The 62694-nt window shown below is 40.2% G+C and overlaps 1 protein-coding gene across 2 annotated transcripts; it reads right to left on the bottom strand.

Moving 5' to 3' along the window:
- Window positions 1–6032: 6032 nt before the first annotated feature.
- LOC306976891 (capZ-interacting protein) lies at window positions 6033–48977 on the bottom strand. 2 transcript variants are annotated; one of them, XM_079575015.1, is made up of 6 exons: window positions 48841–48977; window positions 16290–16376; window positions 14139–14213; window positions 12873–12941; window positions 10845–11090; window positions 6033–6510 (listed from the first exon to the last, which is right to left on the bottom strand). In XM_079575015.1, the coding sequence occupies exons 1-6, from the start codon at window positions 48844–48846 to the stop codon at window positions 6124–6126; spliced, it is 870 nt and encodes a 289-aa protein (XP_079431141.1). In that variant the 5' UTR covers window positions 48847–48977; the 3' UTR covers window positions 6033–6123. The 2 variants fall into 2 exon arrangements, with proteins under 2 accessions (XP_079431141.1, XP_079431142.1); XM_079575016.1 differs by lacking the exons at window positions 12873–12941; window positions 14139–14213; window positions 16290–16376; window positions 48841–48977 and adding an exon at window positions 12583–12733.
- Window positions 48978–62694: the final 13717 nt, after the last annotated feature.

Here is a 62694-nt window from a genome sequence, read left to right as displayed (position 1 = left end):
TGCCTATAAACAGGTATAGGGCCTTTAAGCTGGGGGTTAAGGGGTTCATTCATAAATTAACGCCTTCAGTGAGGATATAAAAAGACTTGAAATTGCCGAAAGGAAAATCCAGGAATCATCCAGAGCGTTTCCAAACGTTTGACCAGTACTGCATGTGTTTGATCTGGATTCGATGGCACTGGAGAAAGAGTAACTAAATATCAAAAAGAAAGAGTAGCATGGTTATTTCGTAAAGGTGTCATGCTTGGAACTTCCAGCAGAGGGAGACAAAGTTCCACGATAAACTCGCATTTAAATGAACAGAAAATGAATGAACTTCACACATTTATCTAAATCCAGGGGCGTCGAACTCGTTTGGGTCGTGGGCCGAAATTCAGCCCCCACGGCGGCCCGCATATATTGTGACCTAATAAATAACAACAGTTTGAAGTTGCTATTGTAGCTACAGCTGCCCTGGGGCAGACTGACCATTTACCACGTGGCTATATGCTGTTTATATCCTGATCTCTAGTCCTCTGCTGGACATGTGTGGAATAGGTGGCGTTCACGATTTAGAATGTGATGATGTCATAATGTCAGGTGGAGGGCGGGGCCAATACAACTCTATGGGAGAAATGCAGTTTTTGTAAGAAAAAATATTTTTTATTTATTTGTATATTTTTTCATTTTTTGGGGACTGCTTTTTACGCAGTTTTGAGTTTCTCTGCCCATCATAAGGGAAATGGGGATGTGGGTAAAAAAAAAAAAGGGGTATAAAATGCAATGTAACACTTCAATAAAAAAAAATTGATCACAAAAAAAAAAAAGAAGAAATCTCCAAAACGAAAATTGACAAATATTTTTCCTCATCAGTATTTGATTGTGACTGGATTCACAAACCTGTGATATTATTGTTATATCTGAACTATTGGCCAACATCATGGTCATGTTTTCACATATCGTCATCACTTTTTGACGTTTTTCGGGGAAAATAATTGGACATTAGCTCATATGTGCTGCCAGAGGAGACAATGAACTCTGTGACAGTTTTTGTTTCATGTGGATTCCTCCAGTAATGACTGAGATATGAGCCACAAATCAAAGACATAAAAATATGCATTTTGTCAGTTACCACAGTTCGTTGTGATGTCACGTGAACGCAACCTATTCTTTCCTTTTTTAAATTTAAGCTGCCCCCTAGTGGCTGGAGTGGCCAACAGGTTATTTCATTAAAAATCCACAACTCTGCACAATAATGGGCTCGAGACTTACTTTTTTTTGACATGCTCAGGAATTCACGCCCCTCAAAAACCTTGACACACGTGATCTAAAATAACAGCTTGATTAAGATTATTTTTTGGGCATTAATTACATATTTTGATACGGCTTCATAACAATCGTGATAAAGTTATCCAGATTAAAACCGTTAATGGTGATTAAGAATCCACCTTTTGAATTTGCTCCATTAGTTTAGCCTTTTTACCATTTTCCTCCCTGTAACACGTGCAAATATGTGTCGATTCCTGGATATAACATCAGCGCTGTGTAATATATCCCTCAAACCACAACAGGCAAAACGCTCATTACACACAGTCAATTTTCTTATTTACATTTATTTGCATAATTTTCGAGGACCTGAGCCGCTCCACAGTGCAAAAGTATCAACAATACATTCTGCAGAGTACACAAAATATAGTCAAAGCAAATCCAAGACAAAAAAACACAAGTTCTTCATAAAGCTAGGAATGCAAAGTTCACGCAGCCCCTAGAGCGAGAGACAGGTATGATTTCCAAAAATAAATATCTGCGAGCATCTGAAGTATTAGTAACATGTTCATGATCATGACTGTGGCCTCAGTGTAGTAGCATTTGTTCATATATATATATAAAAGTACTGTTGTGTTCACGGCGGAGCAGCTGCTTGACTTAAAAACTGCCAGTGTTTGTCGACCTGTTCAAAGGACGGAGACTTAAACATAGATAAACGTGAAAAGAAAACGACTTAAAGCCACGATGCGGAGCTTTCCAGGTTATATCAGAAGTACTGAACGGGCTCCTTACGCTCAAATACATGCAGACAATGTTCTTATTGCTGTGGGTATTCATAACTAAGTATTTGAACCTTGAGCCCGAGTATTTGGTTGAAGTTATGGGTCACTCACAGTAGAGGCGCATGTTTCTAGAGGAAAGTTTAACCAAGAAAAACGCCCGCCAGGAAATTAATCCTTGGATTTGGGTGAAATGTTACACAGTGTGGCTTTACGTAAAAGTGATCTTAAGAGAGACACTGCAGGCAAAGCATTATTATTATTTTTTTTTTCAGTTTTGGGGCCTAATTGGTTTCTTAACATAATACAGTTTCACCAGAAAAAAAGAAAAGAAAACAACAACAAAAACATTATTGCACTAATTCAGTGTTTCTCCATAGATTTATATGGGAAACTGTCACTTCAAAGGCCTCCAAATGCATTTAGCTCTTACAGACTTCAAATTTTCCAGCCTTGGACTGAACCATATTTTTGAAGGTTTTTCACATTCTTAGCCTGATTCATTGGGTTGTGAATTTACAAAAAACAAGGCGAAATTGACATGTTTTCCCACTAATAAACAGCTTATTTGAAAACTAGACAAGATATCAACAATCTCCTCTGAAAGAGTCTTTGTAACTAATCTGTCAACAAAATAAAAAGATAAATTCAAACCTAGCTCGATCCATTATGCAGATTTGTTGCCAAACTGATGGGCCTTTTCATAGCCTGGGAATCCCCGTGCTGCTGCGTGCGCTCCAGTCATTTGGAGTCTGGGGACCATGGCCGAAATCTACACATGAATTTGGGACCAATCACAGAACGAGGAGGGACGGCAAGACGATGATGCGCCATTCGACACACGGGAAGCTTGTAGTTTGTTTATGAAAAAAAAAAAAAAAAGTTTATTTATGGATCCAACATGACAGCAGCGAACATGACGCCATCTTTCGATCAAGCTTTCGACCGTGTTCTAAATACTTTAGCTCGAAGGTTTACAGCGGGTACGTCAGACGTCATCTGATACGATGATACGATTGGCTGTGGCCACGTGCAGACGCATGATAGACATTCATAGCGCCCAATAAACGGCTATGGATGATCGTAAACCACACCTCTCCTACGAGAAAATGAATTTGTGGTCCCCAGACTAAATATCACTTGTGATATTTCGTCTGACGATAGCCAGGCTGGCATTTTTAGGCATAACAGGCCTTGTTTGTTACATAGAAAAAACAAATTGACAGAACCTATAATTTTTTCCCTCATGTCTATGCCAGAGTTTCAAATTGATATTTGTAAATTGAAAAAGTTTCCCTAATCACCTTATTCCGCCCACTTTTGCCTCTTTTTGCTTTGTCTCTGCACTTCCGTTGTCGAGCACTAAGCCCGTTCATTTAAACGGAGAAAGAGGGAAAATGTTCGCCACACAAATCTAATGTTTAGTAGACCGATTTGTGTAAAATGTCCAATATTCATTTACGCCAAAAAGTCAACACTGCACAGTTTCTCTGCTTTGTTTTCGTGTAGTAACTGATTTTATCTTGACTTTTCCAGTCCTATGTTAGAGGAGAAAAGGGGCGGGCACAGTTCGAACCTCAGGAATAATGTGAATTCACCTGCAGTGTCTCGCCTTAATTAACATATTTCACAAAAATATTGGAGTTTACATTGAACATATAACATTGACTGCACAGATTGATTTCAAAACTACAATCCAATCACAATTAATAGTAATGGCTTTGATCAGGGTGATAATTTCATGGCAAACAGTCGGTAAAGGGGGGGCCCATGTGAAACCGTCCTGCCCCCGGACACTAGAAAGTTCACTGACGGCCCTGGTTTCAACGTTTTTGTTCTTGAAAATCAAAAGCAAAACGCGGATGATTATTAGTTCACGCTTCACTTAAGTAGCTACAGCTGCCCTGACGCTGACTGCAGGTAATGTGGCTGCCAACCTGCGCTGCCATTCACTCACACACTCTCAGGCAATAACGGGTGAAGTGTCTCGTCTCGCCTCAATCAAAAGCATCTTCTAAACTTCCTTTGGTTTTAAGCTAAAGCTGGTGCACCCATGTTTATATCTATCTACATATAGCACGTTTTTATGGACCCACATCAGGACTAAGCATTTCAAAATCAGGAGGTGCGAGAGGTATCGTGGGAGCTACAGACCGAGTTTGTACAAATATCGGTCAACTTACTATCTGAAAACAGGGTGACAAAAATAATGCAGTGGAAGTAGATTTTACACACAGGCACTGGCTGAAAAGTCTGCTGCCATCTTTCAAATTACACCTTTAAGTGCCTATGACAGGTTTTCATGTTTTTGATATTAATTAGATTGATGGGACAAAGCCTGTGGTTGGTAGTTATGTATTAATCACAGGTTTAGTGAAGTGGCAACTTTATGAAGAAGAGCGGAAACAATTTGATGTTCTTATAACATGAAGAACTGGACCTGCTTGGCCCTTTTATACAGTATGATTTCACAGCGACAGTTCGTAAGTTAAGTTCACCTCTTCTCATGTTACGTCGTGAGACAACACCATTAGGGCCCGACCGATAAGGATTTTCGAGGTCCGATACCGATATGAAGGGGGTTGCCATGGCCGACATAAAGGCCGATATAGTGATTTCATTTGCTGTTGTTGTCTTTCCAATATTACGGCCCTCGCCTCTGGAACGACCTGAGGAGGAGCTCAGGGCTGCAGAGAACGTTCATGTTTTTAAGAGCAGGCTCAAGACCCACCTTTTTAGCTTAACCTTTAACTGACTAATCTATTTATTTAATCCTAATATATAAAATGTATATATATGGGAGGTTGTCCCAGGCGCATTGTTTTAAATGTTGTAATTTGTAAAGCACTTTGTGATACCTTTCGGTATGAAAAGTGCTTTATAAATAAAGTTTGATTGATTGATTGATTAAATCTCTCAAATAGCCTAAAGTTAAGCATTTATTATTATAGTAAAGGTTTCAATCATTTAAATATATAGAAATGTCGGTCGACCAATGTGAGGATTACAGATGGAAATTAGCCTAGTGCTAAATCTGGTGCAGCCATCTTTTAATGTAACTTCTCAGTGTCCTAAATATATATATATATATATATATATATATTTATATATATATAAACTAAACTACTAAGCAATTATCGGGTATTTTGGCTGATACCGGTGTGCACCACTGATATTTCTGGCCAAATTTTAGGCCTAGGAAGTTGTGGCCACTCATTTTAAAGCTCTGACTGAGCTCCGGTGCTGTAAACGGGAAGTCGCCAATTTTGGCCGATATTGAAAACATCCTAATATCGGCCAATATTATCAATAATATCAGCCGGCCGATACATCGGTCGGGCCCTAAACACCATTGTGAGACTGTGAGTTGTCTTGTAATGATTAAATTACAATTATTGTTGCAATTGAATAATTGATTAATTAATGAATTCAATTTGAAACAACTGAATCCATTACAACAATATATTGAACACTATTTCTGATTGAAAGCCGCATTTATTTTTAGGGATATTAGGGCCAATAATAATAACATTGTTAAATCATTCTTGAAGCAACAGGAGGCTTCACTTAATATGGTTCTACAGACTGTTTGGTATTAGCTGTATCGTATTGCCCTCTTATTGAAGTGATAGATACTGTATATTACATCAAATGTGTGCCACAAGGATAATGTGTAAATGTAGATACATATATTTAGATCTTTTTTCATGTGGCTATGATGTATTTTTCACAGTTGTCACGGGTAAATACTGTATATATATATACAGGGCCTAAGCATCTCTTAGTTATTGATGCACCTGTAAATACATTTTTGCAAGATAGAAAAAAATCTCCCGCTCACTGTCTTTCATGTTTAACAAACACACCTGTGGTTGACGTGCGAATCTCCTGCTTCCTAAAATGACTATGACTATGTTTCAAAGTGAAAGCTCCTGAGTTGTTGTGAGGTGATTTTGTTGAGAAGTTTGGGACCCCCTGTCATACGCACTTAAAAGTTTGTGCTGACAAACTGCGCACACAGCTTGAATGTTTCGTGTGCAGACTCTACGGTGCCTAAAAAAAGCATTAAAAAACAAAGCATTTCCTCAGTTCGCGTTCATTCGTTTTCATCTCTTGCTGCTTCGTCTGTCGTCCCCTCCTCCTCCACCTCCTCCGCCTCTCCCCCCTCACACTCAGCGGGACAGGGCTGCGAGGGCTCCTCCACTTCCGACCCGGCCGTGGCGTCTGCGTGACTCCTCGCCGCCGCCTCCTCCTCCTCGATCATGTCGCAGTCTCTGTCTTTCTCCGGGACGTCCAGCACAGGCGCGGCTCCGGCCTCGTCCCGCGCGGGGCTGTCGAAGACCTGATCGCGGAGGCCGTTCTCGCCGGGGCTGGACAGTTCACACGGGGACAGGGAACGCGCCGGCTCCTCCTCCTCCTCCTGGGTCGACCTGCGGAGCTGTCGGGTCGGAGGCCGGCGTTTGAACGACAGCCGCGCTCGAGTCTGGGGGCAAAACAACAACAGATGGGGTTTAGTCCCTGTGGCCAAAATAAATATTAACTCCACTCTGTCTCCCAGGTTTCCTCGGGACAGCAAAATAAAATGAGGACCTTTAAATGCCAATAAAATATGCACTTTTTTTCTTTAAAGTTTGTGGCAGTAAAAATATACCATTGTTTTCCACGTTCTTTATTCCCATTTTCGTTGAGAGTTTCACTGCTTTCACAATTGATACAAAATGTTCCGGTAAATTCCGCAATTACTTAATTACGTAATTCTGTGATTTAAGTTTTTGCGCAGTTAGCCTGAAGTGTGACATTTTTTCCCCCATTGACTTATAAAGGGGCTTCGGCAAATTCATGGGTCAATTTTTCACATTATTGGCAATTTTCAGCAATTTGTGTATGTTCAGCTTCAGTTTCTTTTCTACAGAATTGGGAATTCTGTCCTGTTCATTCTGTATGGAGACATCTCCCAATTAATTTTAATAGGATGTCAATTAGAGTTAAGTCTTTCAGCCCTTTCGGCGATTTGGAATTTATTCAGTGTTCTGCAGGTTTTCCATGTTCATCTTTAGGGAATGGGAATTCTGGGAATTGGAGACAACGGGAATGTTCATAACAGCCATTTTAGATCTAGCCAACTAATTTACAAAAGGCATTTCGGGGACGCCCACAAATGGTCACATGTGCAACTTTCTGAGGGGGAGTGAAAAGAACTACTTTCACCTACTTCTACACCACTACCTCTACAAATGCAACAAATGATAAAGATTACAAGACACAGAACGGAGAAAAGTGAGCAGCCCATAAAACATGAATATAAGATAAACGTTTATTGATCTCACAATGGAGAAATTCACTTCTTTAATTCTGAATGCTGAGAGTAAAGCTAACATTAGCTTGTTGCTACACGCTAATGGCTTTGAGGTTTTTCACTTCTACAAGACAATCAGCTTGATTTTCCCAAACCAGAATGAGACAAGGCCCCGATTTTACCTTCACTGTATTTGTGTGTGCTAAATATTTTGGTGGTTCGCTAGAATGACCCAAAAGCGGGTCACGGCACCATCACAAGCTTCTTCCAAGATACATTTCTTCAATATTGATAAACACTTCCATAAAAGTGTAGAATCTGTAAAAAAAAAAAACCTGTTGTTTTGGTCATAAATTCCGCTTTATAGCTATATTTAAAGCAGTACTAAGTAACTCTTGCCCCTAGAGGCTATAAGTGCAACTGCAGGTGTCGTAGCAAGTTGCGATTTTTTAACTTATTAATTGTCTTGGAGAGTAAATACTACGCTGACAGAAAAGGCGAAGGGAGAGAGGGATATTATACAATGGAAAAAAAAAATTTCACTCAAACTTGGCTGTAAATACTGTTTAAAGTGACGTTAGCCCGCAGTTAGCTTTGCCCATTAGCCCGTTAGCTTCTTCTTTGTGATTCTATTAGTGTGTATTGTTGGCTCCGGTCCGGTGGCAGTCAAATTGCAATTGTGGTTTTCTGGCCAGAGACACCAGGGGTAGATGAAAGACCCTACAATCATCCCATTAACACTTGTATTACCCCCACAGGGACTACGGAAAGGATTTATTAAGGTAAACACGTTACTTACGGCTTTAATAATTATTCAACATGGGACAAATTTAGTATTTAATGTGATATATCAGAAATTAAATTCTTATTTGGGTCGCTGCTTGGAACCCTAGGATTATAGTGAGACCTGACAGCAGAACGACTACGCTAGAAAACGTCTAAAAGATGACGATTTCCATAACAAGCTCCCTCCCCCCTCGGCTAGGCCACGCCCCCTTATTCTGTATCTATCTCACCAATAATAAAAGTGTTATTTTTCAACTCTAACACCAGAAAAATGAGCCGGCCCTCTTTGCTGCCTCCTCTTACACAGTGATTTGTGGCCCTTCCCTGCCCGTGTTTCATGGCGTGAGTGGCTCGACACGAAGGTGCTCAAGGACTTTAACGAGGCTAAAGGGATTATCCTCAGAGCCACGGTCAGATCTGCTCAAACAGGAGCTCCCACTGAGCGACACGTCAGCGCGGACGACATGTGTCCACTCTGACATCAGCACAAGGCGCCCAATGGAGGACAGCGGTTCAAGAAAGACAAAGAACAGATTAGAGGAACATCTTTGGCCGATTAAAGACTTAATTTGGCAAGTTTTTTTTTATGGATGACTTCTCAACCAAACAATAATGATATTTTTTGCCTTGCTAGACACTCAAACAAAAGAGTAGTATATGTAAAATCTTTTTTAAACTGTAATTAAGTAGTAGTTGTCTAAGTAGTAAGACAGTACAAGGCTAAAGCAGTGCGAGCAGGCCCACAATAAACAATGGAGGGCCAGATCTTGTGACTGGTGCAGTCCGTGCGCAACTCTAAACGCAACATAGTACACGCGCGATCTTGCATGTGGCGCAGGGTTTGCTGCGCCACTAGGGAGAGGGCGTTTTTTTTAAGAAAAAGAGGCCGACTGAAGCGTGGTTCATGACAAGCAGCACTCGCGCTACTCTTCTATGGCAACCTTCACATTATGTTCCTCTTTACATGCCTTGCCTTGTCTTCTTCCTTAGAATCGACGTCAAATTGAAAACAAAAGCGAAATTGCCTTGAAAAGTCTGTTTGAGTGTAGGTTACGCACGGGTTTACGTTGATACTGTAGATCAACGCGCACACCCCTAACACCAAAACAACAACAGTTTTCCATAAATAAACCACAAATGCCTTCAAGTGCCACAACACCACGTCTAATCTGTGTTTTAAGGAGACATGTCCATCGTGTGTGAGTCTTTACCTCCTGATGATGCTCCATGTGTAGCCACAACTCAGTCCAAAAGAAAGACATTTTACAGGGCGCAGAGCAACTTTTTTTTCTCCTTTTTTTTAAAAATTTAGCCGCTCCAAGAATCCTGCAGCTGTAGCGCAAATGTTCCAATACGCTAGTTTTCTTGCAATTACTGCATAACTCTGCAACTCCTCCGCAGCCGATATGACAGTTTCTGATCAGTTATTAAATCCTTTTCATTTCATAACTTTGCGCATTCGAACAGTGTCCAGCGCGAGGCTGCTCCTCTCTGTCCCGCCCGCTCATCTTGGATCTGCAGCGAGTGGCTGCAGCAGCGGAGGGACAGTTTTATTTCTTTAATCTTTATTAAACATTGCGCAGTGCATCACGCATGTTACGCGTTTACAGGAGAACCCCCCCTCTCGCAAACCACCGCCTTCCGCAGGTCTGGAGAAAGCGTGGGGAGGGGGCGGCACCACAACATCATAATGCGAGTCTGTCCCCCCCCCTGTCCTGCCCACTTTTTGCGCCAGGTATGACACTGAAGATTGCAAGGAGCGCCACCCGTCTGCGTCCTCGTCTTCTCTACAGCCTGCGCTATGAACCACAAGATCTGGCCCAGAGTGTACCGTCCTGATATGTTAAGTAAAAATGCTATAAATATTGTAGTATTCATGACAGTTATTGAGTATTGCAATATTTTTCTCATGCAGCGTTACATCTAACACACTAAATCCTGTATTTTACAATTTAAAATCTCCTTTGGTTAATGAATATATAAGAGAAATCTCAGTGGTTTTGGCTCAAGGTTGACCGATATATCGAGCCGATATTTGGGTATTTTTGTAATATCGGCTGATATCATGTCAATTAAAGGCCGATATCTCCATGACCGAAAATGGTAGCGACTTCCCGTTTTTAGCATTGGAGCTCAGTCAGCGCCTTAAAGGGACTAGATGCAAGTTGGCCATTTTATACTCACTACTGCCACCTCAGGTCATATGTGTAACTGCACCTTCTATATTAAACTCATGCATTAAGGCAATTCAGACCCGAAGTAGCAACTATTTGAGTGACAGTGCAGGATTTTAGAGGCAGTTGTGGTGAACAGGTCTGGGCTGGAGGAAAATACATAATTTTAACATTTTTAAACTCTGTATAGTCCCTTTAAAATGAGCCTCCCACAACTTCCTCTCCAACAGGGGAGCTGAGAAACATCATGGTCTCAAGCTTGTACATCTCTGAGGCTCAGATTATATTTTATCCATTTTATGTTGCAGATTTTTGCTTAGAATTTCAGACCCATACGAGATACTTACTGTTTTTGTATTGGAATAGGCTGATTTTTGTCTTTCAAACAAACCTCTGAAGTATCTACTGAAAGTGAATGTCCTGAATAAATCGGCCCTATGCCTTTAATAAAGCGCCCCCTGCTTTTACAGTTAAAAAAATGAGTGAAAAATTGGCCAAAATGATCGTCAATGGCCCATATCAGTCGACCTCTAGTTTTGGCGACACAATCGGGTGCAGTACCTTGGCCAGGCTGGGCAGGGTGGTTCCCTCGGCCGGCGTCTCGAAGCTGACCGGGTCCTCCTCCTCACTGGACTGCTGCGAGGGCCTCAGACCGGGGCTCAGACCGGGGCTCAGACCGGGGCTCAGGCCGGGGCTGTGGGGGGTCTGCGGGCTGCTGCTGGTGGGGGACAGAGGGGCCGGCGGCAGCTTCACATCGGGACTCTTGGGTGAAGGCAGCAGAGCAGTGGGTGACAGAGCTAAGTTGGCCTAAAGGGGAAAGAGATGTTTTCAGATGTTTGATTCATTTAAAGTTCTTTTAATGTACTTGTTTGTTTTTGATCAGATGGGAGGATACTTTCATATTATTTCATGTTTTGTTTGTCAAGTCTAGGGCTGGGTACCATTAAACAATATCCATATGGTATAATCGACTATCAAAAACCTAGGTTACGTGGTTGTTTTAGCTCAAATAAATGGTAAAAACCTTAAAGAAATACTCTTTCATGGAATAAATGAACATCACTGTTTAGTTTTTTGGTTCCAGAGGACAAAAACTATAGGTCTCAAAACAGTATTGTTCAGGTATCGGCATCGTAAACTAAGTATCTTCAAAGTACTGGTATAAAAACAATTGAATGGTACCCAGCCCTAGTCACATCTACACACAGCAAAAACTAATCTATAAAGAAGAAATTGTATTCAAGTGAGACTATTTGACCTTGATTTGAGTAGGTATGTAAGGGATAATGCACAACACTAATTATATGCTCATGGAATAAGTTTTTTTTTGCACTATCCCTGATTTTCTTTATCTAGTCGACGAATAAGCTTTGTCCTTGAATATACCTTAAGAACTGACATTTGTGAATGATTTGTGTAAAGCCTTTGTATGAGTTGTGAACAGGCAGGTAGTTGTTGTTTACTGCATTATCGTGCCAGTATTGAAACAGGATTTTAAACTCTCTCATGAAGAATGTGGATGTTAGTAATGTTAGTCATTTTAAATGTTGGTCTCTCCTTCTTTTGTTAAATCAGGTGCATGGCCTTCAACCTCTTAACCCCCACCTGAACCGACCACATTTTCTCCAGTTTGGCTTTACCCAGATCTAAAAGCTTCTTGGAAAAAGAAGCCTGAAAAAACAAAATGTAAATGAGGATGAAAACAGAACAAAGAGCGACAAAAAACGTGATGAAAAGGCAACAAAACTATACAAAAAAGTGACAAAAGAACAAAAGAAAAAGCATCAAAACGAGGTGAAAATGAGGATGAAAACGCAGTGACAAAAAAAGAGGTCAAAAATGTGATGAAAGACCAATAAAAAAGCCACAAAATTGCAACATAAATGTGACAAAAAAACAGAAAAGAGTGACAAAAAAGAGACAAAATGTGCCAAAAAAATGGAGAAAAAAAAGTGAGGGCAACATGAAAAAGAACTCGAGGAAAAAGATCCATAAAGCACAACTAGAGAAAATGGTTAAGGCGGGGATTTAGTGGTTAAATATGAAACAAGAACATCTTATAGCACTGAAAATGAGGTTACAAATCTTACTGTTCTTTAAAGTTACATCATAAATCTCCAAATATTACTCTATTGCTAAAATTAAGCTAAAAAAAGTGAAAAATTCCAGTCATTGTAACTCATGAAGATGCCGTATAACTCACTTTTTCACCCCAACAAGGCAACTCAAGGCGACTCTACCCACCTCTGCCAATAACAAACGGCTATAGGAAACCTGGAGTCACCCCCCGAGCCCCTACCTGCACTGGGGTGAAGAGGAAGAGGGAGAAGCGGCAGCCCTTTTGTCCCATGGCTGCCTCCTTTGTGAAGCTCGCACTAAAGGGATGATTCTGCAGCTTCAGCTCGGGCTCAGAGCTCCTCATCCCATTAGCTCGTTAATCTGAGCCCGTTCTGCTCCCAAAGCAACAGGAGCCGCCCCCGTTTCCATGCAAGCGCTGACACTCGCTGAACAGAGGGGGGCGCTGTGGCTTCAAATATCAACCCCCCATTATGAGAAAATCCTACATGATCTATATCTGGAAAGACTTACCTGCAGTTTCTCGATGAGTGCAGAGTTCCTCGTCCGGACTTTCAGAGGGTTGGGGGAAGTTAATGGTTTCTGGAAAAAAAGCAACAAAAGAAGGAAGATTTTATATAAATGTATCTACTTTTTACCCTCTTAACTCCCAACTGAACCAAGGACATTTTCTCAAGTTTGGCTTTACCCAAGTCTAAAAGCTTCTTGGAAAAATTAGGCAAAATAGTGACAAAAACAAGAAGAAAAAGCAACAAAAACGTGATGAAAGTGCAACATACATGTGCTGGAAAAGCAACAATAACAAAACAAAAGCGACAAAAATATAACAAAAAAGTCACCAAAAAAGAAACGACAAAGAAGCAACAAAAGAGCACAAAATCGTGGCGAAAACACAACAAAAAAGCAAGAAAAAAACAAACACGTAAAAAAAACCTACAAAAACACACAAAAAAGCACAGAAAAAAAACACGTAGAAAAAAACCTACAAAAAAATGACAAAAAAATAGACAAAAAAAAAACAGCCACAACGTTTTGCCGGTCTTAGTTTCCAACTTATGTGTTAAACTGACTCTCCTGCTGAGAAGCTTTTAGATTTAGGTAAAGCCGACAATACGCTTGTTTATAGGGAAATCAAAAACTAAAAAATTTAGCCCCAAAACACATTCAATTGCATTTTTTTTTAAATAAGATTCTGGATAATTTTTCTGTCAGTATTAGAAAGTTGCAGGGGCGGATCTAGAGGGGTGGCACAGGGCGGCAGCTGCCCCCCCTAGTAGAGATCTTGCCACCCCATTGATATCACGTACTGTCTCACATCTGCTCTAAAAGCTACAAGGCTGATTCATAGGCTCACTCTCAGTTAGTACTTTTTTACTTTATTGCTTAATAAGGAGCCAGGTGCCAACTGCTGTGGCTCCCAAGATGATGATTTATTTATGTATTTTTACAAAAGTTAAAATTGTATCTGAGTTAGAAACCCCCTACTTAAATTATGGACAATGCTACTATTTTGAAATAATTTTAGGAGGCTCAGGCGGCATCTAAACGGAAAAATTGCCTTACGATCAAGGAAAATTAACATTCGACATTGTGAAATGTGTTGCCACCCCAGAAATGATCTCCGACCCTGCTTGCCATCCCGTGATTTTTTTTTCTAGATCCGCCCTTGGAAAGTTGCCTGTTGTATCCATATGTATAAGGGACATACTTACAGCCCCTGCACCTCACTTTATGTCTATGTTAATATAACAGCAAATACAATCTGTCAGAGCCACTCACTTGTGCGTCTCCGTTATCGTTCTCTTTTTGGTTGTGGAGCTTCAGGGAGCAGGGAGGTCGTCTACGGAAAGGTGGCTGCAAAACATTAGATACAAATAGATCAAAACCTAAACTTTGTAAAACCTTTTGTTATGCCATGTTTTGTAAGGCATAACTTTAAAGGGTCAGTATTGTTATTGTTTTCTTGAGCGTCTCCTGCAGAAGTGCTGTGTTTCATTTTTGTTTGTCTGAGTCCTGCTGAGGGCTGTACTACGAGGCTGGTTGAACATGTCCTGGATTAGTTCCTCTGGGTCGACAAGTGGGTTTAGTTAACACTGGGTTCCTCTAAGAATTTCTGAGGCGTTTATGTGAAACAGGAAGAGTCATCGCCAAGCGGCCAATCACGGGAGAGACACAGACACAGCTCATCTGAATATCAAAATCTATCACTAAACTCTATGTGGACGAGAAGTAAGCCTTTTTCATGTAGTCGTCTTCAATCTGCATCAGACACAGTGCAGTAAAAGTTATAACACGGTGATTACTTTATAGAATCCATGTGCACTCTCAAATAAAGGACTTCTCTCGCTGCTGCTCAAGGTGTTTCCTCCTCTTCCCTCTCTGCTCCGCACTCACTCTCTACACCTGAGTGACAAAGCGCAGGATTCTCACCTCTGATTGGTCGTCTTTTTATCAAAGCTGGAACTAAACCTGGTCCAGGGCAGGTTTTGTGCTCAGGGCTTGTTTCCAAGGAGATACACCATGATATAAAGTTTTCAGGCTTTGTTATATGATTTTAAAGCAGAACTAAGTAACTCATGCCCCTAGAGGCCATAAGCGCCACTGCAGGTGTCGTAGCATGTTGTGATTTTTTACTTATTAATTGTCCGTGAGAGTAAATACTATGCTGACAGAAAAGACAAAGGGAGAGAGGCACAATGAAGATAAAAAAAAAATCACTCAAATTTGACTGCAAATACTGTTTAAGTGGCGCTAGCCCGCTGTTAGCTTTGCCTGTTAGCCTGTTAGTTTCTTCTTCGTGATTCCATTAGTGTGTATTGGTGGCCCATATCCGGTGGCAAAGTTGCAACTGTGGTTTTCTGGACAGAGACACCAGGGGGAGATGAAAGACCCCCCAATCATCCCATTAACACTTGTATTACCACGGAAAGGATTTATTAAGGTAAACAAGTTTCTTAGTACTGCTTTAAAGGTGCATTATGCAACTTTTTATTGTGATATTTGTGCGTATTTGACCTTGTAGTGAACTTTCCGGTGGCCTCTAAAACGCTCCAGTCAATTGGTTTGTAGGTTTTCTGGTGAGAGGCTCCGTCAGCAGTGAAAACCTTCCAGACAACTGATCCTAGAGCGTCTTACAGTAGAGACCACTGTGATGGAAAGTAAAGGCGCCATGCTGACCACTAGAACAGCCACTGGGTCACTAGTGGGTCAACTTATATAGCACTTTTCCACCTACATTAGGCACTCAAAGCACTTTACAGCAAGGATCCACTCACCCATTCATACTCTCATTTATACACAGACACTGGGGGAAGTGAAGTGTCTTGCCCAAGGACACAACGACAGTGTGCACTGCACTTCCAGGAGGTGGGATTCGAACCCCCGACCTTCCGATCATGAGACGACCCGCTCTACCACTGTCGCCCCACAAAGTCATTCTACTCTCAAGGTCGCACTACAAGGTCAAATACACACAAATCAACTTTTTTCACATAAAAAGTTACATAATGCACCTTTAAAGACCAGACAGTTTCTCTGATCTTTTTAGATCAAATAACTGTCTTTTTTGTTTTTGTTTCTAAGCTTTATGTAACAAAGCTCTATAGGAGAGATTGTACTTTTTACTTAAGTTTAATAATTCTACACAATTAAAGCCTCAGAAAGTAACATTTTACTGTGAAACCGAGCTGGTATTATGGTTTCAAGCCTGAATAAAGGTGTGGGAAACGATTTAAATGTTTCTTTAATGCAGCCAATTGAATGTTTGACGGCACTGTCTGGCCCTCCATGCTGTACATACTTCAATATGTGGCTGTAAATACTGTAAACGTTGCTTATAATATTATTCCTGTGAAAGAAGCGGGATGTTAGCAAAGTTAAAAGTTAGTTAAATGCACAGATACATAATAGTGACCAGACACAAAGCATTACCGCGTCGTTTGAAGTGGGCATGGGTAGAATATGGCCTTTGAACCGTCCAGCCAGCTCAGCCACCGAGGGTTTGGATGGAGAGTCTTTCTGCATGAAAAAAGAAAAAAAAAAGAGAAAGTTGAACTCGCCTCCGTGTAGCGCTGACACAACATTATCGCGGTGTTTGATTTGAAAGTGCAGCTGCGGGGCCTGTTTATCTTCTGCGGGGCTCGTGTTGGTGTAGGTTAAGGTTTTCCTGTTGAATAATGTATATCAAATACGAGCAGGAATGTGGATGGATGCTCTGACATGACCCTCTTTGCTCCATAAAAACCTCCTCCACGCTGCCTCCTTTTATGAAGCTCTTCAGATCACGCCCTTCTTAAAACAGAATGCTCGCCTCTAATCAGTTATGCGGCTCCGTGTGCTGCTTGTTGTGGATGTAAAACAAATGTGGAGCCTGAACGTTTGAACTCGCTGTGAAGCAAAGAGACAACAGCTGCTGTACATGAGTTCAGTGAGATAACGCAATGCACTTCCACACAACAGCCATCCGCAGCTGGGCATGAGGGAAAACTGCGATATTGCACCACTCTTATCGTAACACTTTACACAATCATCCAAGCACAGGATGTTCCATTACATTAAAACAAAAGGAAACTAATTATGTACCTCCCTCTTCAGCCTAAAAAGAAAGACTCTTGTCGCATACATCAACAACGAAGAACGAGTATGTTTAAGAATACTGTTTACTGGATCAATCAATTCAAAAAATAGAATTTGATGGTATTTTTTACATTATCAAACATGTTTACAAAAGCACACACGCAGGAAGATGGTTTAAAGGGATACTTTAGGATTTTTTGACATAGGGCCTCATTTCCTAGTTATCCAGAGTGTTGCTGGTACCTGGAGATATTTTTTTTGTACTTCATGCAGTTCTTATATTTGAAGAGTTTCGTGGCGCTAGGCTAATGCAAGGCTAGCGCATTTCTATGGTATCAGCTAGCAACAGTCTGACTCCACAGGGCACCTGAGGCAAAACACTTATAACACCAGACTAACCATATAAATGTCTGTGTCGATAGAATAATTTTAACCTTTTTGCATTTAAAAGAACTTCTATTTGAGCAGCATCAGCTTCGTGGTTGTATAAGCTACGCATCGGCGGAGTGATCTGCTAGAAAATAGTCCCTCAAAATGTGATCATTCATGTGATGCAAGGTCAGTTATATACCAAAAATGATTCTATCGACACAGACATTTATATCGTTAGTCTAAAATTCAACCCCCAGGGTTGCGACAGTGCGGTTGCGACATTTGTGTTCGAGGTGGGAGCGGAGATTGTGAAGAGCTGGCCTGGGTTTGTACAGTCATTTCTGGAGGGAAACTTTAGTGAAGTGATTTATGAGCTAAAGCAGGGCTAAATTAGGTTCCTACGGAGTTGTAAGTTAAATTGACTTGTTTTAATATGAAGATTTAGCTCTGACAGGGTTCACCCCCAGGGTTCAATTTTAGGCCCAGTGCTTTTTAATCTGTATATGCTCCCTCTTGGTGAGGTGTCTCCTGATGACACCAGGCCAATAGATGCACTTTTTAACTGCATCAAATTCTGGATGGCAGAAAACATTCTCCAGCTTAACCAGGACAAAACTGAAATCTTCGGCCTTGAGAGAGAAACTTTTACCCAAACTTCAGTCATTGTCTTTTAATCCTTCCTCACAGGTGGTTTAAGAATATCACAAAGACAGGTTTTTACCATCTAAAGAACATAGCCAGAGTCTGCCCCATTCTCTCTCGGGCCAACACGGAGACGCTAATGCATGCTTTTATCGTATCCACAACTGTGATGCCCTGCTTGGTGGGCGACAAACAAGGCTGATTACAACAAGCTCTTGCTGCTTCCTCTTTGCTCACTTCTTCTTTACATAAACTTTGAATGCAGCCTTGTGCATCTTATTAAACACTTGCAGGACACAATACAAATGATGTCTCCCACTGTGAGTTAAACACTGTCCATCTCCCACTAGGCCTATTGTAATGTTTTAATGGGGAGAATAAAACAAACCAACAGTAGCTTAGCATCACCACTTCTTCTCACTTCTTCCTTCACTTCGGTCAAACGCAGACAGATGGGGAAAGAACGCAGACAGGTTGAGAAAGCTTCCATCCTCCCCCTCGAATCCTCGAGTCCTGTCCTCACACACACTCTCTCCCGCAGCTGCTCTCCCTCTCCCCAGACGTCGTGTCCTTCAGCCCTGGTTATCTCTGCCCCGGCCCGTCTCCTCCTCCTCCTCCTCTCCTGCTCTTCCCGGGCTGATTACCGGACTCTTTGAACGCCGTTAGCTCACTCCACGTATCGGCGCGGGGGCTGATTGCGTTAGGAAATGGAATGTGCTAAACAGAACGAAACAAGGCAGAGCTGGTCAGTGCGGTTGCGACATTTGTGTTCGAGGTGGGAGCGGAGATTGTGAAGAGCTGGACGGGGTTTGTACAGTCATTTCTGGAGGGAAACTTTAGTGAAGTGATTTACGAGCTAAAGCAGGGCTAAATTAGGTTCCTACGGAGTTGTAAGTTAGGTTGACTTGTTTTAATATGAAGACTTAGCTCTGACTGTTCATTCTAAACACGACCGGGAACCAGAGTAAATTGAAAAGTTAAAAGTAAATTGACTTATGGACGATCTGTACTTGACTTGAGTGGTGTTTGTGACTTTCTACTCCACTGCATTTCTATCCAAAGTAAAACATTAAGTTGTCCATGTGTTTTCTAATTTGAAAAGCCTAATAATGCACACTTTATGGACAGTAGGTGGCGCTGTGCTGGCGTACAGTCAAATGCCACTGACTCACAACGAGAAAGAAGCATTGTCCCTGTCGTGTTGCCGTACAGAGGGGGAATTCGGGCACAATTCTCATGTTTTTGAAGCTGCAAAGTTACATTCAGAGGTGGAAGAGTAGCGAAATATTTACTGTAGTAAGAGTAATGTTACTTTGAAATAGTTTGACTCAAGTCAAAGTAAAAAGTAGTGGCACAAATCAATACTAATGTAAGTAAAAGTAAACTTGAGTACTGTGAGTAACTGAGCGTATAAGGCCATAAGCGCAACTGCAGGTGTCGTAGCAAGATGCAATTTTTTTTTACTTATTACTTGTTTGTGAGAGTAAATACTACGCTGACAGAAAAGGAGAAGGGTGAGAGGGATAATATACATTCAATGACACAATGGAAATATTTGTTTTCACTCAAACTTGGCTGTAAATACTGTTTAAAGTGGTGCTAGCCCGCAGTTAGCTCTGCCCCTTAGCCTGTAAGCTTCTTCTTCGTGATTCTATGAGTGTGTATTGGTGGCTCCGGTCCGGTGGCAGACAAGTTGCAATTGTTGCTTTCTGGCCAGAAACACCAGGGGGAGATGAGACCCTCCAGTCATCCCATTAGAGGGACTACGGAAAGGATATATTAAGGTAAACAAGTTACTTAGTATTGCTTTAAGTTAAGTTAAAAAAGCTATGAAAAACTGACAAAAATGTGTGAGGAAAACACCACAAATCAGCAACAGAAAAGTGGTGAAAAACCAACGGAAATGCAACAAAAATAGCAAAAAAAATGAAAATGAAAGAGTGTGACTAAAAAACGAAGAAAGTCAAAAAAAGGGAGGACAACGCGGCAGCAATGCAAGAAAAAAGATCAGTTTAGATGAGTTTTGGAGGTCTTAGCTTTCAAATCAAAATTATTTCAAAGCAGCGTCACTCTTACTTGAATACATTTTGGCTACTCTACTCATCACTGAATGGAACTTGCTCCAAAAACATGAAAATTGCGCCTCAATTCCCCCTCTGTACGGCAACACCACAGGGACAAACATTCTTTCTCGTTTTGAATCAGTATTTCGACAATAATGTCTCTCTTTGTTTTCCCCACCACACAATCACAGTCTAAACATCAATTTCAAATCCTCGATGTATCTGCGATTATGTAAAACGCCGTATCGATGGCTAACAGCGCTGCGTCGTGTTTCCTTCCTGGACGGTTAACATGTTTATGCCTTTATTGATTTCAGCTCGTGTTGCAGAGACTTCCCTCTCACTTCGACGCTGCGTTTACTGAACCCTCTAAGTACATGTTCTTTTTGGCGTCGCTACATTTCCTGGGCGTGGGCTCTCAGCTCCCTCCCTCCCTCCCTCCCTCCCTCACTGCTGCACTAAACTCTAACATATGACAACAACACGATCCTCAGTCTACGCTTCACACACGGGCCTGAGGTGCAAATATGATGACCTGGTTCTATTTACACTTATCCTGTGCACGGTTGAGGTGAGGGTTGAGAGGTTTATGCCACAAAAACTCTAAACTCTAAAGCTTAAAAATGACAGTAAAGCTTTGATGGAAAAGTTATAAACATGAAATACAATGAAACACAAGGGTAAAAAATAATGTGTTACATGCAGTATACAGCAGGTCAAATCTAATGCTTTCTCTTAAAAACAATTCCAGAAAGCAGAAGAATGGTGGAATTTTGGATATTTAAAAGCAAATCGGACACAATATGATTTTCTTTTTGAGCTAAATGTATTATAAAACAGACAGAAACCTTCCACGTTTCCAACCTTTTCGACATACCGACAAAATAAATCTGTTTTGGAGCATTCTTTGTATCACTGATTAGGGATGCACCGATACTGATACCACATGCTTGTACTCATACTCATACTCATTCATCAGGTCCCGATACCAGAAGCCGATACCACTTGACGTACGGCCAGCGCCCTGACTCTCTGCTGAGGAGAGAAAATTGCAACAAACTGGAGGATTCTTTAGTGGAAATACAATATTCCACATAGAGCTGACTTTATTACAGACGACACTCCCTAAATCAGAGTCTGTGCTGGATTTAACCAGAGCTAAATGTTGTTAGTGCTGCAGCCTGGAGTCTGCAGTGTTTACATGATACAGGCTAATGTTGCTAATGTTGCTAAACTAGCCGCTACCTCATGGCTAACAGTTCTGGCGATTCTAACACCGTTTTTTGCCCAGGGGCTTATTCGTCTGAAAAAAACTAACCCAGCGACTAAAAACTCCTCAGAAAATCCAAATTAAAGAGATACAGCATGTTTATATTGAGCCAAAATGAGCTGCAGCAAAACAGTCAAAATGTTGTAGCTACTGGAAAATTTTCGATAAACACACGAGAAAATCCACACAGAGCTGTAGTAAAGGCAAAAAGAGACCATTTAGCCGCAGTAATAAGTAACATCTCAACACTTTTGTTAAATAAAAATAGATAAATGAATAAAGCACAGGCATTGAGGAGCTTTTGGACATGGGCTGTTCTGTCTATGATGGACAGTGCAATAAATATTAAAAACAATAATGAATGAATCCTTCTGTGGACCCACCACCTGCAGGAAGGGCCATTAGAGGCTGGTGCAGTGTGATTTACGACCCAGAAACGGACAAGTGGAAGAAGATGGATGGATGGATGGATGGATGGATGGATGGATAATGAATGAAAAAAAATGTCATCTGTTTAATTCTGATACAACTTCTTAAAAGTGTAGACTACTCAAGGAAATGTATATGAGTAAATTAACTAATTACTAACCAATTTGCTATGAAAAAGTCAGTCTATAAACCGTCTAATCACTTCAAAAAGCATGTTGAAGAAAATACCTTGTACTTGTATCGGAATTCGGTATCGGCAAGTACTTAAATCGAAGTACTGGTACTTGTATCGTTTTTTTAGAAGAAGTGGTATCGGTGCATCCCTATCACTCATAAAAGTAAATGTGGAAAAAATGTCCCTTTTTTGCTTATAAATTTTGATTTAATGCCCATTGGAATCAAATGTTATGCCTTGTGATCACCGTCAAGGCTTTAATTTGAGCACAATCCATGCAGAAACCTCAGCAAAGGCAAGAAAAGTACTTTATAAACCCTTAATAATGCTTAATTCACAGCCGTTTTAAAGTTCTTGGCAGCTGCTGATCTCCCGATGACCTCACCACCTCCACCCAAACGTATTACAGCATCAGAAGAACTCCTCTTTAGACTTTCTGATCGCCGCCCCCACCCTCCCCGGGCGGCCCTTATTTTGCAAACCTCTAATTGTTTAACTCTTTCCTGTCCTTCAGATGTGCTTCCTCGGCTCCAGTCACAACAGGCGGGGGAAAGAAAAGTAAGTTCAGGAGCCTCAAGGTTCAAGTCAAGTGTTGCTAAAGCGGGAACGCCTGGTATTTTTAGAGCGCGGGGGGAATGTACACACTCCACAGACTCTATTGTCCCACATGACGCTGACCATGTGGTGACCAAATGCATCATTGCTTCAGTAGATGTGGTTGGAATTTGAATCCACTCCTAAAGGCGACATTAAGTACATTTTAATAAGCAATACGAGATGAAACATGTGTCGGTAAGAAGCTAAAAGGACTTAGTTTGGACAGAAAAAGTCAAGAACAGTCAGAAAGTCAAAAGAGTTTCCTGGAGATATGGCCTTGTAAGTGTAAATTGGACTTTAGGAGGAAAACTTCTACCATGAACAAACTCGTGAGTCAGGAAACACAAGTGAAAGCTTTTTGCACTAAATGATTATTTGTCAGACAGATGCAGCCTCCGTTCACCAATTCCTCATTTCCGAAATACGTGTTAGATCAAGCCTCAAACACGTGTGAACGGCCGGAAGTCGGGACATGTTTGGGACAGGTGTAAATGAGCCAGAACTGTAAAAATATGTGTGTGAGGGGAATCGCAGTCTAAAAGCGTCCCAGTTTATCATATTGGGTCATGCAGTAAGGCTGTACCAACTCTGTAGTATAGTCATGAGTCCACAAAGCTAAACGCAGTGCATTCAGAATCAGAATAGGTTTTATTGCCATGTTTGAGAACAGGTTCACAAGCACAACACAGAATTTAGATTAAAATAAGCTATAAAACTTTATACTGTACAGCTATAGGGGCATGCGTAAAGAATATTGAAATAAATAAGATAAAAAATAAAAATGTGTAGATGTATAAAGTGTTATCAGTCACCTTGAGTCTCTCTCTCGAAAAAAACAAAAAATCAGGTTAGAAATCTTGGACTAATCATGGACTCAGGAAGATCAGGAATAGTGTCAAAACCAGATTTAGAGAGACTTATCCTGCATTTGTCTCCAGCAGATTAGACTATTATAGACTACTGCTCACTGTTAGAGCTGCAGAACATCCAGAACGCTGCTGCTCCAGTCCTGACAAGAACCAGGAAATACGACCATATTAGTCCAGTGAACCATCTCGGGCCCTGAGGACTTCAGGGAGGGGTCTCCTGGTGGTTCCCAGAGTCAGGACTAAACACAGTGAGGCTAAAGCTAAAATCTGGAACAGTCTTCACGAGGCTGTGAGACAGGCCTCAACTCTGACAATGTTTAAATCCAGGTTGAAAACAGTTCTTTTTGTCCATACAGATGACACTGAAAGTATTTTATCTGCACTCTTGCCTTTTACCTTTTACTGTAATTGATGAATTTTATGTTGATGTTTTTATTGATTTTATCTGTTTTCTTGTAATTTTGTGCAACTGTGAAGCACTTTGAATTGCCTTGTGTATGAATTGTGCTCTACAAATGAACTTGCCTTGCCTAAAGTGATAAAGTGATAGCCGCGCTAATGCTAAGGCGGCTAGTGCTCAGTCCGTGTCCACAGCAGCTTATAAAAACACTCACAGAGGAGGCTCTGCACCTAAATCTTCATTATAGTTAGGAAAGCCTTATCTTTGCAGTGCAAACATGACGCCTTTAGAGCAGAGTCAGACTCTGGTAGAATCGAGTCAAACATCTGTGATCAGGAGCGTTGAACTATTAGCCACGTGAGCTCCCGATAACAGCTATTTGACTCGATTCTCCCAAAGTTCAGACCACTCTTCTTTCCTATACAAAACAATAATGATGTTTGAGCAGGTGCAGAGTGAGAGTATCTAAATGTCATGGTTAAATAAAGGTCAAAAATAAAGGTCAACTAACCAGGAAGTGCAGAACAAAGTGCTGACACCGTAGAAGAAGAAACAGCTTGATTCAACAGTTTTGCTTGAGAATTAACTCAAAACTGTGTGAATGAAGTAAAATACTGAGGGAACAACGTTATAACATGGTTTAAAACTAACAAGTAAAAAGATAAACTTACGGTGAGTGAGTTAAAGTCATGTGAAGGACATTTTTCAGAGCAGGCAAACAAAAAAGAAAAAAAACTCCAGGTGTATGTGATTCATGAGGGAACATTATGGAGTAAAAGCTCAAAAAGTCCTTCAGCCTCATCTGTCTGCTTTACAATTGTAATAACAAAGCATCTTCTCAGTCGTGCTGCTTCTGAGGCCATAAAAGGGAAAAAGCTAAACTTGCGGTAAGTGACAACACACTTTGCTCAATGCATTAAAGTCCTTTAACAAGTCAAGTTTAAAAAGTCCTGTGAGATCCCTCAGTTCATGTCCTGTGGCCCCTCTTATCTCTAATGAGCTTCATTCTGATTTAAAATAGACCCGATGCAAATACCTCCTGCTCAGAAACGATACTAGCCCTGCATGCACAATACAGACGCCTATTCTCATCTTCAAATGTTTCATTCATCAACTCCACCACCGCGCATTTAAATGAATCCAGTTATTACGATTCTTGAGGATTCATCTTTATTTTAAACATTATTCAAGACACTTCCCCCACAGCACCTGAGTGGATGAAGGAGCTTCTGGCACAGACTGTCTGAACCAAGGCAGCTGTGGCTACAATAAAAGGTAACAATCACAGAGTATGAAGGGGGTGAATCCATTTTAAGGCTTTTCAATGCTCGAAACAGTATGTTTAATGTCAAAACCCAACAAATTTACAACTATGTTATTTCTATAGTTTTGCAAACATTAGATTAAGCAAAGGAATGAAGTTATATTTGGATTAGGGAAGAGACAATAAAAATTATATCACTAATTGCTATAAAAAACAATTATCGATTGCCACATTCTTTAAAGGAACAGGCCACCGTTTTTACATACTGAGATATGTATCTTACCTGAGCTTAGACGAGTTGATACGTACCTGTCTGGTCTTTGTGTGTGCGCTCAGTCACACAAAAAGACCAAAGAAGTTATTAGCATTTAGCCTCTCCTCCTCTCCTCTATGTGGCCAGGAAATCGACAAGTTTAATTTGGTGTCTATACTTGGATCGTGAAAGACTCAGGTTAACGTGGAAGTGCTTGGTCGCTTCTAACTTCATCACCGTTTGGCCCCATAGAGGAGCGGAGGAGAGGCTAAATGCTAACAACTTCTTTGGTCTTTTTGCATGACTGAGCGCCTGCACAAAGACCAGACAGGTACGCATCAACTTGTCTAAGCTCAGGTAAGAACATATCTCAGTATGGAAAAATCATAAGATAGATAATCGCTAAATACTCCAGACTACCTGCTATAAAGTACCTTGGCTGTGAGAGGTACTTTACCACAAGGGGTCCTCGACTCCTGTAATCAGCGACTCGCTACCTCCGTCATGGCAAGTGGACAAGCGGCTTTACTCAGACTATACTCCCAGGGAGAGAGTAAAGTCTGAGGTGTGGAATTTTTTAAGATGAAACTCCCACATTATTTAGGCTAAGATAATCGTGACCCAAAATGTCATTATCGCTCAATCCCTAATTTGGATATTCTGATATAAATGAGAAAACTTTTGGGTGAAAAACAATATAGAAAAACACAGCCAACATGCAGCTGAATGTGTTGCGGAACATAATCTGTGTATTTTCAGTGAATTTATGGTGTAAAGTGTGGTGTACATGCACTATGGTTCACAAAAGAGAAAAGAAAGAATGATCTGAAGAAGGCTCTGCTGAAACGTAATCTTTTGATTAATAAATAACCTTTTCACATCGGCTACTTGAGTGTGCGATGCTGCTTTTGTGATTTTTGAAGACTGCCCTAAGCATCTGCACCTCTGACACAACTTTTGGTGTGCGTTGTTTCTCTTTCTTCAGTAAAGTGTGGTGTAAACAGACCTTTTATTCTTGTGTATACCTTAGACCTTCTATTTGTACTTTGTGTACTCCTTCGAGGGTGTTGATTATCTATACAATGGACAACGAAAACTACTGTTTATTAGTAAAGAGAAAAGGCTTTCTGTTCAAAATAAACCTTAAGAGTCTCAAATGTATACACTTAATTGAAAAATGTTATTTAGAGAGCCTTCCCTTTCAAAATCATGTAAAAATATTTCCAAGTACCCCCTGTTAAGTCCTCCAGACCCCCCGGTTTGGAAACACTGGTGTAAAAGATCAAGAAATGTCATAGTTTTCAAAGATATTTACATTTAATGCCTGCTTGAGACATAAGTGATGCTCCGAGGTTGTTTTTCTATAGAGTTGAAACTGCTCCAGGTTTGTTATTCATAAAGGAACAACATTGTGGTTTAAAAGTTCAAAACCTCCCTCAGCATTATCTGCTTTACATTTGTGATAAAAAAGCCGGTTCTCAGTCGTGTTACTTCAGCTGCGGCGCGTGGACGAGTGGGAAACTTTGGGAACAAGCGGGACAGAACTATTTGCGGGGCTCCGGGCCTGGGAAAAACCCTGAGCGGAGCAGCCCTGGGAGCGCGAGGGTCCCCTGGCAGGATCTGCACCACATCTGAAACATTCTGTAGGCTTCAGTCCGCGCCAGATCAGCAACAAGCAAACAGGCGGACGGGCTCCTGTGAAAACACGGCTCAGGCCCACGTGACGGGCCCTTTACAGACTCCACACTTCCCTGGAAACTGTTTTCAAACATAATTAGCAATTTGGAGAAGTCTAGTCCAGCAGTTTTGACGGATTAGCAGAAATAGCGCACAAGTGGGGACACTGGGGGAGTTAAAGAGTATAGAGCTGTGGAGTTTTCATTCCTCTCTGCCCAGTTTTGAAGGTGAATATCAATTTGAAACAGTTGCAGTGGCTTAGAGGCAAATGCACTGCCTTTTTATTTCATTGAATGTTTTTATCAACAGTACCAAGCAAAGGTTTGGAAACACTTTAATGTATCGGGTTGATTCATGAAGACTTTAAACTCTTAACCCCCAGCTGAACCGAGCACCCAGCTTCTTGAAAAATGCATCAAAATAGCGACGAAAATGAGGATGAAAACACAATAAAAAAAGGTTCAAAAACATGACCATAGTGTCAAAAAAGCAAAGGAAAAAAGCTAGGAAAAAGCAACAAAAACAACAACAAAAACTGAGGCGTGAAACTGGCCTATAGGCTGTAAACTCTCCAGTCAAGAAGCTTTTAGATTTGGGTAAAGCCGAACGAGAGAAAATGAGCTTTATTAAGGTGTAATCTTAAGGGTAAGATGTTAAACCAGTGGTGCCCAAAGTGCGGCCCGGGGACCAATTGTTGGCAGCCCTCAGGCTTCTTGTTGAATTGGCACAAGTCGCCAGAGAACAGTATGTTTCCTAATCCCACACAATTATAAACTCAAAACTAACATTTTATTGTAGGAAAGTGCTGGTTTTAAAGGAACAGGCCACTGTTTTACATACAGAAATATGTTCTTACCTGAGCTTAGACGAGTTGATGCGTACCTGTCTGGTCGTAGATGCTGTTAGCATTTGGCCTCTCCCAGTGTATTCCTATAGCTCCAAACGGGGTGAAGTTAGAAGCGATCCAGCTCTTCCACGGGCACAAAGACCAGACAGGTACGTATCGACTCGTCAAAGCTCAGGTAAGAACATATCTCAGTTTGGACAAACGGTGGCCTGTTCCTTTAAGGTTGGCCTAAATAAAGTTGTGGAGCATGAGTTAAAAACTTCCTCTGCTAAATGCACTCAGTTGAAATTGACCACCGCCCTCCACACCATACACACTTAAATATGAGGCTCTCAATGCAAAAGGTTTGCTTTAAACATGAATGAACACAATGGATTTTGTAGGAAGTAGAAAAGGGTGAAAAAACTAAAAATATGTATTTTCTTTTTAAATTAAATATAAAAATTGCCCACCTTTATACATGGCATTTTCGCAATGAGCTACATAAAGTCGTCCCTGAAATGGTTTAACAGTCTGTGAAGTCAAAACCATTTCTGGTGACGACATCATGAATCTCACAGAGAAAATGTAAAAAGTCCATCAGTCTACCCCTGGGCACCTGTGGCTATATGTAGTTTGCCACAACAGAGTATGGCGTGAATGGTAAATGGTCTCAAATATTGCGCTTTTCCACCTACTTTAGGCACTTAGGGGGTCATTTATCAAGGCAGGTGCTAAATAGGGGGTGCAAGCTGAAAAATAACATCTGCAATACTGAGTGCAACATGTTGCACTCATTACAGGCAGCATCAAATGGTAAACTGGCAACATGTTGCACTCAGTTTACCATTTGATGCTGCCTGTAATACAGCATTATGGCCCCAAATCTTAAATGTAATTATTATTCAGTTCTTCACGATGCAATAATTGTAATACAGGTCTTTCATATCACTCCACACGTAGTAGTAGCGCACTATCTCTGTCCTCGTCCCTGCGAGAAAAGTTGGGGGAAACACTCGTGAAGTCTGACTTTCAACTTACCCAGAGATTCACCACCATTCCTCCAACTGCACCTTCAACGCGCAAACTTTAGGGAACTATTTTCCGCGGAAATCATTAAATAAACCTTTCGGCCTTCATAAAAGTGTATGAAGTTTTTGTTGTGTGTGTATAGAACGCTGGTTATTATCAGGAAAATAAGTACCTTCAGGGCGAAACAAGACCGATTTGACCTGTCTGTACTTATTTTCCCGATAATGACCAGCACATTATCCCTTACATAAGACAATGTTGCGCGAGTAGAAAGTGCATAAATGACTGGTGCTGCTGATCTACTTTAGCACGTGCTACTTTCTTTGCACATGAGCAAACGCTTGGTGAAAGAGCCTCTTAAAGCACTTTACAGCGAGGAACCACTCACCCTTTCACACTCTCATTCATACACCAGTGTACGCACACTCTGTAGGCACGGTGAGTGAAGTGTCTTGCACAAGGACACCACGGCTTTGTGCACCTGCAGGAGGCGAGATTCGAACCCCCGACCACCTGTGCCACTGTCTTCCCGTGTGAATAAATAATGCACAAAATTGTAAACTGGTTTTATACATAATAGGATCTTGTTGTGTTGTCTGCGATTTATAAGAAACATAGCATAGTCATATATCTATAGCTGCGCCTGACAGCAGTACTGCATGTTTCGAATGTTATCAGCTACATAGTGTTTTGATAAGCAGAAGTTCACCCTGTAGTCATGTCTTCAGCGACGGAGACACGAGGTCTACAGTATGACCGGCAGACGGAGAGGAGAGGGAAGGTGGAGGAACTGGCCTCACAAAGCGGCTTATTGTCTGTCCCTGTGATTCCTATTTCCACAGGCGCAGGGCAAACAGCACATGATACCGTCCCGGCGAATCCGTCATGGGGAGCTGCAAATGCCACGGCGCTCCAGTCTACCACGGAGGATGCAGGAGCCGAGAATAAACACAGGGTGGACGTTAGGAAAAAATGACTTTACTAGGCCTGAACATCATTGTAAAAAGAATGATTTTAAAGCAGATGTTGACTATTTCAGGGGTTTTACAGGCAGCGATAAGTCTAACTTCTTAATGACCATTATAAGGTCTCAAAACTACACTTCTTGACCCAAAAAGAAGGTCACATGCTCTAATATTTGGTTGAACCGCCTTTAGCTTTGACCACAGCACTCATGTCGCTGTGGTGTTGTTTCAATAAACGTCTGGATGTCAAAAGATCCAGTGTTGCATTCACTTTCCACCAAGATCTTGCAATGATGATGGAGACCGTTAACAAAGGAAGTTCAAAGTTCCTCAGAGACAAAACCCAGAACAATGATATTGCTCAACTGCATTATTTAGTGCATCTAAAACTAATTCAGCTGGTGTTCCGATTGAAATGATGCTCAGAAGTTGCCCGTTGTGTCCAATTTGGTTTTGAATATCAAAAATGTCCCCTCATTCCAACCTCTGCACTAAAACAGAGGAATGGTGGGAATTTTCAATATCCAAAAGCAAGGAAATTGTGTGCAATTGCAGCCAAAACTCAGTAGAATGTGATACTAATTTCACAAACTAGTGCTTGAAAAAAAAATGTGGAGCATGTGGATTCAGTTGGAAGCCAATTTAATGTTTTTTATGGCACACATTTGGGTCCACAGTGTTCCCAGGAAGAAAAAGAGATCCTGAAATCTATCTACCGGTAAGTGGGACTTTCCTGGATAAATAAAGGTCAAATAAAAAAGGGTAAGAAGAAGATCAGGAGAGAAGAAGCTACACTGCTGTCACCCGCTGCTCCTGACAGGTTGTTTCAGCAAATAACAACACATTTCCCTCATGTTGACAGTAAAGTCTAGATGTCGACCTCATAATAAACGTTTCAAGGAAGTTTCCAGATAGACTTGACATTATGGCCTCACAATTAAATCGCTATTTAAAAAAATCGCAATTAGAAACTTTGTAAACCCTTACCCTTTCCCCATGGGATTTAAAGCAGCACTAAGTAACTTTTTAACCTTAATAAATCCTTTCCATAGTCCCTGTGGGGGTAATACAAGTGTTAATGGGATGATTGGGGCGTCTTTCATCTCTCCCTGGTGTCTCTGGCCAGAAAACCACAATTGCAATTTTGCTGCCTACGGGTTTGAGTCACCAATACACACTAATGGAATAACAAAGAAGAAGCTAGCAGGCTAACGGGCAAAGCTAACTGCGGGCTAGCACCACTTAAACAGTATTTACAGCCAAGTTTGAGTGAAAAAAAATTATCTTCATTGTGTAATTGGATGTACAATATCCCTCTCTCCCTTTGTCTTTTCTGTCAGTGTAGAATTTACTCTCACGGACAATTAATGAGTAAAAAAACGTAACTTGCTACGACACCTGCAGTGGCGCTTATGGCCTCAAGGGGCATGAGTTACTTTGTACTGCTTCAACCTCTTCACTCCCATCTGAACAGATCCCATTTTCTCCAGTTTGGCTTTACCCTAATCAAAAAGGTTCTTGGGGAAAAAAGCACCAAAACAGCCACAAAAAATGAGAAGAAAACAAGGATGTAAACGCAACAAAAAGTGACAAAAACTCAACAAAAAATGTGACAAAACTTCAACAAAAATGTGACAAAAATTCAACAAAAATGTGACAAAAATTCAACAAAGATATGACAAAAATGTGACAAAAACTCAACCAAAAAGTGACAAAAATTCAACAAAAATGTGACAAAAACTCAACCAAAAAGTGACAAAAAATCAACAAAAATTGATTTTTTTTTGGACAAAATTCAACAAAAATGTGACAAAATTTTAACAAAAATGTGACAAAAACTCAACCAAAAAGTGACAAAAATTCAAAAAAAAAAAAAAAAATGTCAACAAAAATTCAACAAAAATGTGACAAAAAGTCAACCAAAAAGTGACAAAATTTTAACAAAAATGTGACAAAAACTCAACCAAAAAGTGACAAAATTTTAACAAAAATGTGACAAAAACTTAACTCAACAAAAATGTGACAAAAATAAAAAAAAAAAAAACATAATAAAGGTGACACAACACAGCAACAACGCAAGGAAAAAGATCAGTTTTGTGGGTCTTAGCTTTCAAATGAGGTGTTACACAGGCCTATAGCCAAAGAGGACAGAATGCATTCGGTTTAGGCGGGTGGTAAGAGGTTAAATCATGCAAACCCGATAGTTCAGATCTCTACAAACCTGTTCAGAAGATTCTTGTATTGACTTAGCTTTTCATATACTTGTCAAATGTTATTCCTTCTGAACATGAACACATTTTCCAAAGCTGAGAAAAAAAAAGGGAAGTCCAGTCAAGTGAGGAAATACCCAAACTGACTTGAGTCACTTATAAATGCAGCGTTTCAACAAACCCAGACATATTGAGCGAGCTGTACACATTTCCTCTCTCAGTTCGATTTGCAGAAAGGCTGTTTTCACGTTTCGACGCTTGTGCACTTGTTAACAGTGAGCAGCGAGGACAGGAACACTCTCGCTCTGCGCTTCCAGGAAAACTTGATGTGGACCTGGAGCCGCTTCCATCTGAATGTGTCACTGTTGCTCAGCCTCCAGGCCCAGTGTTCGCACATGGGCTGAGTGTGGACGGAATAAACTAAAAGTGTCCACTGTCACAGGGCGGGGCCTCGAGTTCTCACATCTGTGGGGTGTGGACATGATGATGAAATGCAAGAAGTAGAGATACAAATGTTTTATGACAACTTTATGTGTCATGTCGTCAATTTATGTGTCGCAAAACAACATTAGAGCCGGGGAATATATCATCTACAGCAGAAGAGTGACCTAAAGTCTAATTTAAAGAGTGTGTACTGTGCTTTTTTGCAGGTACAGTTGTTTTCTCTTTTTAAAGCAGTACTCAATAACTTGTGTACCTTAATAAATCCTTTTCGTAAAACCTCTGGGGGTAACATAAGTTCTCCCCCTGGTGTCTCTAGCCAGAAAACCACAATTGCAACTTCACTGCACCGGGTCGGAGGCACCAATACACACTAATGGAATCACGAAGAAGCTAACAGGCTAAGGGGCAAAGCTAACTGTGTGCTAGCGCCACTTAAACAGTATTTACAGGCAAGTTTGAGTGAAAAAAATGATCTCTATTGTGTAATTGTATGTACAATATCCCTCTCTCCCTTTGTCTTTTATGTCAGCGTAGTATTTACTCTCACGGACAATTAATAAGTAGTATGAGTAAAAAAGCGCCACTGCCTCTAGGGGCATGAGTTACTTAGTACTGCTTTAAATCATAATGAAAAAGGAAGTATCGAAATGATCCTGATCCAAAGTTTGAATACTCCTGTTCTGTGTATCGTCCCTTTAGCATCAAGCTTGGAGTCTTTTGTGTTAGTTGTGGAGAAGGTTCTGTTTAAAATCTAATGGTAAAGTGGCCCATTCCTCTTGATCATAAACTGTAGATGTGGGTCATTTTTGGTACTTTCTTCACACAATCTCTAACTATGAGTGAAAAAAAGACTTTTCGTGATAGCTTTAATATTCTTTGAAAAAGAGTAAAAAAATGAAAAAAATCTGCCAGGGTATGTAAACTTTTGAGCACAACTGTACAACCTCAAACAAACTAGCCTCTGGGAAAGATTAAAAAGAAAAAAGTAAAGAATTGAATAAAAAATGACTCAAAGGTGCGCTAGTCAGTTGAAACATACAGTGCCAGTGAAAAGTTTGGAAACGCTTTTTAATATGTAGGTTTTTCTTTGATTTCAACACTATTTAGAAGCAGAAGCAGAATTGTTTTTTATTGCCATTGTTAGTGAACAGGTTCACAAACAAGGATTATTTTACAGTTCAATCGTGCAACATGAAAAATAAAACATACAACATATAACTTAGATAAATAATAGTAAGAAAGAGCTAAAGAATCGAGATGAAAATGCGACAAAAAAGCCATGAAACAGCAATGAAATAGTGACAAAAATGAGATGAAAACGAAGATGACAACACAGCAAAAAATGTGAAAAACATGACAACAAAAGCGAGGGAAAAGCAAAGCAAAAACGCAAGAAAAGAGCCACAAAAGAGCAAGAAAAAAGGGACGAAAACAAGGATGAAAATGCAACAGAAAAGCCACACACAGAGTAGCAAAAAACAGAGACAAAAACGAGGCAGAAGACGGAACAAAAAGTGACAACAACACCGCAACAACACCGGGTAAAAGATCAGTTTGCTTCAAATGAGGAGACTGGAGAAAATGTGAGGAGACGAGAGGTTAAAATAAAACATATTTTGAGTAACTTTACCCTTTTTTTGTTTCCTAGATACAGTAATCCCATGTGTTTATTCAGAGTTTAATGCCTTCAATGAGAATCACACAATGTACTGTAAATAAGAAAAGCATATACTGACACCCACATCTAGAGTATCTGGACATTCATTAATGCACGTACCATAAAAGTATTGCTTAGTCTGACCGTGTGTCTGTGTTTGAGCACACACAATTCAACCATAAAGCAACATTACTGTATCAAAACACGTACTAGAGCTGCTTCACAGGATGCAATAAGAGAATGCCCAGCTGGGATATTAGCAGTGTCACTTAAAGCTTATGACAGAGTATTTCTTTCATACATCGTGCATTTCAAATTTGCCTAACCTCATTAACTCCCATTTTGCCATTAGCTGTCGTGGCGAAAGTAAAAAGGCAGCGCTGTGGCCTATTAGTTTAATGGCTCGTTCTAAAGTCTCTAATGTGGAACCCGGGTGAAGCCTCGTTAATTAATGCTACGGATTCGAAAATGTGAGAAAGACGCGCCGCGGGTTTTCCCAAGAAACCGGCTTAGGAAATGACCAAGCAACGACACAAAAATGAGACCTTCTTATGCAACGGCTGGGGAGAAAAGTGCTGTGGCGCTGCTCATTATGTTTGCACAAGTTTCTGCCAAAAAAGGAAATACAAGGATGGCTTCTTGCCAAATATAGAAAGGCCTAGTAAAGGAGGAGCTGGCAGTTGGTCGCGTCGCCGAGAGAGACAGAGGAGACGCAGCTTTTCTCTGTTCCCCTCACTTCCTCTTCTGCACATCTCAGGTTTGCGGTTCCGGAGGCGGCAGCTGCACTTCGCGGCTTTAAACGTGATCCAGTTCACGTCTAAAGGCTGTGAATTGTTTCGTACTGAGAAGGAAGCATTTTGAGTCCCCTTAAAAATGTGGCCGCACGGAAAATCCCATTCAGAACCACACTATGTGCCTTACTCCTAAACATGGATGTAATGCTAACTTTACATTGTCAATCTTAGTCTTTCAAGCGTTTGAAATGACTAGGGATAATATTGACAAAAATGAACATTGATATTTTTTCCAGATAACAATGATGAAGCGGCAGAAAAGGGCAGAAAAACACACTTTCTCCATTTCCCCCCCTGTTTTTTCCCTATAAGAATTTCTCTCTTAATTGTCCCCCCATTTTTGACAATTTCTCCTCCATTTCTCCACAAAAACGAGACGTAAATGAGAATGAAAACACAACAAAAACATAAAAAGCATAAAAAATGCAACAAAAATGTGACAAAAAGTTATCCTGGTAACAACGTATGGAAACACAAGAAAAAATATTAGAGAGAAGAATTGGGTAAAAGTGAACTGGAGAAAATGCGGGTTATGGTGAGGGTTAAGAGGTTAAGACAATATTGTTTCCTTCTCCACAGGAAATGATGTCACCTCCACAGGTCAACACTAACAAAAACAGTTACACACTGACTCTAAACCTAACCTTAAGAAAAGTGAAGTTAACTAAAAGCGTCCATTGAGATTCATTTGAAGGTCCTATATCATGCAAAATCGGCTCTTTGGAGCTTTTGGCCATGTTGTTTTGCTATTTCCTTATCAAAAACACCCCCAGAGTGTTTTTTTTTAGACTTTCACACAGCAATCCTCCTGAATCCTGCTCTCTGCGCAGCTCCGCCCTCTCCTGGAAAACGACTGAGTTGTTCCGTTGTGTCGTCAGAGCGGAACGGAAGTGCTCGACGTCTGTAATGTAATGTGCCCGAGGCGTCCGCGCTGCCCCTACAGAGAAAACAAATGCACCCCCTGAGCGTCTGAACAGGCGAAAGTTGTGAAGAAGGAGCTCTTTCTAACCTACTCTGGACACCTGTTCTTTTTTCTTACCAAACGATAATGTCACGGAGAAAAGCGCGTTTGGCTATGAATGGACAGACTTTAGAAGTTGGAATTTCTCTCCGGGATTCGGCGACTATCAGCCAGAATAGTGTTTGTCTGTGACCGTCACTGATGGATGTTTGGTGAACCTTCGCCAGAACCAAAGTGGATTAACTTTTATAACCAGCGCGAGTCCCACAATAAAAAACACCCGATGGAGGCCAGAGCAGTGAGTCAATCAAAACACATGTTAGCTTGTGTGTGTTAGCCATTTATGAAACTGTGTTGCAAATATCAACTCCTTACAACTGCATTGTGAAGTACCTTCACTTTTTGCTGTGGTATTTATATTTCTACTACTAATAAAGTTGCATGGGCGGAAAGAGGGGGCGGAGTTAACTGAATCCAAGCGTTGTGTCTTCCAGGTTTGAAAAATACCTCCACATTTTATCACAAAAATGAGTGCTCCATAGCGGTAGAGGTACAACATATCATATAAATGTCTATACTTAACTTTGGAATGGCTAAAATAGCATGATACAGAAGTAAAAAGTGGAGGTGACATCATTTCCTGTGGAGGTGTGAAGCTCCATCGGCCACGTTTAGACCCTCTTGGATCATACTATCAAAGCAAATATTAATAAAGCAGATTGTTGTGCATCTGAAGTCATTATAAATAGTAATTATATTATACAGTGGAGTTGTTGGTCTGGTGATTTTGGGGGTTGCGGCCCTTAAAAGTTTGGAAACTCCTGTGCTAGCTCTCTGTTGGCTAAAAATGGTGGCCTGAATTTATTATTTTTACATCACTGCTGAGGCTAAAAGCGGGTTAATATATTTGCTTTTGACCTCAATCACATTTTCCAACTTCACAAAAGTGTATCAGTTCAGATCTCGCACTGTCTGTGTCTGTGAGCAACTGCTTGAGTTTCTTGACACTGGCCTTTGCTAAAACAACAGCGCCTGTTATTTGAAAGAGCCCTGTGTCCCGCGAGCTGATATCGAGTGTATCCCGCCCTGGCTATCTCCGCGGCCCACACCAGCGCCGCCTCCGATAGCGCTGTGCTCTCACTGCAAAAATAGTCTGGCACCGATGCAGCGCGGTGCTAATGCTGGGGGATTGGGAACTCTTTACGGAGCCTTTGATTGGGCCATAAACGGGGAAAGTATCCACCGAAAACAACGAGGGGAGAGGAGAAACGAGCTACAGAGGTGTAAACGTGGGCGACGAACCAGAGCGTAAACCCAACAATTACGAGACGTTTAGGGAAAACAGCTCACGATTAAGTTTAAATGACGTGCTAATTCTGCAGAAGGAGCCTGGTTTTCGTCTACATCTGTGACACAATGGCACAAAAATATCTAAACACTATTCTTCTTTATTACAATGTAGATTTAGTACGTCCGGGTTTAGGAAAAAGTTGCTCACAGGAACAGACAGCTTGTGTTTTCAGTTTGATTTCGTCTGTAGCTCCACACACGTTCATTCAGCTCTTATGTGGTAAAAAACGCGCCTTTTGTTCGATGCATGAGCGACTCGGGCGCACAGGAAGGAAGTGCTGTTGTGACAGACTGGGGAAACTTTTGTTTGCAAGGTTGGTTGCATTGGCTGCTTCTGTTTTCGGGTCTGATTTGGCTACAATGGTCATAATTGTCATGTACGGAAAAGTGTGTATGTGGCTTATCTGTTTCCATGCATTAGGGGGACGCATATGTTTGAGACTTAAAGAGACTTAAACAGATTAAAAATGTTAAAAATTATGTATTTTCCTCCCCTTACATGTTCCAGCCATGTCCTAATGTGTAGAATGAGCCCAGGCCTGTTCACAACTGCCTCTAAAATCACTCAAAAAGGTGTAAATTCGGGTTCGAAGTGCCGTCATGCACGAGCTTAATATAGAAGCTGCAGTTACACATCACACCTGAGGTGGCAGTAGTGAGTATAAAATGACGAACTTGCATCTAGCCCCTTTAATGTAATTGCTCTGACAAGGATCACAACTTTGTTTCATTCATTTGACCTTTTATTAAAGCAGAAGGTCCCACTGAGTTTTCACAACTGTTTTAAGGGGAGTCTTGGCCCTAAAGAGGGACCTATTGTGCATGTTTTTAGTGTTAGGGGAAGCCAGAGCACCTGGATGACAACTACAGGTGCTCTGATTGATGTAGTAGCATTGTAGGGCAGTGGTTCCCAACGGCGAGGGCTGAGGGTCCCAAGATGACTTCAAGATGTAAAAAAATAACTATTATAAGGTAAGATAAGGTATTAATGTTATATTTTCAAGGGAAGCAGCATAGATATAGACCCTTGTACTCATTGCGTTTCGTACAAGAGTCTGGACCTTCACAATTGAGCTCCGTTATCAGGTGGGAGGGGTGAACTCCTTTGAAACGATTGGATCTGATTTTTGCCAGCGTTTGGTCGTGACGTATGTAATGTGCCCGAGTGAGTGAAGCAGCTATCATAACATTATCATAACTCTTGGCGGCATTCCTTGCACATTTCAAGGCTTCAATCTTAATTTCTGGATATTTGGGAGCTGAGCCAGAACAGATTGAAGAGCTTCCTTTACTTTCGTATCCACCGCCATTGCCAAACTACAACCAGCAAATGCAGCGTAAATGCTTGACGTCACCAACAACCCCCGCCTCCCCCGCTCGCTGAAAGGGAAATTATAATTGACTGGAGTTTACGGATGGCTAAGGCCAGGCTAGTGTAGATATGTTAAAAGGTCAAAAAAACTAAGTTACTGACCCAGGTTTCAAATACCTTTTTTGTTTGATATTATTTATATTATTAATTTGCTTTTACAGTTTGTCTCCATGGTAATTTTGGGAAGTCAACGCCTGAAAAGTGTGGGAACCTTTGTTGTAGGGCAGGAGGTTCCAAACTTCTCAGGCCGCGACTCTCAAAATCTCAAATGTAATTAGCGTTTACAATAATATAAGATTCAAGCCATTTAAAATCTGGTTTAAAGATGTTTGGATACTGTATTTTGATGTTCAGCGTAATTTCACTAAAATATGCAGTTGTTAGTTAAAAAATACATTGAATTCATGGTCAGAAATTTAAAAAATGGCAAATAAATTGGGTAAAGATGGGTAAAAATTCGGATAAAATGGGGGAATAGGGAAAATATTGGTAACAAAAGTGAGCAAAAAAGAGGAGAAAAAACATTGGGAAGACAAGAAAATTTTTTAAAAAATATATATATAAAAAAAACTGAAAAATGGGGAAAACATGGGGCAAAAAAAATTGAAAAAATAAATAAAAACTGGGCAAAAAATGGGGGGGGGGAAAAACCTAATTATTTGAGCTGACACACACAACCAAGACACTTCCTTATGCTCTGTCCCTGGACCAACAGCATCATTTTTTTCCCCGGCACCTGCTTTTTTTATGCCTGTAGTATCACATTCCAAGAGAATTGGATTTTGCGAGAAACTGAAAAGGAACAGCTAAACAAATACCGGAATCTCATGATATTCAGAACACGTTTGAAGAAATCTAAACTACAACCTACTATACATAACTGGGGTCTCAGCTACTGCAAGTGTGACCATTTCATAGTGTGATGCGATTGTGAAGCCTGACCATTGCATTTCAGATAATCTGGTCCTGGATTACCATCATTTGAGAGTTATACAGTCTCCACACAATATTAAACAAAGATACAAGCCTTTTCATGCCTTTTTCTGAATCACAAGTTCAGAGAGAGCGTTGTGTTTCCATGTGATAAGAGAAAAGGATCACTTGACTTTGATCTTAATACCACTATCAGATGTTTCACTTTGCCACAGCGCTTTGAGAGGAGTCCGATTTCAGGGAACAGGACACAGTGGCTTAAAGAGAGGAACAGAGATGTCGGATCTTCCTCGTGCACATTTGTTACATTCTTTCCGGATCCTTCCATTTCCTCAGCAGGTCGGGTTGTAAAAGCTTGTCTTCACTTTCTACACTGTGATTTCTGGCCATTTCATTCATGTGGCTTCTTTGTCGTGATGGAACTCTTGCAGATGGGTTGACAACAAGAACACGACAAAAAAGGGACAGAAAGTGATTTTAAAAAAACATGGAAAAGCTGCAAAGAAGTGATGAATACGCAACAAAAACATGACAATAAACAACTCAAAAGTGATGAAAATACATGACATAAACACAGTGACAATGCCCCCAAAAAGTTTAGATCAGTTTTGTAGGTCTTAGCTTTCAAATGAGGCATTACACTGGCCTATACATCGGCATCTCTGGAATCGCCCATATATGGTCATGTTTGAAAACAGTTAAGGGGGAAAACAATTTGGAGAAAAATCTAAACTTTCTCTAATTATCCAAAATCTACTTTAACAAATGCTGAATTATGAATACCGTAAATGCTCTAATATAGGCCCGGGCCTTTATTTACTCAAGGGCATCTAGGACCAGGCCTTTATTGGAACCAGGCCACAATTAGAGACAGGCCTTTATTTCTATTTGAGCAAAACGGACGACCAGGAAAATGAAGAAAAACGAGATTTGTGTCCATTTGGACCTAAAATATTACGTTCATTTATTAATTAACATTTCATACACTCTCCCAGCGGCTGGAACATTGACGCCTTTTATTTTGTCGGGACAACAGGAAGTGTTTTGTTGCTGTTAGCGGAACATTCACATTAATGTCACTGCAGGTTTCTGTTTCGTTTTTACCGCGGACCGGATTATTTGTTGTTATCTTGTGTAAAAGGCGAGTTTAGACGGAGTGTTTGTGATCAATCATGAGACTGACCCGAGAGAAGACGAGACGCTCGCGCTGATCGGAGGAGTTATTTTGAGGTGTGGGACTGACCTGCACACGGAGCAGCTGGACGTGCTTTGAAGATGCGATGGAGACTTTATTAAAACCCTGGAGGATCACACATTTGTTGCCCTGTTTCCACAAATAGTCACTGGAGGTTTGAAAAGTGGCTAAATCTGTGTCAAAGTTACGCTCGTATCAGCTCCTCCGCAGCGCCCCCCTTGGCCCGGGTTCCCGTTTGTTTACTTCCTGCACGTGAGTTATCATTTACACGAGCATGAGACAAATTCCTAACTTGGGGAATATTTCTACTGTTATAGTTTCTAAAAAAAGCCCCGGCCTGTTTTAGAGGCCGGCTTTAATTTGCCTCCGCCAGCCGCGAACCCGGCCACTGTTCGAGACCCGGCCGCTAATGGAATACAGGCCAGAATTAGAGAATTTACGGTATATTTTTCTACTAAACAAACATACAAAGACATGGAGCAGAGCAAAGTGGTTCAACAGCCCAGAAATACATAAATAATGGAGAATGCTAACATGATGCTACATGTTAACATCGGGCTAATGCTAATGGTTAGCTAGCACTACCTACGACTGCCGTTTTTTCACTTCTAGTGAACAAACTGCTGTGAGAAAACATCCATATGGACCTGATTTACACTTGACTTTAGTTAAGTGTGATAAATAAGTTCATATTCCACCAGAAAATGGCTAAAAAGAGTGGAAAATTGTGTTTCTCTTAAGATTCGATTTTCCCCCTCGGCGAAGCCACGCCCCCTTCTATGACGAGATGCCGTCTGTATCTTTTGGCTGTCAACACAAACGCAACAAAAATGAGACCAAAAAATAGTGACAAAACCACGACAAAGCGCATCAAAAACATGACAAAAAATATAAGAAACGCAACAAAATATCAACATAAACGCTACACAACTTAAACGTGTCGCAAAAGCAACAACAGCGCAATAAAAAGCAACAAAAACATGACAAAAAACACGACTCAAATGCGACCATTGGAACTGTGATGAAACTAGCTGCAGCCGCTCCTCTCCCTGCGGTGAAGCTGCTCTACAGGGACTGTGTTTTACTGAAAAGAGAATGGCTTCGTAAAAACACGGTGTCACTGACATAGTGCCGTAAAGCCCAGGGAAAATACTAACTCATTAGTGCGGGTCTCACGGGGGCACACTTTTACTGCGCTCTTAACTTCACTGTGGATTACATAATAAATGTGCTCACCATATGGCTGGCAGCTCGATACAAGCGCTCACTTTTCCAGCTGTGTCATTTGTTTCCTTTAAAGGAAAACAGCACCTCAGTCCAAAACCAGCACCTACTCCCTCTCTCTCACAGACATCATCAGGTGCCCCTCCTCGATAACTGGGAGGTGACACACTTGTCCCAGAATAAGACAGACACAGGGGCGTTGGTGATCCAGGGTAGGCTGTGCAATAGTCTGTACGATGGGCCTGCAACTGGAGGGTAATGAAGCAAAATTAAATAATCATATTTCTAAAGTCCCTCCCTTTGAAACTTTGACCAATGAGACGAGCTAAAATCATTTACTTTTGCAAAATCTCTCTCTCCTCATTTTCCAATCTTCACTTTAATCCATGTTAAATGCTCCTCCACACTAGCTCTACACACAGATCTATCTATGATTTTTGCACTTTTTAAACTGACTTATATTGATTGAACTGAAACAAACTTTTACATGTTTAGGTTTGGTTATTTGGTGCATGTTAGTGAACACACTACACTGGATTGTAGCTATTGGCTAATTTGCATCTATGTCCCATAATTTACAGGACTTTTCAAGCAAGGACATTATTTTTGGGACTTTTAAAAAGGAACAGCAATATAGAATTTGTGCTAAATGTAAATAATGGGTAAATTCTTCATCCACAAATGCCGATCCGTTGTCACTTTTCACAAAGAAATGTCTTTTCCTTCATGGACAAAAATACTGGTGTGAATCTTAAAAATATCACTGATAATCTGGACTTAAAGGAGCTATACCTGATTGTACAAAGAAACAGGGTCACTCAAATTTCAAATTGCTATTTTCTGGTCCAAACTCATCTCAAACTTTCCTAATGCATTTACAACATCAACATTCGTCACAGGGACTGAGTTTAAACCAGGTTTCACAACTTTCACTGTAAAAAATGCCTACTAGCCTGACATTTTATGACTGTTTAAAAGGCTTTAAAACCAGTATTTTTGGATAAATGTCTGCTTTTACCATATACTAAAGGACAAAACAAATTCATTCCAACAACAGAAAATGTATAAAAAAGGACAGCTCCTTTAATAAGCAACCCCTAGTAACGCAATGTACGTTTTTTTCAATTTCTTTTAAATGTTATTCTTTCTGTTTTGTGTCTGACTTGTAATATGGAACATTCCTTCCCTATTTCTTGTATTCCTATTGTTCATGTTAACAAAATGATTTTAAAAAATTGTCCTATAGTGGCACACTCAAACATCCTGGCCTATAGTACATGTTTTTAGTGGTAAGAAACTACACGGACACGGGGAGAACATGCAAACTCCACACAGGTGGGACTCGAACCCGGGACCTTCTAGCTGTGACACACAAACATTCAATCAAACAGGGGAATGAGGGGAATCAAAACTTCAGCTGAATTACTTTTAGACCATAGTTTTTGTGTTTTTGACAAATATATATGCAGTAAAAATAGTTGAACGATGTCACTGAGCCGGTTCTGTCTCTGTTTCTTTAGAGACAGAACCAGCTCAATGACATTGTTCAACTGTTAACTATATTTCATTTAGAGCCAGTTTGAATCAAATTAAATACATTTTGGCAGAATTTATTTAATGGCTTTTTAATGCCCTGCAGAAACCCTGAATCTCGATTATACAGTGGGACAACAGGGACATAAATATGTGCTTTAAAACTTTAATACTGCACATCTGCTCCCCTTCTGCTGTATATTGCACATAGAGAGTTGTATTTGATGTTAAGTTCAGGTGGACGACAGACCAACCAAAGCTGTAGGGTAAAACCATCCATCTGTCCTGGAACTGAAGACTTACAGGGACCACCACACGGTCCGGAGCTGAAGGTCTCGCAGTCAAGTGCCTTCTTTATCTACTGTGTAAGCCAGACAATCTGAAAGCAAATCCCTGCAAAGACTTATATCTACTGAAAGATAAACCAAAAGCACCCCTCTTTCCCGGAGAACATCAATCTCAGCCAACAGACAAACTGACCAGCCCTCCCTTTATTTATGAGAAAGACAACAGCATCAAAGCCACAACTGAACAATAAAGCTTAAAACCAAGGCCATGCTTTTCATGTCGTTGCATTTACTCACTCTGGACCGGGCGGGGGCTGAGAAGGATGGCTGTAATTTAAAAACAGTGATATATATGGGGATGATCTTATAGAAATACTGCATGAATGCAATTATCACTTCTCTGAGAGGTTTGCTTTGTGAGACGATTTTCTTCCTTAACAAAAGTCCAAGTGACAAACCTAGGGCTGGGACGATGCACTTTTGTCACGATGCAATACGAATCATGATACTTTTTTACCTTAAATGTGTAGAAGAAAACAGTCATGTGTCCAAAGTTTAGAAAACCAAAAGCCATTTGACTTTTACTGAACGTTAAAAGTGCTGTGTAACTGTTGAAATCAAAGGAGTACAAGATGAAAACACCTTTAAACTCAAGTACTGAAAGTAAGTTCATACTTATGGCAGCAAAAAAATATTGCGATACAATACAATATTTTGTCTCTACCCTAACAATTATAGCCCAAAGTAAATCCACACTTTCTCCAAATCCCTGTTTTGTACATCATTCATGACCTATAGGGGTTGATGGTGAAGGAATCCATCTTATTTCTTATTTTTAGAGTACTCCTTAGTAGGGCTGGGACAAAATATAATTTTACAATATATCATGATACTTATTGCCGAAATACCAAGTACTTCCCGTATCGATACTTTCAATACTTCTATGAAATATGTTAAGTTAAAAGGATGAACTATGTATCGGCTGTAATTGTTTATACAGGTGCTCGTCATATAATTAGAATATCATGAAAAAGTGCATTTACTTCTGTTATTCAACTTAAAATGTGAAACTAATATATGATATAGACTCATGACATGCAAAGTGACATATGACAAGCCTTTTTTTTTGTTATAATTTTGATTATGGCTTACAGTCCATTTTATGAGATTTTTAATTTGGGTTTTTTACAAGCTGAGCCATAATAATCAAAATTATAACAAATAAAGGCTGCATATCTCACTTTGCATGCAGTGAGTCTATCATATATTAGCTTCACAGTTTAAGTTGAATAACAGAAGTAAATGCACTTTTTCATGATATTCTAATTATATGAGCACCTGTATAATGTAGGAACCCCGGGCAAGTCCAAGACAAATTTCCCTTTGGGACAATAACGTTTAACCTAACCTAACTGGTCAAAATAGTTCTACATGTATCATTGCATTAACTAGTATTCCTTTGTTTCTTTAAGTATTTTATAAAATGAGAAGCTTAGTTTAGCTTTATTTTTGGTAATGTTTTCTAAAAAGATTTTAAAGTAAATATATTATTCATCATAATTACTTACTGTATCGCAATACGTATCGGATCGTGACAAAAGTGCATCGTCCCAGCTCTACTTCTTACAGATATTCAATCTCATGGGCCAATGTTTCTGTGTAAGAGGACTGGATTGAGCCCCCAGACGTTGCCTATCCCGCCTTAAAGGGTTGTTATCATTACATATCCTCCCAGTGCAGTTCAGCCACAACTCTTTTAAGAATCACTGCACTACATTTAATCCAACAGTAGCCTTTTACAACCAACACAAACGCATCATTGACATCCTCATGTTCAGCCAAAGGTCATGTTACCAGGCTAAGCTCGTATCAAATAACCTAAATGTTCGTGTGAATGACAAAGTATTGGATTCTGTGAAGTGCTTTTATGTCCAAACAGTTCTTAGAGCCGACTGGTACAGCTGTTATGTAGTAATGTTCCCCCTCACGTGCTATGAGGAAATATGGGCGTTTCTCCTCCATTCTCCACATGACATTACATACTTCAGCGTGAGCTCTTAGTTTTGGAAGGAGAGAGTGTGTTACTGGGAGTTGTCCACGGACCGAGAAGCTAAGCCTATAGTTAAAGAACATATGGGAAGGCACTGGGACATGGTGGCACATACGGTTGTGGTTGGGTGGAATTGCAGAAACACAGAGGACGAACTCATAGGTTTAAAACTAAGCAACTGCACTTGGTTTCACAAGATATCCGGAGACTGAAAGGGGACGTGTCTTGAAAAATTAACGTTTTGAAGCTTCTAACCAGGTTGAAACATTGTTGTTCCCTCATCAAACACATACCAGAATTGTAGTCTACAAACATCATTCATGCAGCACAATCCTTTCACATAAGTCGCTTCTTCGAATGCAGAAAAAATGAGTATTTCCTGGAACTTGTTGCATAATATATTGAAAGAATTTGAGCATCTCAGCATTTTTAAAGCCACACCGCGTAGAATTTTACTTATAAATAAAATTGAAATGTATTTATTTATTGACCTTTATTTAAAGGCACAAAGTGTAACATTTTGGACTATACTGTTGCGGCAAAACAAAACATGCTCCTAATGACACAGAAAATGCTGTTGCTGCAGTGTGTAATAAAAGAATAGATTTTGGATGAGAAACTAACCTGTTTAAATCCCATATTCTCCTGCCTTTCGTCCCATCTCCATGGAGACGAGCTGGAGACGTACCCACTCCCAGTAAAGTTTACAGTCATATCTTAGGAGGGATGAGCCTCATAAATGTTTGTTTGTACATTTATGAGGTATTTTTCAATTATGAAAATATCTGTCATAAAATAAATGCTTGTATTTAAATTGTAATTATTGGGTAAAATTCTAAGCGGTGTGGCTTTAACCAGGATAGTCCCACTGAGATTAAGAATCTCTTTTTCAGGGGAGTCCTGGCCCCAGAGGGGAATCTATTGCACATGTTTTTAGTGGTAGGGGAAACTGGAGTACCCGGAGGAAACCTACGCAGACACGGGGAGAACATGCAAACTCCACACAGAAAGGCCCCGTCCAGGTGGGAATTGAACCCAGGACCTTCTAGCTGTGAGGCGTGAGCGCTAACCGCTGTGCCACCGTGCCGCCCAAATACTACCATTTATTTTATCATTGGAAAAATGATAAAATATGTGTTTTTGCTGTGAGCGGCTCAGCTCTACTAAGACATGACTGTACCTTTACCGGGAGTGGGTATGTCTCCATCTCGTCTCCATGGAGATGTGACTAAAGTCAGCAGAATTTGAGATTAAGATAGGTTAGGTCCTCATCCAAATCCATTCTTTGATCATTCCCTTCAGTAACAGTATTTTTCTGTGTCGAGCTGGTCAATAGGAGCATGTTTTGCACTAATGGCAACAGTATAGTCCAAAATGTTACGCAGTGTCCCTTTAAAGGCACACATTTAGCCTTGTGATCAGTGTTATTCCAATACCAGTTTTTCCCACCCGATCCTGTACTTTGGGTTCAGAGAAGCCGCCGATATCGAGTACCAGTCCAATAACACAGCAAGTGAAAGCAATAAGAGGCCTGTAAAAATATGCAAAAAGCCTATAGGACGTGGCTTATTATGCAAATTAAACAAAGTCCGTGCACTGTGACGTTGCTTGATGCTGACAGATAACACAAATGTAATCATCAAAATCTTTGGTATCGGCATAAAAGCTGAGCCCAGTATCGGTATCTGAACAACCCTAATTGTGATGATACTTTTGCCAGTAATACGAAACATGCTCCTAATGTCCTGCTCCCCAATGCCAAGTTTTACAGTGTACATTTGTATGAGGACTTAACTTATTTAAATCTCATATTTGGCTGGAAACATCTCCATGGAGCCAGGATGTAGACACTCCCAGCATAGTTAGAGTCAGGTCTGAGGAGAGGTGATCATTTCTAAGATAGTTTTCAACTGTGTTTATCACAACTCTATTGATTTGTTAGCAGCTGTTGTTAGCTCTTTGGCTAAATTAGCTTCTATAGTATATTTAGCACATATTTAGCATGCTCAAAAAGGCAAAAATGAAACAGAATTCGAAAAATCATAACAAAAACTGAACTTTTCTAAGTTTTTAAGTGACAATGTGTGGTGTAATCTCAGTTAGGAAGACCTCAGAGATTTTGCGTCACATTGTGGCTTCTTGCGATATGGATATTGCGTTATCAAATATTGCTATACAACCTGGCAATCAACATACTGTGCTGCCCAACTAAAATGCAAAACATCAGTCCTAAAGCAGGTTCACAAGCCACAATTCTATGCATGATATGTCCACTTTAAAGCCAGATAAATTCGCACTAATGGCTTTCGCGCGGCGCAGTTGTCTGCATGAGAAAACAGGGAAGATGACAGATGTTGTCAGCTTCATTTCCTCCCTGGTACATTGTGGTTTTCTTGTTATGAAGCCGTTACCACACACTCGGCGCTGCGCTAAAACGGCATCTGAATATTTAGCCCCGCTCAAACCGGAGCTCACTTTCAAAGTAGGTCTCGATATAGTATTTCACCGGCAATAAATCTACTATTAGTGACCGAAACTGTACATGATTGCTGTGGCATCTGGTTATTGCATGTAAACAAGTGATCAGCCACGGTGAGGGAAGTTTGTGAGATTCTATTTCACTTCTTATGTTGCCATTCCACAGAAAAGTATTGTGATCCATCAATTTGAATGCATAAAGGTGTTTGCATTAAGGATTAGTGGCAATTTTAAGTACTTTAGCAAGACTTGTGTAGGCTTACTCTCTTGCCTGTGCTCTCAGAAGTGGAATTACAACTGTAAGACTTTCCACACAACACTAGGGTTTTAATATTCTCATCAAAAAAAATGCCAAAAGAGTAAGAAAGAAGGAAAGAAAGACCAAAAGCATTCACAATCAAACAGCTTTTGCCTAATTCATAACAATGTACAGGTGCAATACACTGTCCTTTCCACAAAAAGCTACACTTTCTTTAACGAAGCATCATGAGTGTAATAAGAAGCTGTCACCAAAACCGCGCGTGCAAACCATAAATAACATCACGACCGCGTGTGTGGGTCAGGAAATGCGCGCAAAGTGTTACCTCCATCCTGGGGACTGTGCCAGCGCTGGTGTCCGCCTCCTGGAGCTGTTTTTCGGGCCGCTGAGCGCACGATGCTGCTGCTGCTGAAGCCTGGGGCACGGAGAGAGAGAGAGAGACAGTGAGCAGCGGCGGGGACACATGAGCCGAGTGTTTATATCCTCCACATGAGCAGATCTTTATGGGAGGAGTGTGTGTGGACCGGAGCTTTACCGCCGCGCCTCCTCTGCGCTCAATGTGGTCCCTGCCCTCCCTCTAAGTCACATGAGCGGCGAGAGCAAAATGTCAAACACATCCAAAACAAAAACATACACGGAGTACAGCGCACAGTTGTTGTTACTGTGCTGGGAAATGATGATGTTAAAGTAGTTAGCATACCACGCGAGCCTGCACCGTAGAAACAACATGGAGATATGTAGAAGTACAGGCTAAACTTGTGTTGCTAGTAACCTACGTCCTAATTAGCAAGTCATAAATGTTACACCGTGTTTGTTATTGTTTCACACGGACAACAGAGCACAGTTGTTGTTACTGTGCTGGGAAATTATGACATTAAAGTAGCTAGCATACCACGCGAGCCTGCACCGTTAAGCAACATAGACATATGTAGAAGTACAGGCTAAACTTGTGTTGCTACTAGCCGCTATGCTAATTAGCAAGTTGTTACGCAAGTGTTTGGCTTTGCTGAAAATAATGACATAAAACATAATTTTGTAATAAATGAGTTTTCACGGAAGTTTGTTTGATTTGTGAGTAGAAGCCGGTTAGTTACGTCTCAAACTTCTTTTTTAATTTTTTTTATTCATTTAAGAGTTTGGAAAGTCCACAGTTACCATGGAGATCCGCCATCTTTGCAGCTGTTAGCATACATTTCCATTGACTAACATTAGCTAAAAACTGTATAAAAAGTAGAGAAAAAAGCAGTGAAACAACTCTGTTTGAGTGACATTAAAACATCCAACAACATTATTATTATATTCACAATTATTGACAGTAATAATATTCACACACACACAAAAAAAACGTCTCGAACTTCTGTATACTCATTTTGTGTTTCTTGACAATTTATTTAATTTTTTCAATACTATGCGGCAAATGAATACATACACACATGAATTACATTATATTATTAAGAATCTTAAATGCCAAAGTTTCCTCAGTTGATGGTCATAGTGTCAAAAACACCACCAGCTGCCATATGAATAATCACAATAACAAGAAATTGGTTTTATACAGCGCTTATCTAGACTCTCAAAGATGCTTTAACTTGCATTATTCATTCACTCCATACTTGGAGGTGATAAGCTACTATTGTAGACTGATGGACGCAAGGCTGCAATAAAGTATCTATCTATCTATCTATCTATCTATCTATCTATCTATCTATCTATCCAGGCTTCATGGTGTTTCCAAATCGGTGGCCTGTCATTCACTGTCTAACACTGGTGTATGAGCAAGAGTGTGAATGGGTGAGTGGTTCCTTGATGCATGTGTTGTACTATATGAATGTGGCTATTTACCTTTTTTTTTTCTCCTCTGGCCACCTGTCTGGCCACCAATATGCTGCTGGGTGGGCCAGATGTGACGTTATGCGGAGCTAACCGATTCATCAATAGGGCAGTGACTATCCTGACTCCAGTGACATACTCTAGCTGTGCATGTGTACAGTGCTGCGTGCATTGGCAAACAATACAGAAGAACTATAGATGTTGTCAGTCATGTGCCTCGCAATTATGTGATGTCATCTGCTTTTCCCCTTAAGCCTCTTGTTATTGATAACACCTGTTGTTGCCATAAACTAAATCGTTTCCAGATGTGCAGCACATGCCACAATAAGAGCAACAACATTAGGACATTTTGTAAGGTTGCTTTGTGAAAAGATTGAGCTAAAAAATGTAAAGCAACTCCATGTTGAGACCATAAATATGAATGGAAATATTCTCAGTTTGTGAACAGTAATTGGACTTTAGTTGCCTGGAATCTGACACTGAGGCGTTTACAGTCACCTGTTGCTCAGCTTTGTGTTGTGGTAAAAAAAAAAAAAAGGTGTATTTAAAGATGTACTAAGTAACTTGTTTACCTTAATAAATCCTTTCCGTAGTCCCTGTGGGTGTAATACAAGTGTTTATGGGCATCTCCCCCTGGTGTCTCTGGCCAGAAAACCATGTTTGCAACTTGACTGCCACCGGTCCGGAGAAAGCAATACACACTAATGGAATCACGAAGAAGGAGCTAACATGCTAACGGGCAAAGCTAACTGCGGGCTAACGTCACTTTAAACAGTATTTACAGCCAAGTTTGAGTGAAAAAAAATATTTTCATTGTATAATTGGATGCACAGTAACCCTCTCTCCCTTCGCCTTTCCTGTCAGCCTCGTAGTTACTCTCCAAGACAATTAATAAGTTAAAAAATCGTAACTTGCTACGACACCTGCAGATGCGCTCATGGCCTCTAGGGGGAAGAGTTACTTAGTTCTGCTTTAACGTATTAGTGCAATTAGTAACATCATTACAACTTAACTTTCAGACAACTTTTAAGTTACCATGTGTCGTTTTCAGCTGTATAGGCATAATAATGAAAAAAAAATCTCATACATATGGAGGCAGGGGTAGGCAACGTCAGGCCCAGGGGCCAAATCCGGCCCTCCATCTCAGAACCTCTAGCCCTCAAGATGATTTTGAGAAACATTATGACACAAATCAGACACATTTTTAGGGTTAAATGTGGGAGAAATACTGTCAATACACCTAATTAAGTCTTATTACGTACAACTCTGGCATTTGTAGAAAGTGCACTAGAAAAATAATTCAGCATTTTAAAGGGGCTAGATGCAAGTTTGCCATTTTACTACCACTACTGCCACCTCAGGTCATACGTGTAGCTGCAGCTTCTATATTAAGCTCGTGCATGACGGCACTTCGGACCTGAATTAACACTTTTTTCAGTGACAGTGCAGGATTTCAGAGGCAGTTGTGGTGAACAGGTCTGGGCTCTTTCTACACATTAGGACATGGCTGGGACATGTAGGGGTAGGAAAATACTTAATTTTAAACTCTGTATAGTCCCTTTAAGGAAGAAACCTACTTGAATTAAGAGATTCAATCTAAAGTTTGAGTAGATTTGGTCTGGTCTTACATCCTTACATCAGATAAAACATCTTATCGCCAATGGAACAAGTCATTATTCTCTTAATTCAGATTATTTTGTATAATTTCAAGTGAAAAACAAATCTTTTTTAAAGTAAAAAGTTAATTTGTCTGATTTCAAAGTGGGTTTTATGCTTGTTCCATTAGCATTAGCATTTGTATCTTTATCGATGAGTCCAAACAGACTCAAATTCAACATAAAGAACCTTTATTCAGGCATTCATCTCTTTTTCATCTCCTTTTTAACTGGCGACTTCGGCCCTCGGTCTTTTTACAATGAATAAAATTGACCCTCCATTAAGAAAACTTGCCTACCCCTGACCATAAGTGCTGTTCCCTTATGTGGCTCTGTTGTCCCTGAAATTCATTCTTCTGTTTGCAATTTACTCAAAATGCCGCCTCAGGAACAGTTTTCCCTTTTCTAAATGTGCAACTAATTAGTCCAGTTATTTGTGCAATGCAACTGCTTATGCAACGCCGCCTATTTTAAAGTGCACCCAAATTATCGTGCCAGTAACAAGCCTCTTGAAGAGTCTCAAACGGGGCGCGATGTTTTGCTGGCTAATCCTGCTCGGGCTATTTATAGACCAATATCACACAGTTGCTTCGAGGGCTTAACTGAACGGACAATGCTCCGACTCCGTGCCCATCAGAAATTCCAAACTCCAAAACTAATTTGTCATAAAAGGGAAAGAATAACTTTATTGTTTAAGTTTTAAGTAAACTATTTTGGGCTGTATAATAATATATAATATCTAAGTAAATGACACCAAATGAACGACTAATATTATTAAAGCATCAGACGATATTTTATTCAAACTACTCGAGAGCCAAGTTCATAAATTTCTCTCGCCAGTGGCTCAGATGGTGGAGGGGGTCGTACATAATAACCGAGAGGGCGGCGGTTTGAATCCCGGTGTTTCATCGAGCTGAGCTGCTGAGTTAAAAGTCAGTGCACACACGCTATTCACTGTTTTGCATAATATTGTAAATTGTTTTAGCACCTCCATCCTCATTTACTAGTTAATTGTAGAATAGTCAGCCTAATTTGACAGGTAAATGGTAAATACTGAGCTTAGACGAGTTGATGTGTACCTGTCTGGTCTTTGTGCCCGTGGAAGAGCATGGTCGCTTCTTACTTCACCCCTGTTTGGAGCCATAGGAATATACTGGGAGAGGCCAAAAGATAACAACATCTTGAGTGACTGAGGGCACACAGTTCCCCCATACTGAGATATGTTCTTACCTGAGATTAGACGAGTTGATGCGTACCTGTCTGGTCTTTGTGCCCGTGGAAGAGCGTGTTTGCTTCCAGCTTCACCCCCGTTTGGAGCTATAGGAATATACTGGGAGAGGCCAAAAGCTAGCAACATCTTTGTTTTTTTTGCGTGACTGAGGGCACACACACAGACCAGACAGGTACGCATCAACTCGTCTAAGCTCAGGTAAGAACATATCTCAGTATGGAAAAACTGTGAACTATTCCTTTAAGCTCGATGGCTGAATGTGAAATGACCTATAGTTCTGCACATGTGCAGCAACATCATGCAGCTCCACTGGACCAGCAGCTCCAGCAGGTGCAGATGTCACTGTGTCTTTGGGCAAGACACTTCACCCACCGCATATGTGGTGGATGTAGGGCTGTCACGATAATTACTTCATCGACTTATCGCTCAATAAATAACGATATATTTTTGGGCTCGATATTTATCGTCTGTACATTTATTAGCAATGCCCCCTATTTTTTTCTTTGTGAAACTTTGATTAGAAGTGAAGCAAATTGAGTTATTTTTCATGTTTGGCACTTTTAGAACAAAGGTTTACTGTCATTTTTATACCTGAGAGTTGACAGTATCCAGTATCGTTAGAGACAATAATATCGTTAATCGCGATACTTTCCTGCCTCAATATATCGAACTTCAAATTTGTTATCGTGACAGGCCGAGGTGGAGAAATCAGTCAACACAGGCTTGTAAAGTGTAAACACGTGTAAACCATTATTATTTTTACCACTGCTTCACCTGTTGATGCTACAGAAGTCCACGTTGTTTCTCAATCTCCTGTGTGGCTTTTATCCGCTCTTTTTCTTCGTTCTCCCATAAGCCGCCATGTTTGTTTGGACCATGCTCTGATTAATCTGCCAAAAAAAACAATGGATTAAAGACGAAGTAATCAATGTGCACTCAGATCTTTAGAATACTGTGGCGCGCCTTAAGTTAAGAGCTAAACTCAAAACTTTTAATTAGCTTTGGGGTTAGCGGTAAATAAACGCGCTTCTAAATTACAGGGAACAGAGCTAATTTGGAGAAAGAAACAGACCATTAACTTTTCAGCAGCTCCCATTTCCTTAAACAACGCCTCCTAAAAGCTTGTAGAAGACGAGGCGATTAGCGAGTTATAAATGAAGCTAATGATCACCGTTACTGTGTCGTTTAGTGGTTCAGAGCCACAGCAAAGGGAGAACGAGAAGAAGGGGAGACTGGAAGCCCCGCCCCCTTTTGTCGAAGAGCGAATCGATGCCTGGACGGGCGACTTGGATGCAGTCGGCGTTCATGTTTTGGTGAGATAAATCACTTGACGCTTCGACATACCGGGGCTGATTGCTAAATTCCCCGGGCCACTTCAGTGAGGAGTGAGCTCACCGTCAGCTGGTGTCGGGGCAAAGACACGGCATTCTACGCTAGGATGACTCCACAAGTGGGTAGAGTTGCCCAATTATTAACGCAACTTATGTAACTCAAGTAGAAGTAAAAGTAACGACCGAAATAGTGGCTCAAGTAAAAAAGTACTTTCCGAAAACAGGACTTAGGATCACATTTTTGTTTTGGCGTAAAGGGTCGACAAAACATGAAATGAGGTGGAAGTTGTGAGAATACACCTTGAACATTTAAAAAGATTAAAGGGATATTTCAGGATTTTTGACATAGGGCCTCATTTCCTAGTTATCCAGAGTGTTGCTGATTTCTGGAGATATTTTTTTTTGTAATTCATGCAGTTCTTATGTTTGAAGAGTTTCGTGGCGCTAGGCTAGTGCAAGGCTAGCACATTTCTATGGTATCAGCTAGCCTGCATTAAAAACAGTCTGACCCGCTCCACAGAGAACCTGAGGCAAATCACTTATAACGCCAGACTAACCATATAAATGTGTGTCCATAGAATAATTTTAACCATTTTGCATTTAAAATAACTTATATTTGAGCAGCATCTGCTTCGTGGTTGCATAAGCTACGCGGCGGCGGAGTGATCTGCTAGAAAATAGTCCCTCAAAATGCGATCGTTCATGTGATGCAAGGTCAGTTATATTCCAAAAAATATTCTATCGACACAGACATTTATATGGTTAGTCTGACGTTATAAGTGATTTGCCTCAGGTGCTCTGTGGAGCGGGTCAGACTGTTTTTAATGCAGGCTAGCTGATACCATAGAAATGCGCTAGCCTTGCATTAGCCTAGCGCCACGAAACTCTTCAAATATAAGAACTGCATGAATTACAAAAAAAAATATCTCCAGAAATCAGCAACACTCTGGATAACTAGGAAATGAGGCCCTATGTCAAAAATCCTGAAATATCCCTTTAAGAAATAGTTCATAGATAAGATACAGAAAAATTAGGCTTAGTTAGGCTGACCAGTCATCCCCGTTTACCAGGGACAGTCCCAGTTTTGAGCCCTCCATGTCCCAAACCTTGTCCCAGTGCCTTGCCCAAAGCAGCGTATTCTTCTACAACACAATGACTTTTGACCGTGTGCATCAAACACGAAGTGTCTGGAGCCACTGAACCAATTAAAAAACTCACAAGTCTGTCACCACAGTCCTGATTGGTCCATTTAATTGACATGACACATTTACAAATAGTTTTGCCATTCAAAGTTGGGAAAACAAACGTCACAATTTCACTCCTCCCATAAAATTTCCATATTTGTCCCGGTTTTTATTGTGGAAAATCGCTCTAGGCTAAGTTGTGTTAAAGACACATTTTTGGCGGCCCTCAGGCTACTTGTTGAATTGTTGAGTTCTACACAATTATAACCTCAAAAACTAACTAGCTGGTTTTAAGTTTCCCTGTCTAAATAAAGGTTTAGGACAAGGGTTAAAACTATGCTAGGCGCGTTGAAATCTTCAAGTTTAAGTTTAAGTTTAATGGTTTTGTATGGCCCAATATCACAACAGAAGTTTCCTCACAGCTGCACCGAACATTAAGGCAATAAAACAGGGCAATAAATATGACAATGTAAAGTTCAGGTGAATGAAGTATCCAGGCAAACATAATGTCCAATAAGCGTCGGCAGCAGGTGGTGACGAGCGGCGCGGGCGTCCCCCGTCCTTAGACTCTCCAGCACGGCAAAGGAAAAACTGAAAAACCCGGCAGGAGAAAAGAGAAACCTTGGGGAGAACCACAGAAGGAGCACTGCAAAAAGTAAATATCAAGCATTGGCTTAAATGACTTAAATTGAGGAAATGCATCTTGTTTTGAGGGGTTTTCACTCATTCAGACCTTTTTCCTGATCTGACCAAGATTATTTTGCTAGTTTGATAACATTTCAGACTGGTTCTATGGTAAATATCACTGTTTCTGTTAAGAAAGTAAAACTGCCAATGGGACAAGACCATTTTTCTTACCCCATTGGCAGAGAAGTTGAAATGACGGCGAAATGTATTGAAATGAGTCAGAAACATCTCAGAACAAGTGAAATAATCTAGATCAAATGCCCAACTAAATCTTAACTAGTCAAAATAACTAAAATTTGGATTATTATGCTCAAATTGAGACATCTAAACTAATCTAGTAAATTACTTTTTGCAGTGAGGGATCCACTCCCATGGACGGACCGGCTATAGACCCACGGCTGAAGGATCCCTCAGCAGACGGGCCAAGACTGCAGAACGTCCAGTCCTCAGATTCCAGAATGCAGGGTTCCTTCACTGCACTGACCACTGATTTGCGGCCCTCCACACCATATACGTTTAAAGGTACAGGCCACCGTTTTTACATACTAAGATATGTTCTTACCTGAGCTTAGACGAGTTGATGCGTACCTGTCTTGTCTTTGTGCGTGCCCTCAGTCATGCAAAAAGGTACTGCTGTTGGAGCAAGGTACTGCATGGCTGATCACTCTAATTGATTTCTTTTGTAATAAGAAAGTAGTTTGTGTATTAGTTGTATAGGTATTCCTCCATATTTCCACACAGTAGCTAAGGTATTGAAGGATGAGGGAATTGTACAGTATATATAATGCATTTTGTTTCACAGAGGTTTTGATTTTACACAGTAAAGTAATACGTTTAGAAACTTTACTCTTTATCATCAATAATGATTCCCAAAAACTTTGTTGCCTACACCCTTTCAATTTCTACCTGTCCAATTTTGATTTGACATGGTTTGTTCATTTCCTTGTTTCCAAATACAATATATATTGGGTTTTATGCAGATTTATGGAAAGTTTATTTACATCAAACCATTTTTTTAGCATCTCAAGTCCAGACTGGTGATCTTTGTGTGGCAGCAGGCTGAATATACTGAGTACAATATGTTTCTGGAAAACACTTTTTGAGATTTAATGCTTTTGAAACAGAAAATCCATATTTGTTTTCATGGTTTCTTAAAGATTGGGTCCACAAATTTGCCTTAATAATGTTGGCCTTGTGAGTCATTGTGCAATCCCACCACTTCTTAATAGTAATGAGTGAATATATGCTTCACTTTAGTTCATTTTGCTGACGATATATTAACCAAAGACTAAATCAAAACAACACAGCCTTTTCTTCTGTGTGCGAGAAAAGCAACGCCACCAAACGAGCCGTGAAACAAGGAAGAAAGAGAAACTTTCCCTCAAGTAACCTCCGCCTGAGTTCTACTTCCTGTGGCGGGTGGCGTGGAGGCAAAACAGGAAGTGAGTTTGCGCAGCTGATAATTTGTGGAAACGGCATGTGAAGGAGATTTGATAAAGGCTCGTTCTCAAGGAATAACTGTCGGCTGTGAGAGGAATTAACTGTTGACTAATCTATACAAGGCACATTATAGTGATATCCTGGTTATGTTGTGGGATACTTTTGAAACAATATACAAAATAACATCAATCTTTTTCTCAAGTCTGAACTAGAGCTTTTTCCTGCAGTTCTATAACATTTTCAGTTCTGTTTTTTTCTTGTTTAGATTAGGTTTACACCCACCTGATATGATCTAGATCTTGGCCTGATCATACTTTAAGGTAAAATAGTTTATGATTATGACTTGATGACTTGCCAATGTCAATCCCCTTCTTACTAAGATCAGGTCATTTGAACATTAACATCTTTCAACAATAGGTAATGAGTGATTTTAGTTTTGATAAATATCAAGTAATACTCGAGCCGGAATCGCAATATTGGTCTGATACTTATTCCAGTTTACGGTAAAATTCATCATAACTCAGGACATTACCTTTCACGCTCCTCATCCACACAAACCAGGTGAAAACTAGTAAGAAAAGTACATTTTATAAACTAAACACTGATCTAACCGCAGAAAAACTACAATTTAATCATTACATTCAATATATTTGAGTTAAAAAATATTTAAAAAAAAAGAAAAAGTCAAAGTTAGTTCTAGCTCAAGCATCAAAACATATTTTCTTTTAGACTTTATTCATGAATGGTTATAAGCATTCATTAGACCAGGCAGGGGTGTACCAACTTTTTCATGGGGGGCCGTATTGAAGCGTATACAGGGTGAGGGGCTGGGATGAACAGATAGGTGGAAAGTTTTGATTTGGTGTGTTTAGCAGAGGTTTAAATTGTGCCCACACCTTTTTTTTTATGCTTAAAACCTTAATGTCAGCTCTGTCTCACAATAAAATGTTAGTTGGGTTAGAATTGTGTAGAATTATAGACCCTTTAATTGTTTGTAAACATTCTGGGCTTAGCTGGAGGCTACTACTTCCATTGTAGCTGCTGTCATAGTAACAATAAACAAATGTTTAGCTGTTTTTGGAAATATCAGATAAACCTTATTTAATCGTCTCAAATGTCATTCCTCTTGTTCTTGCACCTTAAGTCAAAACAGGACCACATTTTTTTGTTGTAGTTTTACACTTATAATCGCTAGTTTTAGTTTAATCTTATTCCTCTTGATCACTTCCTGCCTCCAGATGATGTCACTGATGATGTCAGCAGTTAAAGGGTCTATTAAGCCTGAAGTAAAAAGGACCATCTCTGGTGATGTGGCGATTCAACAACAAGCCCAAGGGCCACCAATACTTGGTGTGAGGGCCACATTTGGCCTCCGGGCCGCACCTTGGACTAGGGCTGCAACTAACGATTATTTTGGTAATCGATTAATCTACCGATTATTTTTGCGATTAATCGATTAATCGCTTGGCTGTGAAAGGTGCATGGAAATTGTATTTCTTCATTTTTTTTTATCACATAAGCTAAAGTGGCGCCGCTTGAGGACATGTTGATGGAGTAAACTAAAGGTAGACGTTTGTAGGAGGCTCTTTGTTTTAATTCTGCTTTCTGATTGGACGAGACAAAGACAGATATTCATGAAATTTATAATGTACAAAACACTACAGACCCTAACTTTAAAAACAAAGTAGGTTTTCATTCAAAATACATAATTGTCATGTCTTTTGTGCTCTATTTTAGTCTGTGTTTGCTAGAAAACGATTAATCTATTACTGAAATAGTTGACAACTTTTTTAGTAATCGATTAGTTGTCGATTAATCGATTAGTTGTTTCAGCCCTACCTTGGACACCCCTGCGTCAGACATATAAGTGGTAAAAATATACATAGATTATTACAATTACATTTGTTTTCTATTTTAAACACAGAAATATTACAACAGTAGGGCTTTATTTCTGTCCAGTGATTTCTTATTTGTTTGCACATTGTCGAACTGTTCAGAAATGTCCGTTTAAGGGTTAATTTTGTCATAGCAAGCAATGAAAGAGGATGCCAAAAAAATGAAACTGTTAGTTGTGGTCCACACTCATTTCTAAATTTCCAAACATATTTGTGGTATCCCACTACAGAGACAGGTTTAAAGGCACATTTCACAACTTGCAGGGTCACTTTCACAGTTGTGGCATTAAAAATATACTGTTTAGATACATTAAAATGTAATTGAAAAGCATTAACGTTGACTTGCTGCCACCTGTAGAAACCCTGATTATGAGTATACAGTGTTTTCATTGTTTGCCCATCACTACTGCTCTTTTTCCTTACATATGATGCATCTGTCACTTGCCCAGACACAGCTCTGATCTCGGGATACACTTTGGCTCCCACTAGTGGTGAGAAAAAGCTTTACACGTACATGACATGAACCATCAATGTGTTTCTGATGGATAAACATCTCATCAGTTTAACAGGTGTGTAGCCGGTAGATTCAGAACAGTCTCTCGGCCTCTCATTATGAACTCATTTCGATTAGTTTTATTCAGCGCGGTTTAGCTCAAACAGCTCTCGAGGCTCTTTGGACGCACTCATTAGAGCAGCTCCTGTTTATCGGAACACAAACTCCCTTGTTTTGCTTAATCATTCACAAAACACATGTAAACACAGAAGCTTAGTTCCAAATATTTTTCATATCCAAATCAGGGGCAAAGCTTAGGCTCTTGTTTTAGCTTTCTTACTGTCCCAAAAACATGAGTAATTAGGCTGCCAGCGATCAAGTTAATCCAAAATGTAAAAGCCTCCAGTTTTCTTGCAAATATCCACTCCTCTGCTACCTATAATGGGTCTTTAGAAAAGGTAAAACAAACCCCTGTATGGACAATGTTTGCTGGTTTCCCCCAAAATGGAAGCCTTCTAGAGTAATGGTTTATGTACCGATGTTCCCCCTTTTTTGGGGAACAGCAGGACGTTCGGTTAGGGCTGGGAACCACTAAATTTTTTCAGATACTAGCAGTGCTTTAACGATATATCTTAATGTACCATACGATTCCGATACCTGAATGATACTGTTTTCAATATGCAAAAATATTTGTCAACCAGAACCAGAAAACATAACAATAATGATAATTTATTCCATGTTCCATTTATTTCAGCGGAAACAACCAAGGCACTTCCTTTAACACTGTCCCGGGAGCCGACAGGCATCATAGTTTTTTCGGTACCTGCTTTTGGATTTTTTTTAGACTCCAGCTCTACCTCAGCCCCTATTGGATTCCGACTGCATTAAACTGTAATAACATTGCATGTAGAGCTGTCACGATAATGACTATACCGCTCAATAAGTGACAGATACATTTCTGGGCTCGATATTTATCTGTTTACGTTAATTAGCATTCCCACATTTTTTTTCTTTTTAACTGAAGCAAATTGAGTTACATTTATGTTTATTGCAGCTTCCAGAGCCGTGGGAAGATATTTTAGATAGGGAAAATATTTACCCCAAAAACGCTTTTACTGTGCATGTTTCCCATTTATTATTTGCCTGCAGTTGGCAAACATTCCACCAGCAGCTTGTGTGGTGTTTTAGGATATGATGATGCACTTTCAGAGCAAATGTTTACTGTCATTTTATGCCTGAGAGTTGACAACATCTAGTATCGTTAGAGTCAATAATATCGTTTATCGCGATACTTTCCTGCCTCAAAGTATCGAACTTCAAATTTGTTATCGTGACAGGCCTAGGTACTTTATCTTTCACCCAAAGTATGTCGTGTGTCATTGCATGTCATGTTTATTGTGGGATATTTTAAGATGAAGTACTTTTCGAACAAAGGCTTGAAGTTAGAGTCAGTTTCTGTGGCATCAAAAGGTCTTCAATAATATCGTTTATCGCGATATTTTCCAGCCTCAATATATCGAACTTCTCATTTTGTTAAAGGGATATTTCAGGATTTTTGACATAGGGCCTCATTTCCTAGTTATCCAGAGTGTTGTGATTTGCCTCAGGTGCACTGTGGAGTGGGTCAGACTGTTTTTAATGCAGGCTAGCTGATACCATAGACTTGCACTAGCCTAGCCTAGCGCCACTAAACTCTTCACACATAAGAACTGCATGAATTACAGAAAAAAATATCTCCAGAAATCAACAACACTCTGGATAACTAGGAAATAAGGCCCTATGTCAAAAATCCTGCAATATCCCTTTAACATGACAGGCCTAATTGATTAACTAGTTTAACAAAAACACTGCCTATTAACCTCTTAACTCCCACCTGAACAGATCCAGTTTGGCTTTACCCTAATCAAAAAGCTTCCTGGGAAAAAAGCACCAAAACAGCCACAAAAAACAAAACAAGAGAAAACAAGGATGTAAACGCAACAAAGATGTGACAAAAATGTGACAAAAACTCAACAAAAATGTGACAAAAACTCAACAAAAAATAAACAAAAATTAAACAAAAATTAAACAAAAATTGAACAAAGATGTGACAAAAATGTGACAAAAACACAACAAAAAAATGACAGAAATTCAACAAAAAATGACAGAAATTCAACAAAAATGTGACAAAAATTCAACAAAAATGTGACAAAAATTCAACAAAAATGTGACAAAAATTCAACAAAAATGTGACAAAAAATTACAAAAAATCAACAAAAATGTGACAAAAATTCAACAAAAATGTGACAAAAATTCAACAAAAAATGACAAAAATTCAACAAAAATGTGACAAAAAATTACAAAAAATCAACAAAAATGTGACAAAAATTCAACAAAAATGTGACAAAAATTCAACAAAAAATGACAAGAATTCAACAAAAATGTGACAAAAAT

The sequence above is a fragment of the Gobius niger genome (genome assembly GCF_951799975.1).
Source record: "Gobius niger genome assembly, chromosome: 1".
In the NCBI taxonomy this organism is placed as follows: Eukaryota; Metazoa; Chordata; class Actinopteri; order Gobiiformes; family Gobiidae; genus Gobius; species Gobius niger.
Note: the sequence above shows the minus strand (reverse complement) of the source record. Positions and strands in the feature narration are given on the sequence as shown.

What these genes read in the sequence shown, in the direction of transcription:
- LOC306976891 (XM_079575015.1), bottom strand. An exon ending in CACTCATCGAGAAACTGCAG is followed by an intron (nt 11,091 to 12,872) that starts GTAAGTCTTTCC and finishes TTTCCCCTTTAG; the next exon opens with GCCAACTTAGCTCTGTCACC. An exon ending in CCCTGCCCAGCCTGGCCAAG is followed by an intron (nt 6,511 to 10,844) that starts GTACTGCACCCG and finishes TTTTGCCCCCAG; the next exon opens with ACTCGAGCGCGGCTGTCGTT.